The sequence below is a fragment of the Oncorhynchus gorbuscha genome, linkage group LG26 (assembly GCF_021184085.1).
Source record: "Oncorhynchus gorbuscha isolate QuinsamMale2020 ecotype Even-year linkage group LG26, OgorEven_v1.0, whole genome shotgun sequence".
Taxonomy (NCBI): domain Eukaryota; kingdom Metazoa; phylum Chordata; class Actinopteri; order Salmoniformes; family Salmonidae; genus Oncorhynchus; species Oncorhynchus gorbuscha.
The window spans coordinates 17,313,983-17,386,071 of NC_060198.1; the positions used below are offsets into that span (position 1 = coordinate 17,313,983).

The 72,089-nt window shown below is 42.6% G+C and overlaps 1 protein-coding gene and 1 pseudogene across 4 annotated transcripts; both read left to right on the forward strand.

Annotated features, from left to right (window-relative positions):
• The first annotated feature begins 886 nt into the window (after nt 1–886).
• On the forward strand, nt 887–10,963 carry LOC124015801 (annotated as a pseudogene).
• Nucleotides 10,964–28,259: 17,296 nt separating this feature from the next.
• LOC124015774 (zinc finger protein 2-like) lies at nt 28,260–54,063 on the forward strand. 4 transcript variants are annotated; one of them, XM_046331238.1, is made up of 3 exons: nt 28,260–28,950; nt 34,469–34,541; nt 50,842–50,971. In XM_046331238.1, the coding sequence occupies exons 1-2, from the start codon at nt 28,557–28,559 to the stop codon at nt 34,492–34,494; spliced, it is 420 nt and encodes a 139-aa protein (XP_046187194.1). In that variant the 5' UTR covers nt 28,260–28,556; the 3' UTR covers nt 34,495–34,541; nt 50,842–50,971. The 4 variants fall into 4 exon arrangements, with proteins under 4 accessions (XP_046187194.1, XP_046187191.1, XP_046187192.1 ...); XM_046331235.1 differs by lacking the exon at nt 34,469–34,541 and having other exon boundaries at nt 28,260–28,959; nt 50,842–54,063; XM_046331236.1 differs by lacking the exons at nt 34,469–34,541; nt 50,842–50,971 and adding an exon at nt 31,284–32,664.
• The last annotated feature ends 18,026 nt before the right edge of the window (nt 54,064–72,089 follow it).

The window sequence follows — 72,089 nt, forward strand, 5'->3', positions numbered from 1 at the left end:
ACATGAGGACTCCTTGCTGTCCCCAGTCCACCTGGCCATGCTCCTGCTCCAGTTTCAACTGTTCTGCCTTACTATTATTCAACCATGCTGATCATTTATGAACATTTGAACATTTTGGCCACGTTCTGTTATAATCTCCACCCGGCACAGCCAGAAGAGGACTGGCCACCCCACATATGCTCTCTCTAATTCTCTCTTTCTTTCTCTCTCTCGGAGGACCTGAGCCCTAGGACCGTGCCCCAGGACTACCTGACATGATGGCTCCTTGCTGTCCCCAGTCCACCTGACTGTGCTGCTGCTCCAGTTTCAACTGTTCTGCCTTATTATTATTTGACCATGCTGGTCATTTATGAACATTTGAACATCTTGGTCATGTTCTGTTATAATCTCTACCCGGCACAGCCAGAAGAGGATTGGCCACCCCACATAGCCCGGTTCCTCTCTAGGTTTCTTCCTAGGTTTTGGCCTTTCTAGGGAGTTTTTCCTAGCCACCGTGCTTTTACACCTGCATTGTTTGCTGTTTGGGGTTTTAGGCTGGGTTTCTGTACAGCACTTTGAGATATCAGCTGATGTACGAAGGGCTATATAAATAAATTTGATTTGATTTGATTTGATTCTGGGGTCAAAATGATGTATGTCAGAAGTATGGTTCAATGCAAATATTTAGTGGGTGTAAAGTTTGTTTTAAATTCTCACTCATTAAACACGAATCAATCAACACATGCTTTTCTTTGAACGACATAATATAATATTAAACCTTTATGAAATAAATGAAAAATAAACATTTGGTTCCTCAGCTGCGTTGCCCACTCCAGTCAGCAAATGGCGATGTGCGTCTTTTAGGTTCAGGCGACGCTGCCAGTGTGACGTATAATATAGTGGACGGGACGCTCCTTCAACAACAACAGCTAGTCAGACACCTCGGTAGCTTTCTAGCTACAACATTCACGTTCTTTACACTGTTTTGGTGTATATTAGTCGCTCTGTATTAAACATAGTTCTCTCGTATGTACTTGTTGGCCTATGCAATTATATATTTACGTTGTTTGTCAGCTAGCTGGTTTGCTAAGTTAGCTTAGAACTAGGCTAGTCGCTAATGCTAGCTAGCTAACATCCCCGACCATGAGCTCACTAAGCTACTCTCCTCCTGATAAAGAATATGAGGTCTGCTGGACGGAGAAAGAAACTCTCGTGGAAGAGGAGGCTGTTTCAATACAAAAACAAGTAGAGGGTGAGGCTGTTACCGTGAAAGAAGAGAAAGACGTTTCAGTGAAAGAAGAGGAAGACGCGTTCAGAGTGAAAGAGGAGGAGGATGTTATAGTAAAAGAAGAGGATGATTCCGTTTCTGGAGTGAAAGAGGAGGGGGACATGACTGTCACATTGGAGGAAGAAGAGGAGGTTGGAGATATGTTTAACACCAGTAAGTACCGTCTCTGCAGTCGTTGAACCAATATGCAGTAAAGGGGTTCTACACTTTAATGTTATTCTGTATGAATGGCTGAAGCTACACTGTAACGTGTAAGAACACCAAGAGTGGACCATCAACAAAACGTTAACAATTTATCAAATGCATCCAATGACAATGCCTGAAATACTATAGTCCTCAATATCCCCTATTAGATTAGCCCAATATGTAGTCTTAAAGGGGCAATCAGCAGTTGTTACATACATTTTTGGGACTGACACATTAATGATCTGTACCCATCTGTTTCTTGGAGAATTCACTTATAAATGCTTCATGAGCTTAGTTCAACTGTCGTACCCCATCAGAACCCCAAATATATATATATTTGTTCTGTTATTAGTCAGCTAGTGTACTGGTTAAGTTAGCACTAGCCTAGCTAGCTAACATCTCCGACCATGAGGTCACTAAGCTACTCTTCTCTTGCTAAAGAAGAGGCCTGCTGGAAGGCGAAAGAAGGTATTGAGGAACAGGAGGCTGTTACAATACAAAAACAAGTAGAGGACGAGACTGTTACAGTGAAAGAAGAAGAAAGAAATAGAAATATGCCATTTAGCGGACGCTTTTATCCAAAGCGACTTACAGTCATGTGTGCATACATTCTACGTATGGGTGGTCCCGGGAATCGAACCCACTACCCTGGCGTTACAAGCGCCATGCTCTACCAACTGAGCTACAGAAGTGAAAGACGTTTCAGTGAAAGAAGAGGAAGACTAGTTCAGAGTGAAAGAGGAGGAGAGAGAGGAGGATGCACTTTTTGGAGTGAAAGAGGGGGAGATGACTGTCACATCAAAAAAGAAGGAGGAGGAAACTGAATATCTGGGCACCGTTTTCCAAACGCATCTTAAGGCATCCAATTGTTCTAACAGTAAACTTAGCCGTAAGATGGTTTTGGGAAACTGGGCCCTGGTTAACACTAGTAAGTACTGTCTTAAAAACAGAGGCAGTTGTGGGACTGACGTGTGGTGTTAAAGGGGAAATATGCAATTGTTACATTTCAATTATTCCTTTCTTTCCATTGATTCTTGAATAATATAACACATGCCTCATGAGCTTAGTTCAACTGTTTACCCCATCAGAACACAAAATAAGCTTTTTTTTACTCCGATGTTTAGAAACAATGTAAATCAACACTGTATAGCCTCAACATGGTTAAAACTATAATGTTGATATCATGGATGGTCAGTCCTTCCATCCACAGGTCTGTCTATGAATTTGAGAGTAGTTACATTTCTCCAGCCCCACTCATCTTATTACCAAAACAGTGGTGGAATTAGTTTAGTTATTGTTTGAACTGCAGATTGGTTTATTGTTGTGGCTTTGCTAAAGGGCCAATCTAGGATTTAAACAGAAACAAAATGGCAGCCGAGAGACCTTCTAACCACACTATTTTTGGTGTAAATTGAGTATGTATGCTTATTAAGGCGGCAGGTAGCCAACTGGTTAGAGCTTTACGCCAGTAACCGGAAGGTTGCTGGATCGAATCCCTGAGCTGACAAGGTAAAAATCTGTCGTTCTGCTCCTGAACAAAGCTGTTAGCCAACTGTTCCCAGGGCGCCGAAGACGTGGATGTCGATTAAGCAACTCAGAAGGTTTGGGTTAAATGCGGAAGACATATTTCAGTTGAAAACATTCAGTTGGACAACTGACTAGATATCCCCCTTATTCCCTTTCCCTTATTTGTCGAAATATGGATACAGTTAGAATGCCAAATGTTCCTGGATGTTATTCGCCAAAATACGAAGTATACATGCAGTATTATAGATACTATACATGCAGTGGACACTATTTCTGTACTTTTAGGGCCCATAATGCAGTTCTTCAGAAAATGGGCGTGGCTTCACAACTTTTTCAGATTTTAAGTAAATGGCAAAAATATGCAACCAAACTCCAACGAGAGCCGATACAAATTAATTGCTTTAACTAATCATTCATGTAGATTTATTCTGATAGGAACGGCACAAAATTGCACGTCATGCAATGCACGTCTTACCATCCGACTCTGCACTCACGCACGCTGTTTTGGTGCTTGTTCACTGGGCTAGTTACCAAAATAATAAAATTACAATATACAATATAATATATTTAACAATGTACCTGATAGGAACGGCACACAATTGCACGTCATGCAATGCACGTCTCACCATCCAACTCTGCACTCACGCACTGTACAAAATATATGAACCCCCCACCAGACACAGTAAGTTGCTAGCTAGTACTGGCGGGAATTCTCTACAACAAAATGCACAACAAATATTCTCCAAAAACCACTGCATCTTATGTGTGATGTTCGAATAACATTTACAAACAATTTGATATAAATTGTACATTTAAATCATCACGTGAGAGTATAAAAATCACTTTTGATGTACAGTGCTTTGCAACCAACAACTTATCACTGGTTTGGTGCTTGTTCACTGGGACAATTCTAACTGGAACATCCCCCCTCGTAAGCAAGCTACGCAAACCAGCCAATAAGATGTCATGTTGAGTAGGTGAAGGCAAGACAAACTCAAACCAAAACCCCATGGCTTAACAATAAAGTGGCAAGGGGAATCACCAATATAACCCTGTTACATAAGCATGTTTGTGCAGCAGTATCTTGTCAAAGAAGAATAGGCCAAGTATGAAAATGTTGGCTAGCTAGCCAGCTACATGAAGTAAGAACATGCAATGCAAGATATAATTAGGGTCACCTGGAAACACTTACCAACACTTTGGTTCCTACCATGTCTTCTTCTTTTCTGAGGTTTGGTGGCTACATATTGGCAGCTGTCCAAACACTTATAAGACACACCCTCGTCCACCAGATGTGTCATGTGCGCGAACATTGCACAATCTATTTACACATACATGTTATTCAATCATTGCACCCACACTGCATGCGCGTGCCAACAAGCGTCTGCGTTGCCAGGCGCTAAAAAAGTTTATTGATGAGCTTTGAGGGAACTATGGAACTATACATCCAAACTATGGTGTTGAATGCTGAGCTGTAGTCAATGAATATCATTCTCACAAAGGTGTTCCTTTTGTCCAGGTGGGAAAGGGCAGTATGGAGCGCAATAGAGATTGCATCATCTGTGGATCTGTTAGGGTTGTATGCAAATTGGAGTGGGTCCAGGGTTTCTGGTATGATGGTGTTGATGTGAGCCATGACAGGGTTCAATTCTCGGGCAGACTCTCTTCTCTGTATACATCAATGATGTCGCTCTTGCTGCTGGTGATTCTCTGATCCACCACTACGCAGACGACACCATTCTGTATACCTCTGGCCCTTCTTTGGACACTGTGTTAACTAACCTCCAGACGAGCTTCAATGACATACAACTCTCCTTCCGTGGCCTCCAACTGCTCTTAAATGCAAGTAAAACTAAATGCATGCTCTTCAACCGCTCGCTGCCCGCACCTGCCTGCCCGTCCAGCATCACTACCCTGGACGGTTCTGACTTAGAATATGTTGACAACTACAAATACCTAGGTGTTTGGTTAGACTGTAAACTCAAATTAAATCTAGAATCGGCTTCCTATTTCGCAAAACAAAGCATCCTTCACTCATGCTGCTAAACATATCCTCGTAAAACTGACTTTCCTACCGATCCTTGACTTCGGCGATGTCATTTACAAAATAGCCTCCAACACTCTACTCAACAAATTGCATGCGGTCTATCACAGTGCCATCCGTTTTGTCACCAAAGCCCCATATATTACCCACCACTGCAACCTGTACGCTCTCGTTGGCTGGCCATCGCTTCATACTCATCGCCAAACCCACTGGCTCCAGGTCATCTACAAGTCTCTGCTAGGTAAAGCTGCCAATGACTGGAACGAACTGCAAAAATCACTGAAGCTGGAGACTCATATCTCTCTCACTAACTTTAAGCACCAGCTGTCAGAGTAGCTCACAGATCACCGCACATGTACATAGCTCATCTGTAAATAGCCCATCCAACTACCTCATCCCCATACTGTATTTATTTATTTCTTCCTCCTTTGCACCCCAGTATCTCTACTTGCACATTCATCTTCTGCACATCTATCATTCCAGTGTCTAATTGGTATATTGTGATTACTTTGCCACTATGGCCTATTTATTGCCTTACCTCCCTAATCTTACCTCGTTTGCTCACACTGTATATAGATTTGTTATTTTCTATTGTGTTATTGACTGTACATTTCTTTATTCCATGTGTAACTCTGTGTTGTTGTTTGTATCTTGGCCAGGTCGCAGGTGTAAATGAGAACTTGTTCTCAACTGGCCTATCTGGTTAAATAAAGGTTAAATAAATAAATAATAAAAATACAATTAGGTGGAAAAAAACAACTGTAAAGCAGTTGATTTGCTACATCCAAGCTAATAATTTCAGAATTTAAATCCAATCTGAGAATCACCTTTATTGACAACACCCAAATGGATAAGGTCATGGTTCTAAAATAATTACACATTATTCATAATGTGTAGAGAACTGATCCTTGATGGATAGGCTATTGTACAACACACAGAGCTATTTTCCTTTATTCAGGACATTTAGAATGACAAAACATTACAGTATCCCAGTATTCTCAAACCCTGTGACCCTCAAACACCACCAATATTTTGCACCATTTTAAAGATAAACCTGTTGTTAATCCCACCACATTGTCCGATTTCAAATAGGCTTTACGGCGAAAGCACCACAAACAATTTATGTTAGGTGAGTGCCTAGTCACAGATAAAACACAGCCATTTTTCCAGCCAAAGAGTAGTCACAAAAAGCAGAAATAGAGATAAATTAATCACTAAGCAGAAATAGAGATAAATTAATCACTAACCTTTGATCTTTATCAGATGACACTCATAGGACTTCATGTTACACAATACATGTATGTTTTGTTCGATAAAGTTCATATTTATATAAAAAATATCTCAGTATACATTGGCACGTTATGTTCAGTAGTTCCAAAAACATCCGGTGATTTTGCAGAGAGCCACATCAATTTACAGATATACTCATCATAAATGTTGATAAAAAGTGTTATACATGGAACTGAAGATAAACTTCTCTTTAATGCAACCGTTATGTCAGATTTCAAAAAAGCTTTACTGAAAAAGCACACCATGCAATGATCTGAGTACAACGCTCAGAGACCAAAACAAGCCAAACAGATATCCGCCATGTTGTGTAGTCAACAGAAGTCAGAAATAGCATTATAAATATTCACTTACCTTTGATGATCTTCATCAGGATGCACTCCCAGGGATCCCAGTTCCACAATAAATGTTTGATTTGTTCGATAAAGTTCATAATTTATGTCCCCTTACCTCCATTTTGTTCGCGCGTTTAGCACAGTAATCCAAATTCATGACACGCGAGCAGACAAAGTCAAAATGTCCCGTTACGGTCCGTAGAAACATGTCAAACAATGTATAGGATCAATCTTTAGGATGTTTTTATCATAAATCTTTAATAACGTTCAAACCGGATAATTCCTTTGTCTGTAGAAATGCAATGGAAAGCAAGCTAACTTTCACGTGAACGCGCGTGGTCAGCTAATGGCACTCTGCCAGACCTCTGACTCAATCCCCTCTCATTTGCCCCCACTTCACAGTAGAAGCATCAAACAAGGTTCTAAAGACTGTTGACATCTAGTGGAAGCCTTAGGAAGTGCAATTTGACCCCAAAGACACTGTATTCGATAGGAAAAGAGTTGAAAACTACAAACCTCAGATTTCCCACTTCCTGGTTGGAGTTTTTCCTCAGGTTTTTGCCTGCTATATTAGTTCTGTTATACTCACAGACATCATTCAAACAGTTTTAGAAACTGCAGTGTTCTCTATCCAAATATACTAATAATATGCATAGCTTAGCCTCTGGTACTGAGTAGCAGGCAGTTTACTCTTATTCATCCAAGCTACTCAATACTGCCCCCAGCCATAAGAAGTTAATGTGAGTCTCCTTGAGTAGCACTCCTGATCTTGCTCTGATGGTGCGCTGTAATATTCAGAATACCTTGTGAAAAACTAAAATCTTCGCTCACCATGTTTGCTCCAGGCAGATATACTACATCCATAACTATCGGTTTCCTCATTAGCAGGGAGGCGTTTCTACAACCAAATTGTGTGCGCGTTACCCTTGTGCGCCAATTTTAGCAAACACAGAAAGGGGCCTATATTGGAGACCAAATGTCGTCTGGCACACTGCTTAGGATTTCGACAACTTATTTCTAGCCTAAATCATCAATGTTACTACTCATGTGAAAACAAGACAGAATATGATTATTGTTGCTCACTTGACTGTCTTCAGTCAAATAATTTAACAGACGTCAGTTGTAGTACAACTGCATGGGTATGTTCTGGGCATCACCTTTTACCTCAAACAAACAATGGATTTCTGCTGTTGTGGGGCTTTAACCATCTGTCTGACTTTGTTGTTCACACAGGAGAGAGACGTGATGATCTTGCATCTTCTTGGGAGCCTCAACAACCTCATGATACTGACGAGGCAGAGAAGAGTCCCTCCAGTTCAGAACATCTCAATAAACACCAGCAGAGATCCACAGGGAAGAGAACTCACCACTGCTCTCACTGTGGGAAAAGTTGCAAATCTTCATCAGAACTTAAAATACACCTGAGAATTCACACAGGAGAGAAACCTTTTGCCTGTGATCAATGTGGGAAGAGTTTTACTCGGCTACAAACCCTGAAATCACACCAGAGAATACACACTGGAGAGAAACCTTATAGCTGTAATCAATGTGGGAAGAGTTTTACTACATCTAGCTATCTAACTATACACCAGAGAACACACACAGGAGAGAAACCATATAGCTGTGATCATTGTGGGAAAAGTTTTACTACATCTAGTTATCTAACTATACACCAAAGGACACACACAGGAGAGAAACCATATAGCTGTGATCATTGTGGGAAGAGTTTTACTCAGCCAGACAGCCTGATATTACACCAGAGAATACACACAGGAGAGAAACCTTATAGCTGTGATCAATGTGGGAAGAGTTTTTCTACATCTAGCATTCTTACTATACACCAGAGAACACACACAGGAGAGAAACCATATAGCTGTACTCAATGTGGGAAGAGTTTTTCTACATCTAGCTATCTCACTATACACCAGAGAACACACACAGGAGAGAAACCATATAGCTGTTGTCAATGTGGGAAGAGTTTTACTCAGCTGAACAGCCTGATAGTACACCAGCGGACACACACAGGAGAGAAACCTTATGGTTGTGATCAATGTGGAAAGAGTTTTGGTACATCTGGCTGTCTGAAGACACACCAGAGAACACACACAGGAGAGAAACCTTATAGCTGTGAACAATGTGGGAAGAGTTTTTCTACATCTAGCTATCTCACTATACACCAGAGAATACACACAGGAGAGAAACAATACAGCTGTAGCCATTGTGTGACCAGATTTGCTTGGCTAAACAGCCTAGTATCACACCAGAGAACACACACAGGAGAGAAATCTCATAGCTGTGCTCAATAGGGGAAGAAATACTCTGATATAAGATCTCTGATTAAACATCAGAAAATACATGGAGTTTTTTCACGATATCAATGAAATAATGTCTCAATGTAGAATGTTTTTAACATTGTAGTAGGAGTATTTTAATGAATGTCAGAATGTAGAATCCTAAACGTTTGCCTTCTTTTCTATTGATTTTAGCCTCAGGGGAAAATTCCAGGTTCTGAATTGAAAGAGTACTATTTATGAGATTTAACTAAAAAAGAGTTGTTACACTTACCACGTTGGTGACCCACTAGAATCAAAATGAAACCCTTAAATGTAGCTGGTTGTTTTCTATAAATTGTCTTCTAACCAGTGGTGTATAGATTATTCCCAGATTCCGTGTGGTTTTTGCTGTGTTGGTTTTAACAGGATGTGCAACCTCCTCTCCCCCCTCTCGCATAATTTATTTCAATATGATATCAATGAGTGATGACAAATAAGTGTTGTGTTCCTTTGTTTAGCCACCCCTACATTTAAATGCATCACTCCAAAATGTAGCTGACTGTCTTCTGCAGGTTGTCCTCTAACCAGTGAGGTAAAAGATATCTCCCATTTCCATGTGTTTTTGTTTAGTTGTGTTTGTTTCAACAGCACGTACAACCTGATTTCCCCCCAAATCGATATCAGTGATTTATTGCTTCTTGTCAAAACAACAGGGTTTGTGGTGCTTGTGCAGTTAATAAGGTGCTTGTTTAACAAATACAAGTCAGAGAGAATAAAGTAGGCTGCACACGTCAAACGTTTGATTTATGACCCGATGTCCGGATGACGTGTGCATGCCCATATTTGGGCATCCTGTCAGGACATCCTGGCGGGAACTTATTACGTGCTTATGCCCATATGTGGGCATCCTGTACTCACGCGTTAGAGGGTGTGCTAATTTATGCATATATTGCATCTATTCCTTTGAAGTTGTCATGATTGATGTCTAGGGACCTCTTTGAACTGGGGGGGGGGGTGTTTGAACATTTCAAAGAGTATGGCCCCCCAACCCCCTATTTTATTGACCTGTCGACCTGTTGTCTATGAAACAGGAATGTCCGGGGTATTTGCTGTGGCAGATGCATTATAAATGAAGCCCAGAACAAGACATGCGGCCCCCGAACACTAAACAAGATTAAAAAAATAAAACCCTGAATATTAAACAGAAAAGTATGTCTCCTAGGCCAATTATCGGGGTGCTATGCATCTCTCATCTCATCTCTCATCTCTGCTATGCACCCAATGACAAAAGCCTTGAGGAAGTTTTGTGTGAGACTCCAGAATGTTTTAAAGGAGTTTTGGTTACGAGTGAGGGACATATGTCTTACATATTCCAACCTGAGGAATCTACGGTTAAGATATTCACCGAGACAGCGGCCCCAAACCCCTTTATCAGGCAAAACCCGAGAGTTTTCCTCCTGCACTGCGGATGAGAGAATGGCTTAAGAAAAGGCTTGCACTCTGTCAAATTGAACAGGCCCTGAGTGGTACAACTCTCCCCGGATATGCAGTCGAAGAACTGGTCTGCGGACACAGTGATCTGAAGGCCCTAAGAATCGCTTCAATGGCGTATAGACCTGACTGCATAGTGACAATTTTAGCATGTGAACAATTTGAAAGTGCAAATGCGACGAAATCTGTCAGTTCATATGTATTTTCCAAAGAATTCAAGGATGTAAACTTTTTATGCCGGTGTTTAACTTTAAATGGATTGATTATCCTATATTCATAACCCTTATGAATAAGCTGGACAATCTTTTCCAAAATAGTGAACAATTATGGCGCTGGCCGCGTCTATCCTTAAGACATTCCCAGGATCCACATGCCCGACTGATGATCTACCCCTGGAGTGAAAACCTGCGGAGCTTTGATGGAGCGTGCAAGAGAGCCTGTCTTGGTATTGGTGAATTGGAAACGGATTCAGGTCAGGGCTAACCAAGCCCTATATCTGTAAGAAAGGAATAGTCAAATGGTTAATTCATTATAACAGGTTTTAAACTGTATGTACTAAATATTTTGAATTAAATAAATGCTTTTAAAATTGTATCTCACCTTTTAACGAAGGGGCTCTGTCTTTTCGCTCGATCATCATGCATGTCTCTGAGAAAAATAATTTCTGAAAAGCCGTGTGCGTGCACGGTGTATGTACGTGTGCCGGGCCAGGAGGAGTGTGTGTTTCAAAAACAAAATGGGTGGGGGTGTGTGTCTCTGTAGGGGTCGTTTGAAACCAAGGTTTGCAATATCATGCAAACTGTATGTACAGATATCTGCCTACCCCCCATCAAAAAGTTTGCCGGCGTCTCTTAACTTCTTATGGTATAGGGGACGCTTGCATCCCACTTGGAGAAAAGAAACAGGGAAAATGCAGCGCGGCAAATTCAAATAATTATATAAAAATCAAACATTCATTAAATCACACATGTAAAGATACTCAATTAAAGCTACACTCGTTGTGAATCCAGCCAACATGTCAGATTTTAAAAAGTTTTTCTTCAAAAGCATAAGAAGCTATTATCTGATGATAGCACAATGTCAACAAAGAGAGTAGCATATTTCAACCCTGCAGGCGCTATACAGAACGCAGAAATAAAATATAAAGCATGCATTACCTTTGACGAGCTCTTTTGTTGGCACTCCAATATGTCCCATAAACATCTCAATTGGTCCTTTTGTTCGATTAATTCCGTCCATATATATCCAAATGTCAATTTATTTGACGTGTTTGATCCAGAAAAAAACAGCTGCCAAAAAATGCAACGTCACTACAAAACATTTCAAAAGTTGCCTATGAACTTTGACAAAATATTTCAAACTGCTTTTGTAATACAACTTTAGGTATTTTTTAAACGTTAATAATCGATCAAATTGTAGACGGGGCTATCTGTGTTCAATACAGCAAGTAAACAAACCATGCTCCTTTTTACGTCTTGCGCAACTCTCAATAGTGTAAGTTGTTCCAGGATGTTCTTCTTCTTCGTTGCACAAATTAATAACCTCAAACAAATTCCAAAGACTGGTGACATCCAGTGGAAGCGGTAGGAACTGATAACACGTTCCTATGAAATATCTCAGGGAAAAGATAACTCAGGGAACAGTCAGAGGCAAAAAAATAAATCTGAACAGTTTGTCCTCTGGGTTTTGACTGCTACATAAGTTCTGTTATACTCACAGACATGATTCAAACAGAGTGTTTTCTATCCACATCTACTAATAATATGCATATCTTATATTCCTGGCATGAGTAGCAGGAAGTTGAAAAACAGATACTTTCCACTCTGTTCGCACGGCCATACCCTAACTCCAAACACCAGGCCAACAGCCCAGGACAGATAAAAGATCATCCGTGAACCCCTCCTAATGACGCTTTCTGAAGGTGAGTTAGTGAAAATAATATATTTTAAGATTTGGAGTCTGGGAATTGTTTGAATATTATTGGAATATTAAACAGGAGTTATGTGTTTTAAACGGGGGGGGGGGCAATGCACGTATTCTTTAAAAAAATGTATATAGGGTAAATAACTTAATATTATCTAACGTTTGTAGGTTCTCCATCCTTTACGCAGCTGCTCAGAGGTTTAAATGATCTGGAACAGACCGCGTTAGACGGGGATTCTCAGGCGCAAAACGCATACAGCCAATCCCCATCACACTATTTTCAACGTAAGTCCAATAATCACATACACAAGAATATTTATACATTAAAAAACAAAAAGTGTGCACCCTATATTAAAAGCTATTTTTGTGTTTACAGCCGACATACAGCCAAGAAGAATAACGGCGCTCCACGGACACGGTATGAAGCCATTATATATATATATTTAGTTTTACCTAGTTTATTATTTATACATTTTTTAGGCTTGAATATGTTAAAACAAGGACAAATAATATTTTTTCAGGCTCCAACGAGACCGGCCATGCAGAATCGGGAACGTTTGATGAAAAAGTCACGCCCCCCCGGTTTTCGCCAGAACAGCCCTCACCAAAAAAGCCAAGGTATGTTAATTATGTATTGTTAATATATAGTATTATACCTGAAATGTATTTGACATTTTTGTATCTAAAATATGTTTTTTTAATAACCTATTTTGTATGTATTATTTTCTTTCAGACTCCCCCGCATAAAACGGCACACGCGGAGGATTCCGGCTCACCGAACATTCCCAATGAAACAACCAAACCGGAGGATTTCACCGTTTTAAATGACATTTCAGAGGCAGATGACTATTATGGGATGCGGCCAACCTTCTTGACTCCGCCAATTCTATGGTGGCAACATCTGGATCTGAAATAGAACAAGCTAGGTTTTTCACAGCCTTTTCCAGGGCTCTAAAATCCCGAAAGGTTTCGCTACACAAACGAATAAGGGTTTTACTTGAGCGACAATACCGCCAGGATCTATCATTCTGGCATAGAACCACGTATGTTAAACAGCACTCCGAGGGGGGGGGGGGATCACGTGACCCTTGAACGAGATGGCCGCATGAACTAAGAGCTCCACACAAGTAGTTTCCAATTCCTAATCTTATCTCCACTCCAAGTTCAAACTCATTTAGCTTTAGTAAGAAAAAGTCATGGCGGCTACAAAAGGCGACACTACAGGTGACATTTTTACCCGGACTCGAGTATTAGCGACGGAAAAAGCCTTCAAGAAGAAGCTAGCTTCAGAAAAAACTAGCGCCATTAGCCAGGAGCAAGAGAACCCGCTCCCCCCAGAGGCACAACGAATGCCAACCTCGCACTCTGTCGAAGACATCCTTTCTGACGTACAGAACTAAACACTAAATTAGATGCCATTAACTCTCAGCTCAGTGCGATAGGGGGCAAGGTGACAATCCTGGAAAACGCTTTGCCTGACATCAACAACAAGATAACCATAAACGCGGGGCGCCTGGACGAGGCAGAGGGGCGAATCCTATCCATGGAAAACTTATTGACAGATGCCATGGAAACAATAGCATATGCTAAAAAGAAAATTGAGCATCTGGAAGAGAAAACAGAGGACCTGGAAAACAGGGGGCGAAGGAATAATTGTGTTCTATTCAATCTGGGCGAAAAAGAAGAGGGAAACATGCCACTGATCCGCTACCTGCAAGACAAACTTCCCGAGTGGCTCCACATGTCCACCGACAGGCCCATAGAACTCGAGAGAGCTCACCGAGCACTGAGGCCCCCACCAGCAGCCAGACAACCACCGCGCCCAATCACCATACGTTTCCTAAGATTCACCGACAAGGAACGAGTCCTACAGGCGGCGAAAAACAACACCATCACAGTGGGAAACGCCAAACTCGCTTTACACCAGGACCTGTCAGCTGGAATATGCCGAAAGCGCCGAGAATTTGACGAAGTGAAGAAATACTCCATTGACCGAGGCATCTTCAGTGGATTCAAATACCCAAACGAGCTCAGGATTCTTCACCAAGGAGCCTTGCGACACTTCAAAACTCCCGAAGAGGCTAAACATTTTTTTAAAGACAATCCTGGCCAATGAGAAACAGACCAATGACTAAATGCGATTAATGCCATTACTAAAGGAGGTAAGACTAAATGACTAAATGTCATTATAGCCGTCCAATTTACAGTGCCGTGCGAAAGTATTCGGCCCCCTTGAACTTTGCGACCTTTTGCCACATTTCAGGCTTCAAACAAAGATATAAAACTGTATTTTTTTTGTGAAGAATCATTTTTTTCCCATTCCTCCTTGCAAAACAGCTCGAGCTCAGTGAGGTTGGATGGAGAGCATTTGTGAACAGCAGTTTTCAGTTCTTTCCACAGATTCTCGATTGGATTCAGGTCTGGACTTTAACTTGGCCATTCTAACACCTGGATATGTTTATTTTTGAACCATTCCATTGTAGATTTTGCTTTATGTTTTGGATCATTGTCTTGTTGGAAGACAAATCTCCATCCCAGTCTCAGGTCTTTTGCAGACTCCATCAGGTTTTCTTCCAGAATGGTCCTGTATTTGGCTCCATCCATCTTCCCATCAATTTTAACCATCTTCCCTGTCCCTGCTGAAGAAAAGCAGGCCCAAACCATGATGCTGCCACCACCATGTTTGACAGTGGGGATGATGTGTTCAGGGTGATGAGCTGTGTTGCTTTTACGCCAAACATAACGTTTTGCATTGTTGCCAAAAAGTTCAATTTTGGTTTCATCTGACCAGAGCACCTTCTTCCACATGTTTGGTGTGTCTCCCAGGTGGCTTGTGGCAAACTTTAAACAACACTTTTTATGGATATCTTTAAGAAATGGCTTTCTTCTTGCCACTCCTGCATAAAGGCCAGATTTGTGCAATATACGACTGATTGTTGTCCTATGGACAGAGTCTCCCACCTCAGCTGTAGATCTCTGCAGTTCATCCAGAGTTATCATGGGCCTCTTGGCTGCATCTCTGATCAGTCTTCTCCTTGTACGAGCTGAAAGTTTAGAGGGACGGCCAGGTCTTGGTAGATTTGCAGTGGTCTGATACTCCTTCCATTTCAATATTATCGCTGTTTACTATATTAAACATATACGCCCCTAAGACAGATACTCCTGCCTTCATGTCAAAAATGATAACCCTGTTCAATGAGCATTGTGTCTCCTTTGGCGTGGTGGCCGGAGATTTTAATTGTACCCTTAACCCAACCCTAGACAAATCATCTCAAGTCCCCACCACAAATCCTAGATCTGCAAAGATGTTGAACTCTCTTACTAAAGAGATGGGACTGATAGATATCTGGAGAGAGACTAATAGCTCATCTATGGACCATACATACTACTCTAATGTCCATAACACCTACTCCTGTATAGATTACATTTTTATCCCAAAGAGTTTAATAAATTCAGCCACGTGTACAATCGGACTCATAGCACTTTCAGATCACGCCTTTGTCCACCTCCGCTTTGACCTCTGCAAAAACATCCCGAGGTCAAAGAGCTGGAAATTCAACACCTCCATGCTATCAAATGACGTGTTCCATACATTGGTAACTACATGGATAGACAACTACACACAAGACAATAAAGATTATCCTGTTTCTCCGGCCACAATGTGGGACGCTGCTAAAGCCACACTAAGAGGTCATCTAATTGCATATGCTTCCTCTAAGAAAAAAGCAATGGAAGCACACAGGCTAGATCTTGAGAGGGAGCTGGAATGCTGTGAAAAAATACATAAACAATCCCTAGACAGCACCTCCTGGAGTCATCTTAAAGCAGCCAAAGCCAAACTGAATTTGGACTACACTCGGGAGATAAAAAAAGTTTTCTTTACTAAACAGAAATACCATGAGTATAGCAATAGGCCCAGTAGATTGCTTGCTTACCAATTAAAAAAGGAGCAGTCAGAGCGTACAATCATGGCTATCCGAACAGCAGAGGACGAGGTCACATATGACCCAAAAAAGATCAATTGAACTTTTCATGATTTTTACTGCAAACTATATACCTCTGAGAGAAAACACACGGAGGCAGAACTCCACTCTTTCCTAGAGGGAATCTCGCTACCTAAACTATCAGAGACCGACCAAGAAGATCTCAACTCTCCCTTCACTCCTGAGGAGATCCTGGAGGCAATTACCTCCATGCCACCTAATAAGTCCCCAGGCCCAGATGGATTCCCCAGAGAATTCTACAAAGCTTTTTGGCCCCAGCTCAGCCCTATCTTCATGCCAATGCTGGAGGATTTTTGCAAAAACGGAGTTCTCCCAGACTCAATGCACACAGCTCGCATTACAGTGTTGCTAAAAAAGGACAAGGACCCCCTATCCTGCTCGTCCTTCCGTCCCATAAGCTTGTTGGATTTCGACTATAAAATAATTACCAAATTGCTCGGCAAAAGACCAAACACTTCTTCCGAAAATAATAAAAGCGGACCAAACCGGATTTATTAGAGACAGATACTCTTCTGATAACATTCGCCGTCTTTTTGATATTATTGATCAAGTAAACGCACAGAAGACCTCTGTCCTGCTGGCTTCACTGGATGCTGAGAAGGCGTTTGACAGGATGGAGTGGAGCTTTCTGTTTTCAGTCTTAGAAAAGTTCAATATGGGCCCAAATTTTATTAAATGGATCAAATCACTATACTCTCATCCAAATGCCATGGTGACTACTAATGGACTGAACTCTGACAGATTCCCTCTGGAACGGGGCACAAGACAAAAGGGTGCTCGCTGTCACCGCTGCTCTACATGTTGGGGGCGGAGCCTCTGGCAGAGCTGATAAGGAGCAATCCAAGTATTATGGGTGTTTCTGCAGGCGGCCTGCAGCACAAGATTTAGCTTTACGCGGATGATGTCTTGCGTAACATATCCAACCCTGAGAAATCCCTCCCTCTCATTTTAGACACAATTGCTCAGTATGGCAAGTTTTCAGGTTAAAACAAATCCACTGTCTGCCCTCTCAATATTACACTCACCAGCTCTATGAAGACACTTTGTCGTCCTTTCCAATGGAAAACACAGGGGTTTCAATACCTCAGGATCTTCATAACACCAGATTTGAATAGCCTTTTCAAGGAAAATTATCTTCCACTCCTGGATCGAATCAGGAACGATCTCCAAACCTGGATCTCCCTCCCAATTAGCTTAGTAGGAAGAATTAATGTAATCATATGAACGTCCTCAATAGACTGAACTACTTATTTCAGATGCTCCCATGCTATCTCCCAGTTTCCTTCTTCAAAACAACTAACCAAAGCATCACCAAATTTATATGGGGCAATAAAAAACCTAGGATCAAGTTTTCCACTCTATCGAAACCTGAATCTAAGGGTGGTCTTGCCCTTCCCTCCCTTCAATTGTACTACTGGTCTGCCCAAATCCGCAACATGCTAACATGGATCACAAACAGACAAGAGTCAACGTGGATTCAGATAGAAGCCCAATCCTGTGGTTCATTGCCCTTAAGCTCAATTATATTCATTGATAACTTTAGTGAAGTGGGCAACATAGCCAAAACCTTTGTGATTTACAGCACCCTACTAGCGTGGAGGGACTGTAAGAAATACCTGGGCATTTCCTCCCAAATATGTTCTCACTCGCCTATAGTAGGCAACCCAGACTTGCCAAAAGCCCTGAGGGATGCCAACTTTAATCATACTCTAGGAATCAGGACCTTTTCAGACCTATTTCATCAGAAAACCACTACAATGAAATCCTTTCAAGAGTTCTGCAGTGAATTCGATGTGCCAAGATCCCATTTTTTTTAAATATCTTCAAATTAGACATGTAATTTCCTCATTTACCTCCAAGAGGAGGTTTAGAACTCAGTTGAATGAAGTTGAAACCCTTCTTGTCACAGCACAATCCATTAAAGGCAAAATATCTTACATCTATAGACTCCTTTCTGAGAAAGGAAGCTCCTCCTTTACTCCTTTGAAAATAATATGGGAAAAGGACCTTGGTCTGACTATCAGTGATGAGTTATGGGCGGAGGTTTGCGACAGGGTATACTGCTCCTCTACCAGTGTAAAAATGAAAGAATCTAATTACACATTTTTGTACAAATTTTATTATACTCCTTTGAGACTCCATAAAATGAAAACAGATATGTCTCCTAACTGTAAAATATGTACCTCTGAAAGTGGAACCTATATGCATGTATTTTGGAGCTGTAGGGAGATTGCCAGATTCTGGCAATCTGTACATACTGCTGCACAGAAAATACTAGAGGTACAGTTTGATATGACCCCATGTATCTATCTTCTTAATGCCCAGCAGGACTTTGTTCTTGATCCTGACAGAGAAAATTTGCTTATGACTATTACATACTTTGTTAAGAAATGTATTCTATTGTGGGCCTCTAATACCCCTCCTACATTTTAAATGTGGATTGACCAGATTGTTGACTTTCTTCCTCTTGAAAAGCTCACTTATGATCTCCACAAGAGACAGCCCAAGTTTGATAGACTCTGGTCTCCACTATATTCAACTATATTTCAAACTGGACAGAGTGAACGGGGTGACTAGGGAAATGCGCAGATACATGTTGTGTAAGGTACTGTAAAACCTAAAAAAACTAATTATTGGCCCGTCTCAGCGAATGCTTGAAATAGCTGATAAGAACCTTGATAGTGCTGCTGCAAGTGGTATATGTTTTTTGTGTGTTTTTATTTTAATTTAGTTTTTTAGTACGTGTGCGTGTGTGTATGTATGTGTGCGCGTGTGTGTGCGTGCGTGCGTGCGTGCGCACATTACAAATCATTAAAATCCAGACAGAAAATATTTACACAAGAAGCAATCTAATATCACACACAGTCAAAACACTCCCGTCGTTTAGTTCACCATCTGCCGCTCCACCCCACCCCCACATGAAATAGCCTATTTGAGGCCGTTGAGGGGAGGGCAGGCCCACAACAATGGCCAAAGTGAAATGGAGACAGTAGATGCAGCTGGTCTGTTGTAATATAATAAAGACGGTAGATCTAGCTGGTCTGTCATAATATAAATGAGACAGTAGATCTAGCAGGTCTATAATAATATATTCAACCTTATGATCCCTGTACTCTATATATATCAGTTTATTATACCTGTTGATACAGGGCTCATATGTAATATATAATAATATATGCCATTTAGCAGACGCTTTTATCCAAAGCGACTTACAGTCATGTGTGCATACATTCTACGTATGGGTGGTCCCGGGGATCGAACCCACTACCCTGGCGTTACAAGCGCCATGCTCTACCAACTGAGCTACAGATATGTGAAACTATTCTAACTGAACATTTTCTTTCACAGTGACACTGACTCCGGATGGGAGACCCCAGTGCCAAGGTGTCCATCCCTCACTGAAGCTGGTTCATCCAGCCGGACACCTGTTGTCTCAGCGCTACTGGGGCATGACCGCAAAAAATGTCCCCATTCCAACTGCAATAAAGGAATACAACAAGAGGATGGGAGGTGTGGACCTGTCAGAAGCGCTGATAGGCTATTACAATGTTCTCCATAAGACAATGAAATGGTACAAGACCTTCTTCTATCATTTCATCGACATTGCTGTGGTGAATACATTCATCCTACACAAGGAAATGGCTAAGAGCTGTGGAAAGCCCCCCAATTAACAGCTTGCCTTCAGAGAGCTGCTCATCAAGGAGCTTGCTGGCTACAGCACCACGTTCTGGCCCCTCTACCTCTGTCCCTTCTGCTCCTGCCACAAGTGGTGTTCATCTGCCCCAATTTATTGGCATTTATTGGCAGGCATGAATGTGCCTCAGGGCCCAAAGGGCACAGCATGGAGGTGTCGCTGTGTTCTTTGCAAAATGAAGTCCCCCATCACCTGCACCACATGCTTGGTGACCCTCTGCTTTACAGCAGAAAGAGACTGCTATTGCACCTGGCATCGGCAGCACAATATTGTGTAGAGGACTGAGGGTCTTCCAAATATTGAGTGTTATTAAGTGTTATTTTGTAAATGTATTTATTTATTTTTTTCATGTGTTTTTCTCCATTTCTTTGGGGGGGGGGTGTTAGAATACCATTTTGGTATTTTGTATATAGTTATTCCATTCAAAATGAATAACGTCACCAATTTGGCCACATGGGTACATTTGGGCTACTTGTGTGGGACACCTGGGTGACTTCATGATAAATGTCATGTAGCACACTCACTTCTGATGACCAGGTGGCGAATCGCATCTCTGCATGTCTGGCAGACATATCAGTGTGGATGACGGATCACCACCTCAAGCTGAACCTGTTCCTGTTTGGCCCTGTCCGGGGGTGTCCTCGGATGGGGCCACAGTGTCTCCTGACCTCTCCTGTCTCAGCCTCCAGTATTTATGCTGCAGTAGTTTATGTGTCGGGGGGCTAGGGTCAGTTTGTTTATCTGGAGTACTTCTCCTGTCCTATTCAGGTGTCCTGTGTGAATCTAAGTGTGCGTTCTCTAATTCTCTCCTTCTCTCTTTCTTTCTCTCTCTCGGAGGACCTGAGCCCTAGGACCATGCCCCAAGACTATCTGACATGATGACTCCTTGCTGTCCCCAGTCCACCTGGCCATGCTGCTGCTCCAGTTTCAACTGGCCTGGGCCCTAGGACCATGTCCCAGGACTACCTGACATGAGGACTCCTTGCTGTCCCCAGTCCACCTGGCCATGCTCCTGCTCCAGTTTCAACTGTTCTGCCTTACTATTATTCAACCATGCTGGTCATTTATGAACATTTGAACATCTTGGCCACGTTCTGTTATAATCTCCACCCGGCACAGCCAGAAGAGGACTGGCCACCCGACATATGCTCTCTCTAATTCTCTCTTTCTTTCTCTCTCTCTCGGAGGACCTGAGCCCTAGGACCGTGCCCCAGGACTACCTGACATGATGGCTCCTTGCTGTCCCCAGTCCACCTGACTGTGCTGCTGCTCCAGTTTCAACTGTTCTGCCTTATTATTATTTGACCATGCTGGTCATTTATGAACATTTGAACATCTTGGTCATGTTCTGTTATAATCTCTACCCGGCACAGCCAGAAGAGGACTGGCCACCCCACATAGCCCGGTTCCTCTCTAGGTTTCTTCCTAGGTTTTGGCCTTTCTAGGGAGTTTTTCCTAGCCACCGTGCTTTTACACCTGCATTGTTTACCTGTTTGGGGTTTTAGGCTGGGTTTCTGTACAGCACTTTGAGATATCAGCTGATGTACGAAGGGCTATATAAATAAATTTGATTTGATTTGATTTGAACCTCTGCAAGACGGAGCTGCTCTTCCTCCCGGGGAAGGACTGCCCGTTCCATGATCTCGCCATCACGGTTGACAACTCCATTGTGTCCTCCTCCCAGAGCGCTAAGAACCTTGGCGTGATCCTGGACACACCCTGTCGTTCTCAACCAACATCAAGGCGGTGGCCCGTTCCTGTAGGTTCATGCTCTACAACATCCGCAGAGTACGACCCTGCCTCACACAGGAAGTGGCGCAGGTCCTAATCCAGGCACTTGTCATCTCCCGTCTGGATTACTGCAACTCGCTGTTGGCTGGGCTCCCTGCCTGTGCCATTAAACCCCTTCAACTCATCCAGAACGCCGCAGCCCGTCTGGTGTTCAACCTTCCCAAGTTCTCTCACGTCACCCCGCTCCTCCGCTCTCTCCACTGGCTTCCAGTTGAAGCTCGCATCCGCTACAAGACCATGGTGCTTGCCTACGGAGCTGTGAGGGGAACGGCACCTCAGTACCTCCAGGCTCTGATCAGGCCCTACACCCAAACAAGGGCACTGCGTTCATCCACCTCTGGCCTGCTCGCCTCCCTACCACTGAGGAAGTACAGCTCCCGCTCAGCCCAGTCAAAACTGTTCGCTGCTCTGGCCCCCCAATGGTGGAACAAACTCCCTCACGACGCCAGGACAGCGGAGTCAATCACCACCTTGCGGAGACACCTGAAACCCCACCTCTTTAAGGAATACCTAGGATAGGATAAGTAATCCCTCTCAACCCCCCCCCCTTTAAGATTTAGATGCACTATTGTAAAGTGACTGTTCCGCTGGATGTCATAAGGTGAATGCACCAATTTGTAAGTCGCTCTGGATAAGAGCGTCTGCTAAATGACTTAAATGTAAATGTAAATGGAAGTTATCATTCTGAAACTTTGCACAAGTACTGTTTCCCTCTAATGTTTGTCACTGAAATTGTTCCCATCATCCTATCTGAATGTTTGTTTTGTCTTGTTCATTTTAAAGATGATGATACAACAATAAAAAATAAAATACGTATGGTTGTTTCATTGTATTATCTAAACCAGATCTATTGTGTTATATTCTCCTACATTCAATTCACATTTACACAAACTTCAGAGTGTTTTCTTTCAAATGAAACCAAGAATATACATATCCTTGGGTCTGGGCCTGAGCTACAGGCAGTTAGATTTGGGTATGTCTTCAGGTGGAAATTGAAAAAAGTAGGGGTGTAGCTCTAAGAGGTTTTAAGATGCGTTTGGGAAACCCGTCCCAGATATCCAGTTCCTCCTCCTTTTTCAATGTAACAGTCATCTCCCCATCCTCCTCTTTCACTCCATAAACTGCATCCTCCTCTCCTTTTTACTGTAACATCCTCCTCTTTCACTCAGAACGCTTCTTCCTCTTCTTTCACAGTAACGGCCCCACCCTCTACTTCTTGTTTTACTGTGATATCCTCCTCTTCTTTAGCAGAAGGAGAGTAACTTAGTGACCGCATGGTCGGGGATGTTAGCTAGGCTAATGCTAACTTAACCAGCCCGCTAGCTGACTAAAAACCACACCGTAAATATGAAATTAGATCGGATAACTAACTAGACGACAGAAGGGGGTTTAAAACACAGTGGATAATATACACTGAAGCGTCTAAAGAGCTTTATTGGTTCAGCTATTTTGTCTAGCAAGCTACCAAGGTGTCTGACTAACTGTTGCTGCTGTTGAAAGAAGCGTTCCATCCACTAGATTATACTTCACACTAACAGCATTGCCTTAAAGTCTCAGACCTCCATCTGCTGACTGGAGTGGGTAACGCTGTTGAGTAAAATGTATATTTTATCTTCAGACAACAAGTTAGTGTAGAAAGCATGTGTTTTTACTCACCAGTGTGACAATACTGTGTGGTTAAAGATTTAGTAAGCTAGTTGTAGTCACAATATGGTTTCCTATAATTACAAACAGTTATGTTTTTGCGTTATTACATATTTATTAACTTATTTTGGGAAATCTTCTAAACTACCCACAATGCACTATTTCCCAAGGTCATATGGATGATCTACTCTGTGCTACTGAGTTTGTATGTCAGTGTAAAGGTGTAATGAAGTTACATTTTTTTAAATATATTTAACCAGGCAAGTCAGTTAAGAACAAATTCTTATTTACATTGACGGCCTGCCCCTGCCAAACCCTAACCCAGACGATGCTGGGCCAATTGTGTGCTGCCCTATGACTCCAAATCACAGCTTGTTATGATACAGCCTGGATTTGAACTGTAGTGACGCCTGTAGCACTGAGATGCAGTGCCTTAGATCGCTGCGCTGCTCGTGTGTTTATATTACACTCAGTGATAATGGTATGGGATTCTGGGTAATCCACAGCAGATTTATGGAGAATTTTATGGAGAATTTGAAAATTGAGTGGTCCTGGGATAGAAATGTAGAAAGTTGACATTACATCATACATTAGCAATTTATGTTCTATTAACTACTGTTGTTGGTTTGGCGTCAAATAAGCCTATCTTTATATGTTACCTGCCGAATTTCAGTTTTCCATGTGGGTTTTATGCTAAAGTTCCCTCTTTCAAGTTGGTAGCTAACTGGATAATGCATCTTCTTGAGTAGTGCTATTTTTACCCTGTTGACTACTGATTATTCATCCACACTGTGTGTCTCGTCAATGCAGGCAATTTATGACAAAGGTATAAAGTATATGTTTTATAATCTCGTGAACACCAGCCAGTTTATTAGCCCGGTTTTGTTAGTTCAGGTGTATTATACTTCTTCACCACCAGAGGAGGACATTGAGTAATTTCAGGTTAATTTGATATATTTTGATAGTAAAATGGATGACAGTTTATTCTGATGTAGTGAATATGAGACATATGGAAACATTTGATTAATTTATTATAGTAAATTAGGAATTAGTAGGAATTGTTAAATCCACTATACGATCACAATAACTTTTATAGACATTTCAATCGTTTTTTTGTTAATATATTATACAGCAGATTTATGGAGAATTGCTGTGGGAGTGCTATTTATATCCCGTCACTAGTGACCATTCATCCATACTGTGCAGCTTTGGAAATAAGTTAACTATCCATTCATTGCTCCTTTCTGTGTTGACTCACTGACTTGAGGGACCAGGAAGGTCACGCTAGGTTGATATCTAGCTCAAGCTTAACCTCATGCTTTTAATGAACTCTGTGGTTGTATTATCTAGTGGAAACTCGTTAGCACGGTAGGCTCTGGTGCCTTCTTTGCTGTGGGCTCAAGACGACAGAGGAAATTAACATGGTTGCTCCTTTTTGTTTTGTCAACTTTTCGATATGGATGTTCCTCAGCTCACTGGTCACGATAACAACACTCACCTGTAGCACGCGTGTTACATTTAATACAGGAGCTACGAGGTATGCGCCGAAATCACTAAGCAGTATACTTCAAAGCAGTGTGTCACTTTTATCAGCAGTGATCAAGGACGTCTGAAGCTTCATTTCGTCCATCATTCTGTCTCTTTTTATCTGCAGTTATGTTTTAGTTGGGCTCTAAATGGTCTCCGGTAGTTGGTGCTCCAGCTCGCTGACCATAACCGTGCTGGTTGGCTATGCTCGTTAGGCTAATAGCTAGTTGGCTAAATAGCTAACGTTAGCTGGCTGGCTAAGATAGCTGCATATGGCTAACATTCTTTGATATATGGTTAGATGGTGTTATGTATTTCCAAAACTGTGGTTTACTTTAATCACTCAAGTCATGACTGAAAACGATTGGTTTAATATGAAGTTACACATTTGAAGTTATTTCTGCTGTAGTTTACATCATAGGGAATAGGCTGCTCCATATTACTTATGTTACTGTAATTTAGTTATTCCAATATGTTTTCATTAATTTAATTCCCTTAATCTATTTTGAGAATTTGTAAGATTCTTGTTTGCATAAAATAGACAGAAACCAGTCTTATCAATAATAGGTAACATAATTTATTCTCGGAACGCGCTGCCACGTTACCACGAGGAACAGTTTATATACAATAACATGACGTAATTTTATTGCTTAATGAATCCCCTCCTTCCGACCTAGAATTAAGTGAGTTTAAAAGTTAATTCCAACTCACTAACACACTCACAGGTCACACAACATAACCGAATTAACTCTTGACCCCTCACCATTATCGATCACCACTTAGCTGACAGCTCTAATTAAAAGAAAACCTAGGAATGCACTCACTGCCTTATCTAAAACACCCCAGAGCTAAGTTTTGTCGGTTCAACCATAGGTTAACGACCCTATCTGCTTACTTTATCCACAACCCATTCCTCCCCTGCCTAGTTGAAATAGTGTTCATTAACTTGAATTACTCATTGTCCGTGTCACATAATCCCTTCTTATGAACTCATATTGTTAAACAGATATAATAAAACAGAGTATAAGTTTACTTAGTTGCAGTTCTATTTAAAATTAGAATATTGTTTGTGTCATTTATTCATAATATTCCTAACAACTTCACACCTGACTTTGGCATTCTTCTGAAATCTGATTGGTTTAATTTAATAACTCCAAAAATAGAACAGTGAGGTGTAACTTTGAATTGTTGATATTTTATGAAAAATATAAAACATACACATACAAACGACGAAATCATACAAACATTAACTACATCACTCCTGACCAGACCCACTAGAACACACCTCCATCTCCATTTACTACATCACACCTGCCCAGACCCACGAGAACACACCCCCATCTCCATTAACTCCATCACACCTGCCCAGACCCACTAGAACACACCTCCATCTCCATTAACTACGTCACACCTGCCCAGACCCACTAGAACACACCCCCATCTCCATTAACTCCATCACACCTGCCCAGACCCACTAGAACACACCCCCATCTCCATTAACTCCATCACACCTGCCCAGACCCACAAGAACACACCCCCATCTCCATTAACTACATCACACCTGCCCAGACCCACAAGAACACACCCCCAGCGCCCGCATGAGCACCATTTTATTTCTCTCTGTCACTTTCAACTTTTAGATAATAAAGCATTTGACATTTCTATTGAATTAACAACAGAGGATTGGTTGATTTCCAGGTTTTAATTAAGTATAATTTTGAAGATGATTGATGAGAAAAGTATTGTCCAACTCTGGGGTATCTCACTGCACCCTCAAATGCCATGTCTTGAAATATGCAGACAGACAGATTAAAAGTAATTTTACATTGTATAATTGTACTTCTGACAGACAACTTTCTAACTCCGCCCATAACTTTATGACATCATAACATTCCCAAAAGGATTATTGAGTCATTGTTAGTTTTACACTGAAGACATGACTCTGCCGTTGTGCTGTAGAATATGGTCTCTTGTATAATAAGCGACTATCATTTGTCCCAACATCACAGGCCACAGACTTTGATAAGGAATTCCAACAGTGTTTCTGCAGTTTGAGATTGACAAAGTTTTTTTAATGGGGTTTCTCCATGTTCACCTGCCAATGTAAATCCATTAAATGAGACAAGTTACCAGACAGGAGATCTTGCTAATGCTCTTCCCATTGATAACCTGAATGACAATTAACTTGTGGTCGTGATGACGGCTTATTCGATGACGTCTTCTAACGGGATCCCCCAAAAAGGAAGAGGCTCGTGATTGATCACTGGAGTCAGATGTGAAGGAGGAGGTTGATAATCAGGAGTCAGATGTGAAGGAGGAGGTTGATCATCAGGAGTCAGACGAGAAGGAGGAGGTTGATCATCAGGAGTCAGATGAGAAGGAGGAGGTTGATCATCAGGAGTCAGATGTGAAGGAGGAGGTTGATCATCAGGAGTCAGATGTGAAGGAGGAGGTTGATCATCAGGAGTCAGATGTGAAGGAGGAGGTTGATCATCAGGAGTCAGATGTGAAGGAGGAGGTTGATAATCAGAAGTCAGATGTGAAGGAGGAGGTTGATCATCAATGAACCTCTAGCTTGGTCATATATTTTGATACTTTGAATGTTGATATTGTGAACCTATGTTATATATTTGTACCTCCTGTTTCATGAAGTGATGTCACTGAGTACTGCCCCTATATATACAGTGCATTCGGAAAGTATTCAGACCCTTTCACTTTTTCCACATTTTGTCATGTTACAGCCTTATTCTGACATGGATTAAATATATATTTTTCCCCCTCATCAATGTACACACAATACCCCATAATGACATCCCAATATCCCATCACAATACCCCATAATGACAAAGCCAAAAACTGTTTTTTATATATTAAAACATTTGATTTTCCTTCAAAAACAAGGACATTTCTAAGTGACCCCAAACTTTTGGACAGTAGTATACATCTACATGATGTATTGTTACACCATGTAGGAGCAGTATAGACCAAGTCTGTTCATTATATACATCTACATGATGTATTGTTACTCCATGTTGGAGCAGAATAGACCTACAGTTGCTGGCTACTTACTAAATCTAAATAAGACTTAATTAAACTCCCTTAAATGTACTGTAGTAAACATTAGTTTTATTTGCACTAATCAATCAACACATTCCTGTATTTGTCTCAGTACAATAGTATTATTGAATTAAATCCATTTAAAATAATCTTTGTCTGAATATAAAATATGATCCTCAACTGCGTTTCCCCTCCAGTCAGTAGACGGCGGATGTGCGTCTTCCAGGCGACGCTGCCAGCGTGACGTATAATCTAGAGGACGTTTTTTCAGAAACAGCTCGTCACCTCGGTAGCTTGCTAGCCAACATAGCCGAAAGATTCAAGCTCTTAATACGCTTTCGGTCTATATTAGCTACTGTGTTTTAGACACACTTCTGTCGTATCTACTTGTTAACATATTTAATTTAATATTACGTTATTTTGTATTAGTCAGCTATAGTAGCTGGCTGGTTAAGTTAGCACTAGCCTAGTCGCTAATGATAGCTAGCTAGCTAACATCCCCGAACATGAGCTCACTAAACTACCCCCCTCCTGTTAAAGAAGAGATCTGCTGGACGGAGAAAGAAGCTCTGGGGCTGAACATTGTCGTGAAAGAGGAGAAGGAAGAAGAGGATGTTACTGTGAAACAAGAAGTAGAGGGTGAGGCTGTTACAGTGAAAGAAGACAAATACGTTTCAGTGAAAGAAGAGAAATACGTTTCAGTGAAAGAAGAGGAAGACTCGTTCAGAGTGAAAGAGGAGGTAGATGTTGCAGTAAAAGAAGAGGAAGATGCAGTTTTTGGAGTGGAGGATGACGTGAAAGAAGATGAAGACGTTTTTGGAATGAAGGATGATGAGGGGGAGATTACTGTCACATTAGAGGAGGACGAAGAAGAGCAGACTGGAGATCTGATTAACACCAGTAAGTACAGTGAGTACTATTTTATAAAAGGGTGGGTATAATTTGAGGTACGTTCCAACAGGAGCCCGTTTCAAAAACTTCGTAAATATCAAGGTTGCCAACAAACAACGCATACAGAGTCATATAACAGTAGGAGATACCGGGTAGGAAGTGAGCTATGTAATTACGTTTTTCACTCACCACGTTTATTCGGAAAAATGTATCTTCATTCTGGTAGCATCTACCATTTCTCGTTCGTTGGTTTAGTAATTATTTCCGGTGTTCCTGCATTTGCCGGTGAACTCTGTTGCGCCTCAATTAGGGAATCGCTGTGGTTAAAATGTAACTAATGACCGCAAGCCCCAGTATTTTATTAGCTAGGTGGCTTGTACACAATTTTTACCGATTTAACTGTATATACCTACTCTTACTACAGAAACATGCATTGTATTTTGCCAAGTTCTCTCTGTTAATCCTGTTTCCCAAATATAGCAGGTAACGTGTGTCTATGTCGATGTTGTTGAGTTCATCTTGCCTAGTTAAATAAATATTAAATAAATTAGAAAATGTAAAATATATATTTTTACCTATTTCAGGTAACCCCAAGATGTTTGATTCACTACAGCTGCTTTTGAATAACTTTCCAGTCGTTTTTGCTTTACATTCCGACTTTTGAACGTCTGTTTATTGGACATATATATTAGTGTCTAATAAAAAATAGCAACTTAATGTAAAGCATCCTATCTGTTTTAAGGTTTCTATTGTGTGTGTGTATATATATATATATATATGTGTGTGTGTAGTGTAGGTCCTCTTGGTGTCCACTAGGTGTCAGCACAGCTTCAATCATGTCACACCAGGTTCACAACATGTTTTCATGTATAACAAGTAAAGTTGAATTTGTCACATGTGCCGAATACTACATGTGTAGATAGACCTTACAGTGAAATGCTGAAATGAAGCCCTTAACCAACAATTTAGCAGTAAGAAAAATGTTTAGTAAAAAAATAAGAAATAAAAGTTACACCTAATTAAAGATCGACAGTAAAATAAAAACAGGGAGCCTAAAAACATGGGGTACCTGTACAGAGTCAATGTGTGGGCACCTGTTAGTCGAGGTAGTTGAGGTGTTCCTTTCAAGTCCAGTGGTGTAAATTACTTAACACAAATGTATTTAAACTACTCCACTACATTCCGTTTATCTGTTTTTTTAATTTAAATCTGTACTTTTACTCTCTTTTTCTTTACAACATTAAATTTAACTTCACCACATTTCTAAAGAAAATAATATATTTTTTACTCAATACAGTTTCCCTGGCACCCAAAAGTACTGTTTGCATTTTGAATGCTTAGCCGGACAGGAAAATGGTCCAATTCACACACTTATCAAGAGAACATCCCTGGCTATTTCCCATGGCTATTTCATAAATAAAAATACAAGAGAATTGTGCTATCTGGTTTGCCTAATATATGGAGGATCAAATAATTTATACTTTTACCACTGACACTTAAGTGTCTTTTAGCAATGACGTGTACTTAGTATTTTACTGGGTGACTTTCACTTTTACTTGAGACATTTTCTATTAACACATCTTTACTTTTACTAAAGTATGAGAATTGGGTACTTTTTCAACCACTGTTCAAGATGTTTAGCACCCAATACCCAACATTTACTTGGTGGCTTGAAGTAGGAGTGCTGAACTAGGATCTGTTTAGCATTTGTGAGTAGAATGAATAACATTATTTTGACGGGGGGGGGGGGGGCTGATTCCAGTTCAGCATTCTTAGCCTGAGAAATTTCATAAATGCTTACAGAGGAGAACTTTTCTACGATCAGCTTTGCCTAGATCATTCTGAATCTGTTGTCTCTGGAATAAGATTAATTGGACAGGGGTGGGTTTGATCGTAGCTCAGCACTCCCACTTAACACCAGTTGCTGTACCCTAACATGTTATAATCCAATTTCCCTTGCTGTCTAAGTCCTTCTGGAACCCCACCTCAACATGGTTCTGTCAAGGCAACAAAAGCAAGTTGGCATGCTCTTGAAAGGAATTTAACTCACAACCTCTCCTTTGGGAATTCACCACCATATCTACTACTACACCTATTTCTAAACTCTTAACATGTGGCATTCTTCAGGGGGACCAAGTCTAGGAACACCTTTGAATGGTCTACAAAGAATGGCCCCAGGTAAAAGTTGGCTTTTGCAGAGTATGGTTGTACTGTTACTCCACAGCAGAGTATGTTATCACATCTCTATTGAAATGGCATTTGAAACAAGGTGTCACTTCATTCTTGCTATTTGATGGGAACGAGCCCCTTTTCCCCAACATACTTCTTGTTTGCTCTTTCAGGCCCACAAAGGCAACAAGAAAGAAGTTGCTACATTCTGTTTCTCTGGGATTTGAACTCTCAAACTCTGGTTTGGGGAGCAATCACCATAACCACTACCCTACCAGACAGACTGAGACTAAATGTTGAGCGGTACTTGAAAATGCACACATCAAAGACAACATTTCAGAGGTCGGAGAATGGTGTGGGAGCTTGTACTTCTTGGATCCACCAACCGTTCCTCAATCTTCTTCTGATGACTACAAGCATAGATTATGAATCTTCAAAACCTACACTATAGGATGGATGTGTTTAGGAACTGGGGAAGAAATTCGAAAGGGACATGTTTCCAATTACCAGCAAATAGACCCTAGAAATGTTATTCCATCATCTTAATATTGGAACTTTGTCCCTTCATTTGCCGACTACTGTCAATAAGCTATCATAACATGTGGGTTATTTCTTGGGAACAGGGTATCGGAAACGCTTTTGAATGGTCTACAAAGCATGCCCCCAGGTCAAATTTGGCTTTTTGCAGACAAGGATAATATTGTTACTCCACAACAGTATGTTATCACAACTCTATTAAAAGGACATTCTATACAAGGTGTCACTTCAGTCCTTCTGTTATATGGGAACTAGCCCCTACCCCCCTACACACCTCAAGTTAGCTCTTTCATGCCAACAAAAGGCAACGTCAAAAATGGCTCTCTAAAAAATGCTCTCAGATTTGAACTCTCAAAATCTGGTTTGGGGAGCAAACACCATAACCACTACTCTACCAGAGAGACACTCTTTTTTTCTTTTTCAAATGCAGAGACTCCTTTTTCATTTTCCCATGCTATTACCTTACTCTAACCTTATTCTAAAATTGATTACGTTAATATTTTCCCTCAATCTACACACAATACCCTATGATCACAAAGTGAATATCGGGTTTATACATTTGAGCAAATTAATTACAAATAAAAAACAGAAATACCTTATTTACATAATGATTATTCCCCTTTGCAATGAGTCTCACATTGAGCTCAGGTGCATCCTGTTTCCATTGATCATCCTAGAGCTGTTTCCACAACTTGATTGGAGTACAGCTATGGTAAAGTCAATTGTCTTGACATGATTTGGAAAGGCACACACCTGTCTATATAAGGTCCCACAGTTGACAGTGCATGCCAGAGCAAAAACCAAGCCAAATCAAGTAAATTGTATTTGTCACATGCGCCGAATACAATAGCTGTGGACCTTACCGTGAAGGTCTTAATTACAAGCCCTTAACCAACAATGCAGGTTAAGAAATATTGTTAAGATTTTCGTAAAAATGTTCCTAAGTAAACTAAAGTCAAAAAATGTAATTAAATCCATAAATAACACAAGACAATTACATAACAATAAAGAGGCTATATAAATGGGGTACCGGTGCCGAGTCAATGTGCGGGGGTACAGGTTAGTTGAGGTCATTTGTAATAAAGTGACTTTGCATTTATAATTAACAGTGAGTAGCAGCAGTGTAAAAACACTGGGGGGGTGGGGGCTCTTTGACTATTGTTTGGCCCTTCCTGTGACAACGCTTAGTATATAGGTCTTTGATGTCAGGAAGCTTTGCCCCAGTAATGTACTGGGCCGTACGCACTACCCTCTGCAGCGCCTTATGGCCAGATGCCCAGCAGTTGCCATACCAGGCGGTTATACAACCTCTCAGGATGCTCTCGATGGTGCAGCTGTAGAACATTTGAGGATCTGGGGATGGTCAGTCTCCTGAGGGGGAAAGGTTTTGTCGTGCCCTCTTCACAACTGTGTTGGTGTGCTTCGACCATGATAGTTTGTTGGTGATGTGGACACCAAAGAACTTGGAACTCTCGACTCGCTCCACTTCAGCTCTGTCGATGTTAATGGGGGCCTGTTCGGCCCTGCTTTTCCTAAAGTCCACGATCAGCCTCTTTATCTTGCTCACATTGAGGGAGAGGTTGTTGTCATCCGGCCAGGAAGTGCTTAGGCATTGTTCCAGGGCTCAGGTCCTCTGGGAGGGGAGAAGGAGGAAGAGAGAGGGAGAGAATTAGAGGGTGCATGAGACAGGAGAAATACTCCAGATAATACAGATTGACCCTAGCCCTTTGACACAAACTTTTGCAACATAAAATACTAGAGGCTGAGATACGAGGGGTAGGGAGACACTGTGGCCATGTCCTATGATTCCCCCGGACTGGGCCTATGATTCCCCCGGACAGGGTCTATAATGTAGTGGATCCTACCAGAAAACATTTAGTTATTTTTTGCATTTATTATGCTTTAAGTCTTACATATACACAAGAACAACACATTTCTCAATTTTGGTGAAAGTTGGCCATTAGCTAACCACAACCTTCCTGTCAATGACATTCATGAACTATGACAACTATAACTTGACGATCTGACAGTGTGGGGTAGAGAAATTCTAACTAACGGGGGAAAAATTAACCAGGTTATTAGTGTATATGCAGAACAGTATACAAATACACTATCTATACATCCAGTCTCTGGTTATTGGTGATACTTTCCATTCTGCCCTATTGTGACCTTTGACCCCTTGCAAAGGGCCTTAAATTTCCACATTCTGGATGACGTCCTGCTGAACTTTCATTGTTTGATCTAGCGTGTGAATTTTTTTCTCCCTCTCACTTGTCCCACGTGGGCTGACCTACGGTGCAGTTAGATGGAAAGGTGCTAATTGATATAGACATGACGTGTGATTTGGGATGAGGGGAAATGTCAATCAATGACAACTGAAATTGCTAATTTATTCTGCACATTGCTATATTTGTTCATGTAGACATTGAATATTTTTCATGTGTGGGTGATGCATTTCATTTGCAGTCTTTCTTAGTTTGTCCTTTTGAAATATATTTAACATCATTTGGTGGGATGTCTGTAAGAAATCACTTATGATGATCAATATTTCAACTGAGATGTTTTGATACAAATTACTGAGCAACTCCTTCCTCCCTCCTTGAAGTAATCATTGCTTAGACAGGAATGGGCAGGGCTCCACTACATGGCTTTAACCTGTCTAGTCATTTCTAATCAGTGATTACTTCTAGGGAGGACCAAAGGAGGGATATATGTAAAGATTGAGCGAGCCACTACTGTCAGCTACATAACCCAATCCTGTTATTTGCATATAATATACTTTTGACCTCTCACCTGTATATTGTCTGTAACCATTCCACAGATATCTTGTACAGTGGAAACACTTGAGCCTCTGCCTCGTCCACATCAGCAATAACTCATTACTCCTACTTCAGGTAAATTGATTAGCATGAAGTTCAATAATATAATAATAATAATATATGCCATTTAGCAGACGCTTTTATCCAAAGCGACTTACAGTCATGTGTGCATACATTCTACCAATACCCATATGACCCCACTCAACCCCAGGGGCAAAGTGTTAACATTCAATCTAGCCTGGGGCCTTACGTATCAAGTGTCTCAGAGTAGGAGTGATCAGTTTAGCAGTTTACAACAAAAATAAGATTATAGACACATCCTAGATCAGCAATTACTCAGAGATGATTTGTGGATGAAGTCCCAGGTCCGCCTATGTCCATGTTATGTTGTTCATTTGGATCTTAACATGGCTATTGGGGGCCCTAACCAATATTTGGTTTGGGGGCTGCCCACCTCGCTGGCAAAATGTTGTAGTGCCCTCCACCCTCTTGACGGTGGAGAGAAATGTAAATAATTCAGCAATTTCAATTGTGGCCATTTTGCAGGGAAAGGTTTATAGCAATTTTGAATACATTTCATGCAATTAGACTCATTTTGCCATGGAGCAGAGAAAAGGTGCAGTATTACAGTAAATTTGCTGCAATTCTATACATTTTGCCAAGATGTATGCAATGTTAACCATATCTGTATCGGCCATTATTACAAGAAGTTTAGATAACTGGCTAGACTAACTTACCAATCAACATTTTTGTCGCTGACATGGCTAATTGTGACTCAGTGACTGGCAATATTTGTTCTGATATTTACTGCTTACATTTTTAGGATTATGTGTTTTGTATTGTTAGGTATTACTGCATTGTTGGCGCTAGAAACCCAACATTTTGCTGCCCGTACGATAACATATGTGTATGTGACAAACTTTTATTTGATAACCAACTGCTGATTCACAACAAAATCTCTAAATGTCACCTTGTGTATTTTACTATTGTAACACAACAGTAAGTGACCGCTGATAAAAAATGAATAATGATAATAATGGTCGGAGGCCCCCTGGCTACTGCTTATGTGGATTATGCCTGCAGCCCACTGTGGTTATGCGTCATAGCGCAATTCCATCCTCACTGGAAGTAATCATTGCTTAGACATGATTGGGCAAGTCATGTATTTAGAAATGATCATTGATTACAGGGGGGGATATGGTTTTAAAAAATACTATTGTAATTCACTTTCAGTCCATGTTCTTTAGATTCAATGTCAAATTCTGTATACTGATTATTTCCATTCAAAAATAAGTAACTGATGTAGAATGTAACAGGTATCAATTTAATTCTGAATGGACTCCAATCTAGCTTGATTTTAGAATAAGGTTGTGTTACAGGAATTTAATTCCTGTATGTTTTAATACCCAATTAAAATTAAACACTCTGTCAATTCATAACAATTTGTAAGACTCTTATTTGTATAAAATGGACAGAGACCCGTCTTTAAAACCAACCAGCAGCATTTATTCTCGAGAGTACTGTCCATGATACATTTTACCACAGGTTATAAACTGAAAATGGCGTCAGCGTTTTCTAACTGTTCCGTCTCTTCTTGACACTGGTACAAAGGCTGTATAGTTCTCAAGCCTTCCCACATCGTCTAGAGCCAAGGTCAGCCTGTGTAGATAAGCATTCTAGCCAGTCTGGCGATATAGTTCATTCATTTCTACCAAGGAACAGACAGGCATTGTTCTAATTCTTGATGATATTTACACACATTATATTCAGTACTAGGATTTTATTTTAAATTCATGCATATACAGTAACATAATAGTATTCTGATTAGTCAGTCCTGATTGAAATGTATACATAATTAGTCATTATTGATAAAAATTCCCTTAACATATTCATCCTTTGATTAAATATTATACATCCAATCACACAGGTAGTTATATTAAAAAGACTATTTTTTCTTCTATTTTTTATTAGAAATATTTATTGTTATCAAAACATCACCTAAACATAACCCACTACTTGCATTCGAACTGACTGTTTTTTAGACCTACATCTGAATCATAACTCTTATCAGGATTTTCGTTACAATCTTAAATAAAAAATAATGTTCACCTTTATTTAACCAGGTAGGCAAGTTGAGAACAAGTTCTCATTTACAATTGCGACCTGGCCAAGATAAAGCAAAGCAGTTCGACAGATACAACGACACAGAGTTACACATGGAGTAAAACAAACATTCAGTCAATACAGTATAAACAAGTCTATATACAATGTGAGCAAATTAGGTGAGAAGGGAGGTAAAGGCAAAAAAAGGCCATGGTGGCAAAGTAAATACAATATAGCAAGTAAAACACTGGAATGGTAGTTTTGCAATGGAAGAATGTGCAAAGTAGAAATAAAAATAACGGGGTGCAAAGGAGCAAAATAAATACATAAATTAAATACAGTTGGGAAAGAGGTAGTTGTTTGGGCTAAATTATAGGTGGGCTATGTACAGGTGCAGTAATCTGTAAGATGCTCTGACAGTTGGTGCTTAAAGCTAGTGAGGGAGATAAGTGTTTCCAGTTTCAGAGATTTTTGTAGTTCGTTCCAGTCATTGGCAGCAGAGAACTGGAAGGAGAGGCGACCAAAGAAAGAATTGGTTTTGGGGGTGACTAGAGAGATATACCTGCTGGAGCGTGTGCTACAGGTGGAAGATGCTATGGTGACCAGCGAGCTGAGATAAGGGGGGACTTTACCTAGCAGGGTCTTGTAGATGACATGGAGCCAGTGGGATTGGCGACGAGTATGAAGCGAGGGCCAGCCAACAAGAGCGTACAGGTCGCAATGGTGGGTAGTATATGGGGCTTTGGTGATAAAACGGATTGCACTGTGATAGACTGCATCCAATTTGTTGAGTAGGGTATTGGAGGCTATTTTGTAAATGACATCGCCAAAGTCGAGGATTGGTAGGATGGTCAGTTTTACAAGGGTATGTTTGGCAGCATGAGTGAAGGATGCTTTGTTGCGAAATAGGAAGCCAATTCTAGATTTAACTTTGGATTGGAGATATTTGATATGGGTCTGGAAGGAGAGTTTACAGTCTAACCAGACACCTAAGTATTTGTAGTTGTCCAGTTGTCTAAGTCAGAGCCGTCCAGAGTAGTGATGTTGGACAGGCGGGTAGGTGCAGGTAGCGATCGGTTGAAGAGCATGCATTTAGTTTTACTTGTATTTAAGAGCAATTGGAGGCCACGGAAGGAGAGTTTTATGGCATTGAAGCTTGCCTTGGAGGGTTGTTAACAGTGTCCAAAGAAGGGCCGGAAGTATACAGAATGGTGTCTTCTGCGTAGAGGTGGATCAGACTCACCAGCAGCAAGAGCGACTTCATTGATGTATACAGAGAAGAGAGTCGGTCCAAGAATTGAACCCTGTGGCACCCCCATAGACTGCCAGATGTCCGGACAGCAGACCCTCCGATTTGACACACTAAACTCTATCAGAGAAGTAGTTGGTGAACCAGGCGAGGCAATCATTTGAGAAACCAAGGCTGTCGAGTCTGCCGATGAGGATGTGGTGGTTGACAGAGTCGAAAGCCTTGGCCAGATCAATGAATACGGCTGCACAGTAATGTTTCTTATCGATGACGGTTAAGATATCGTTTAGGACCTTGAGCGTGGCTGAGGTGCACCCATGACCAGCTCTGAAACCAGATTGCATAGCAGAGAAGGTATGGTGAGATTCGAAATGGTCGGTAATCTGTTTGTTGACTTGGCTTTCAAAGACCTTAGAAAGGCATGGTAGGATAGATATAGGTCTGTAGCAGTTTGGGTCAAGAGTGTTCCCCCCCTTTGAAGAGGGGGATGACCGCAGCTGCTTTCCAATCTTTGGGAATCTCAGACGACACGAAAGAGAGGTTGAACAGGCTAGTAATAGGGGTGGCAACAATTTCGGCAGATAATTTTTTAGAAAGAAAGGGTCCAGATTGTCTAGCCCAGCTGATTTGTAGGGGTCCAGATTTTTCAGCTCTTTCAGAACATCAGCTGAACGGATTTGGGAGAAGGAGAAATGGGGAAGGCTTGGGCGAGTTGCTGTTGGGGGTGCAGTGCTGTTGACCGGGGTAGGAGTAGCCAGGTGGAAAGCATGGCCAGCCGTAGAAAAATGCTTCTGGAAATTCTCAATTATGGTGGATTTATCAGTGGTGACAGTGTTTCCTATCTTCAGTGCAGTGGGCAGCTGGGAGGAGGTGTTCTTATTCTCCATGGACTTTACAGTGTCCCAGAACTTTTGAGTTAGTGTTGCAGGAAGCAAATTTCTGCTTGAAAAAGCTAGCCTTGGCTTTTCTAACTGCCTGTGTATAACGGTTTCTAGCTTCCCTGAACAGCTGCATATCACGGGGCTGTTCGATGCTAATGCAGAACGCCATAGGATGTTTTTGTGTTGGTTAAGGGCAGTCAGGTCTGGGGAGAACCAAGGGCTATATCTGTTCCTGGTTCTAAATTTCTTGAATGGGGCATGTTTATTTAAGATGGTTAGGAAGGCATTTAAAAAAAATATCCAGGCATCCTCTACTGACGGGATGAGATCAATATCCTTCCAGGATACCCCGGCCAGGTCGATTAGAAAGGCCTGCTCGCTGAAGTGTTTCAGGGAGTGTTTTACAGTGAGGAGTGGAGGTCGTTTGACCGCTGACCCATTACGGATGCAGGCAATGAGGCAGTGATCGCTGAGATCTTGGTTGAAGACAGCAGAGGTGTATTTAGAGGGGAAGTTGGTTAGGATGATATCTATGAGGGTGCCCGTGTTTAAGGCTTTGGGGGGGTACCTGGTAGGTTCATTGATAATTTGTGTGACATTGAGGGCATCAAGTTTAGATTGTAGGATGGCTGGGGTGTTAAGCATGTTCCAGTTTAGGTCGCCTAGCAGCACGAGCTCTGAAGATAGATGGGGGGCAATCATTTCACATATGATGTCCAGAGCACAGCTGGGGGCAGAGGGTGGTCTATTGCAGGCGGCAACGGTGAGAGACTTGTTTTTAGAGAGGTGGATTTTTAAAAGTAGAAGTTCAAATTGTTTGGGTACAGACCTGGATAGTAGGACAGAACTCTGCAGGCTATCTTCACAGTAGATTGCAACACCGCCCCCGTTGGCAGTTCTATCTTGTCTGAAAATGTTGTAGTTTGGAATTAAAATTTCAGAATTTTTGGTGGTCTTCCTAAGCCAGGATTCAGACACAGCTAGAACATCCGGGTTGGCAGAGTGTGCTAAAGCAGTGAATTAGAACAAACTTAGGGAGGAGGCTTCTAATGTTAACATGCATGAAACCAAGGCTATTACGGTTACAGAAGTCATCAAAAGAGAGCGCCTGGGGAATAGGAGTGGAGCTAGGCACTGCAGGGCCTGGATTCACCTCTACATCGCCAGAGGAACATAGGAGGAGAAGAATAAGGGTACGGCTAAAAGCAATAAGAATTGGTCGTCTGGAACAGAGAGTAAAAGGAGGTTTCTGGGGGCGATAAAATAGCATCAAGGTATAATGTACAGACAAAGGTATGGTAGGATGTGAATACAGTGGAGGTAAACCTAGGTATTGAGTGATGAAGAGAGAGATATTGTCTCTAGAAACATCATTGAAACCAGGAGATGTCATTGCATGTGTGGGTGGTGGAACTAATAAGTTGGATAAGGTATAGTGAGCAGGACTAGAGGCTCTACAGTGAAATAAGCCGATAAACACTAACCAGAACAGCAATGGACAAGACATATTGACATTAAGGAGAGGCATCCTTAGTCGAGTGATCAAAAGGGTCCAGTGAGTGGAGAGGTTGGTTTGGGGGTCACGGCGATTTAGACAGCTAGCCAGGACATCGGTAGCAAGCTAGCATAGGATGGAGGTCTGTTGTTAGCCACCTCTTGCGTTCCATCAGTAGATTAGTGGGGTTCCATGTGGTAGAGGGGATTAGTCCAAATCACACAACAACAAAAAAATAAAAACAATAGATATAGTTATAGAGGCCCAAGAAGAAACATAATAATAATAATAATAAAAATAAATCAATTGTCTGATTGTCTATTCTGAGAGCAGCCGGTAAGACAGCTAACGGTTAGCAGGCCGCAGATGGGCGTTCAGGTAACGTCGCGACGGAGGAGCCACCCGGATCTCCTTCGGGTAGATAACGTCGGCAGTCCAGTTGTGAAGGCCCGTTGGGGCTCCGTGTAGGCAGTAAAACGGGTCCGGATAGGTGACTGCAGCCTAGGAGTGATTGACGGAGCTGGCTAGCTCCGGAGTAATTGATGTTTGCTCCGGAATCGACGAAAGCAGATACACACGGATAGCAGCTAGCTAGCTGTGAGATCCGGGAATGAATGTCCAGAGAGCAGTTGAAATCCAGGGACATGGAGAGAAAAATTGGTCCGGTATGTTCCGTTCCGAGCCGCACTGCGCAGTACAAAACTGGCGATAGATTTTCGAGCTAAAGGATAGCTGATGACCACAAACCGTGGTTAGCTGAATACTAACGATTTGCCAATAAAGAAGCTAACTAGCTTCTGAACTAGCTTCTGAACTAGCTTCTGAACTAGCTTCTGAACTAGCTTCTAATTAGCTTCTGACTAGCTTCTTGGAGTCTCTGGCTAGCTTCTGGCTAGCTTCTTGGAGGATTGCAGATTTGAGGTAAATAATACTTATTTATAAATATAAATTGGTGAGGCGGGTTGCAGGAGAGTGTTTTGAAGATGAGTTGATGGAAAATAAAAATAAAATGTATGTGAAAAAAGTTGTAAATATATATATATATACAGGACACGACAGGACGAGGACAAAAGACATCTGAACTGCTATGCCATCTCGGGGAATATAAAACATAAGTGCCCCGCAAATTAAGGATCCAGATTCGTCCACTTGTTCTGTAGACATGCATTAAGCACTCCACGGGTTAGAACTTGGAATCGGCCCGTACCTCACCATCTGTTGTGTCATCGATTTCTCCAGAGTCCTGGAAATAAAGCCTCGTCCACAGGGAATTAGACGACAGCCACATAAAACTAAAACAGTCACATCAGGTGAATGTAGCCCATAACACAGTGATCATAACAATTTTCCATTTTCCAAACGTACTATCAAACCAAGTAGTCAGATAAGTATCCACCCCAGAGTTTTCTGCCAAACCGTGAGCCAGGGTGGTCAAACCAGCTGAGGCTTCGGTCACTGATTTGTCCGGAGCTGTGTCATTTGGGACGAAAGTACGAAACATGGTCCCGAAGATCACGCATACTCCTCCCTTTTCAGCCAATAACATATCTAATGCAATTATATTCTGCCAAGCCATCAGGCTGGTTGCTTCAGTCTGTTCTGCCAAACCTTTAATAGCATCTCTGGTATAATTGATAAAGCGCTGTTGATTATGATAACTATAATTAATCCAGTCCACGTTCTTATTGAGAGTAGACCACCAGAAAATGTGAGCCCTGGGCCTCCTTATCTTACTGAAATCCCCAGATTTACATTTACATTTAAGTCATTTAGCAGACGCTCTTATCCAGAGCGACTTACAAATTGGTGCATTCACCTTATGACATCCAGTGGAACAGCCACTTTACAATAGTGCATCTAAATCTTTTAAGGGGGGGTGAGAAGGATTACTTTATCCTATCCTAGGTATTCCTTAAAGAGGTGGGGTTTCAGGTGTCTCCGGAAGGTGGTGATTGACTCCACTGTCCTGGCGTCGTGAGGCAGTTTGTTCCACCATTGGGGAGCCAGAGCAGCGAACAGTTTTGACTGGGCTGAGCGGGAACTGTACTTCCTCAGTGGTAGGGAGGCGAGCAGGCCAGAGGTGGATGAACGCAGTGCCCTTATTTGGGTGTAGGGCATGATCAGAGCCTGGAGGTACTGAGGTGCCGTTCCCCTCACAGCTCCGTAGGCAAGCACCATGTTCTTGTAGCGGATGCACCAGATCTCCACCAGCCTGCCAAATCACTCATTCGTCGCATCAGAAGTAACATTCTGTCCTATTGCAGGTACTAATTTCCCCCACATATTTCCCAGAAGTATGTTTACGGTTTAATTCGGTATAAGTCTCCCCTTGCCTCTCCCCTTGCCTTAGATTTCAGAGGAACATGTAGATATAAATAGTGTAAATCCATACAACTGTTATTATCTGGCTTTCCTGCTCCCATGAATAGCTTTACCATACAGACCATTCCCTTAGGTAACCAGTTTCCCTTTCCTTAAGATCTTTCATCTGAACTATCCACCGGCTCTTGGCTCTGGACAACTCCAGAGTCGGTATCTGCTTTGTCAGGGGGGACTCTGCTTGTATTCTCCTACTATAGAGCAATTAGCTGCTCTAACCTTTTCTACCTGGAATGCACTAGGTTATCAACTGAAACCTTTACTTTCACTACACTCCTTCCATGCTGGGTATGTAGATTTATGTAGCCCTCTCAGATGATGTGAGCTATAACCTGTTTCCATGAACTACAAAGGGACTTGCATAGATGTCTTCCATAATAGCTGCTCTTAGTCCTGAACTGCCAAGGGGTCAGAGGCCCCATTTGGTCTACCTAGAACTCCACTGAGACATCCTTCCCAATCCCACTCTCATTTCCTTACTGTTTTGTTTCAGTGATCTTTTGAGATGCTTTGGTAATATCAAAGTTCCCTCGTCTAGCACATGAGTCAAGTTACCCCCCTTGGCCTTCTCCGGGGGATCATGGTGGATCAGGACTATGGCCCCTACAATTAAACAGCTCAGGATGGTCAGCGCACATGTGAAGCCCCACCCTCTCCCCGAGAACACATCATTAGCAAGAGCCAGACACAATTTCACTTCTATGAACAAAAACAGGGATGAAATGACAGAAAGGAGATCTTAATTTGAGAGATGGCCCCCAGAATTATGTTAATTCCAGTTCTTCTCTCGAACACTGTTATTGTTCCACAGTGTCACTGTGTCTTACCCTCCCGCCGTGTGATATGAATCCGGGTAGCTCTTTCAGCTAGCTGTCACCAGGAGTCATTGTTATGGTCCCCCCAACAAGCCTCAGGGACTGGATTGAGTGACTTCACCTGTAATTCACCTGTAATGCATAAAATCCTGTCCCCCCAACAAGCCCCAGGGACTGGATTGAGTGACTTCACCTGTAATTCACCTGTAATGCATAAAATCCTGGACATGCAGGCTTGGTTAATAAACAGTTTCTCATATGTTTTATCTGATATTATCTTTAACTTCTATGCTTATTTGTTAGCTAATTTTTTTATTTTATTATTTGTTTATTATCCAATAGGCCACTAAGTGTCCTATTCTAGACCACAAACTTACCCATCCCCCTTTTGATACCTGGCTCTGCCCAGGTAACAACCTTATCTACCCTAAATAATTACTTGGGTAGGATTAGTAAATTATCCTTATGTTCTGACATTATCATGTATGTTCAATTCTCCCTTGAGCATCCATTCATATCAATCCTGTATCAATTCTCTGTTCTTAAATATATATAAATCATTTTTTAGAAAAAACATGTCTGAGTGGCAATCTCTAAAGTCCTTACATTTCCTTAATCAATCTATCTTAATCCTAAATCATCACAGATGTCCTATATTCCTGTTAAATTTAATACTATTTAAAAAACCTCCTAATAGTCAAACAAAGCCCAAACAAATGCTAACCATCTCAAAATCCTTCCTACGCTGACAAGCTCTTTCCCTCCAGGATCCACAGTATTCTATCTGACAATAACATGAATTAACCTTAAATCAGTTTCATCAATAATTTAATATATGTTGCATAGTGTGGAATACCTTATCTACAGTAATTTATCACCGCTGAGAACTGAAATGTAATTTTCTATGTCATTTCCTGCCCTATTGGCTTAATATATCTCCTATCCAAAACTCAATGTATCTCATCTTCCCCTATTTATTCTCAATGATAAATAGGATTTTTTTCTGTTGTAATACCAAATCAATAATAGCCTATTCAAAAACTTCACAGCTAATGTTGTAAAACAGAATCCTGAACCACTTTCTCATTTGTGGTTCAAACTATAATTCTAACCCAAAACTAAAACTCCATTATAATTAATTTACCTTAAAACTAGTAACCCAAATGACCACAAATTCATTATACAAATGGCTCTCCCCTGAGGCTGATCAGACCCCAAAGATAGCCATGATAAGGTCACAGGTCATAATACCACCCTTTTATAGTCATGTTCCATACCACATTAGACATATTAAAGAACCCTTTATCCTTAAAATCTAAATTCACTTGTGTAATTAAAACTCATATGTGAGTGTACCCCTTTAAGATACCTTGTCTCTGGGAACAGGGAAATCCCCTTAACCCAAACGTTTACTACAACAACGAAACCTAATAATTATGATAATCCCTTCAAATCATTCGTTGTAAATCCCTCGATGTTTCATGTAACTCATTCTGTTTCATGTAACTCATTCAGTCTATCTCCAAATTGTCGCCCCAAAATATTTTATACACTGCCATACACTCAAACCACTGTGATAAACGTGCACTGTCCCTTTAAAATAAGACATTCCTAGCCAGCCATACCCTATTGTAGATATTTCATTGTTCCCCGTAATGAAAACAGACAATGTTTTAGAATACATTTACTTCTTGTTCTAATTCACTGGCGTTACCTAACCAAAAATCAATACTCGGGAAACAATCACAAACTTTTACGATTAAACTATTCTTACCTACCTATATTATTATAGCCAAATATAGCCCAATGGAACGCCTAGCAATTCTGTTGCTAGCTGTAGCATCTTTTCAGACTATCCTTATGGTGGTCCTTCTGTAGCTCAGTTGGTAGAGCATGGCGCTTGTAACGCCAGGGTAGTGGGTGATATCCCCGGGACCACCCATACGTAGAATGTATGCACACATGACTGTAAGTCGCTTTGGATAAAAGCGTCTGCTAAATGGCATTTATTATCATTATATTCAGCTCCCTTTTTAAAAATGTATTTGGAACTTTTAGCCACTTTTGAAAAGTAACTCAAAGCTATAATGCACGCATTTCCCCTCTAAATGCCACAACCCATTTTCTCTGTCATAATTTGAGGAACGTTGTTGTGTAGCCAACGTAAAATAACGCTGCAAGTCAGCCTGCCTCTGTAAAATATATATTCCCTATTCAGATTGAGTTCTGCATTAAATTCTATCGACAAAGTAAAACCAACCAAACTTCTCAACTTCCTATACCCTAACATTTAAACGTACCATTTTCTGTGCTAAATTTATCGTATGTCAGTCGATTCATTAAAAAAATATAACATCCTGGTAGCACAAAACTGTATCGTGTATCTCCGTTATTCCCCACATTTAATCAGGTTTAGGTGACTTTCTCTTCTATGATACATTTATTTAAATACGACTCCCATCTCAATACATTATTCAAGCAGATCATTTTGGGCAAAATAGCGTATTACATCGAAATTGTCTCGCCATTATTTTGAATGACTTCTTTTTTCAATTAAATCTAAACAACATATTAACCGTTCAGTTCATAAGCACTCATAAGCAACTTGTAAATGGAGGCTATTTTTGCTGTCAGCCTATGAGACCTCTCTGAGGTTTCCCCCATGTTACGGATACAGTTATCCTGTGTGTGTGTGTATCCTGTATGTGTGTTTCTTTTCTCTCCTTCTCCCCTCACAGGTGAAAACCATCACTCCCCAATCAGTCAACAATCAATCATCAATCAGAAGACACACCTCCTCCTACTTCCTATCCTATCACAGTTCCTTCCCCATGGTTTAAAAACCCCATCATTTGTTTGTTCTACAGCTCAATCTCTCTGTAAATGCCATGTCTGTAGGTCTCTGTGTTTCACTCTCGCTTTGTGTCTTAAACCTCTCTTTTGTTTAAACACCTCCATAGCACTTTGTCATCACCTGTGAGTATTGTTTTTGGTTATGGTGTTTGTTTGTTGCTGGTGGGAAAATGGGGAAACCAAGACAAGTCGCCCATGGGCATACACTACCCGTAGGTGAACTTTGTTAAATACACTAGTTAGAACTGGGCGGACCACCCACTGTATTTTTGGTTAGTTAGTTAGCTGTTGTTAAAGTAGGCTAGTCTAGCTTAGGGGTGTTTTTGAATACTTATTGTTTCTTTTCTTGGGTCCAGCTCAGCCCCTTTTCCTGCTCCCCCCATTACCGTGTGTTTATAAATAAACCTAGAGTTTGACGGTAGATTTCTGTTGTCGTGGTTATTTCGTTCACACTTTTACTTTGTCACAATAATAATTTGCATGAGTTATGTTACGGATCTCATTACCATCCCCCCTAGACTGTCGGGCCAAAAGGGATTCGTAACATAAGTGGGGGCTCATCCGGGATCTGTCATAACTGACACACTTGCCGCTCATGTAGATTGTTGTAGTGGTATAGTTCAGTGTTGAGCGTCATAGCTGAAGTAGCATTAGTGTTTGCTATTTTCTTTGGCACTTGTGAAGTAGTGTAAAATGAATACTTTTGATTTGAGATCCTTTTTGGATAACCCTTCGTGGGAGGTTTTTGACAAATGCCGTAGAGTTGATTTAATGACCTTGGCTGACCATTATTCAGTATCGATTCCGCAGAGTTTAGTTAAGGCGGAGGTTAAACGGCTAGTATTAAATGTATTGTTGGAAGAGCAGGTGCTTGTGTTACCGCTGCCTGAGCCTACTACCCCTGTAGGGGATGTTGCTGCTCCTGTAAGCCCATTGGTGTCTGATAATGAGGGTGAGGCTAAAACACCAGCCACGTTGTCCCGTTTTGATCCACTCTCCCCACTGTCAAATGGTGATGCCAGGGGGGATGTCCGTTTAGCACAGTTCCAACTGGAGGTGGAAGAGTGCCCAAATTAGGCAAGAGACTCTCCAGTTGGAGATGTGTAAAATAGAGGCAGAAAAAGAACGAGAACAACGGCATTTGGAGATGTGTTCTCTGTCTGCCTCAATTTTACACATCTCCAACTGCCTTTGTTCTCTGTCTGCCTCAATTTTACAAAGGCAGTTGGAGTTCAAAATGCTCCAGATGGAACTGGAGGCAGAGACAGCGAGGCTAGCCTCCGGTCCTACTGTGCCTGTTTGTGAGCCGTCCTCACCTACTGTGTCCTCAAACACGTTTGACATTAGTAGGCAGATTGCCTTAGTACCTTTGTTCAGAGAGTCAGAGGTTGACTCCTATTTTTGTGTATTTGAGCGTATAGCCGTAGCATTGAAATGGCCTGAAGAGGTATGGTGCCTATTACTTCAGTGTAAATTAACTGGTAAAGCCCAAGAGGTTTTGTCAGCGCTACCTCTGGAGGACAGTTTGAATTATGAAGTGGTCAAAGCTACTGTTCTTCGTGCCTATGAGCTTGTGCCTGAGGCATACCGACAGAGATTTAGGTCTCATAGAAAGTCTTGTAGTAAGACTTATGTGGAATTTGCTAGAGACAAGGGAAATCTGTTTGATAAATGGCATGCTGCTAGTAAGGTAACTGATTTCAACTCTCTCCGGGAGTTAATCTTGTTGGAAGAGTTTAAAAATTGCTTACCCGAACGCATTGTAGTTTACCTAAACGAACAGAAAGTATCCTGTCTGGCAGAAGCGTCTGTGTTGGCAGACGAGTTTGTGTTGACGCACAAGAGTGTGTTGTCGGCTCAAACCGAGAGTAGAGCCACTGAGTTTCCTACCTTTAGCCCTAGTCGGCCAGCAGTAGTATATCAAGCACGCCAGAAGAATGAGCGTCCCTGTTTCTATTGTCATAAAGTAGGACATATGATTAATGATCGCTTCCTGCTTAAACGCAAACATGGGATGTCTCTTCGTGCCAAGCCACCAACAGGTGTTGCTCTAATTCGTACGGTTGTGAGGTCTGCAACAAAACAGGTGCCTCAGGGTAACTGTAGTTTGAAAGACCCAGTCCCCGACCGCCGTTATGAACCATTCATTTTCGAGGGGTTTGTGTCCCTAACGAATGACGAAGCGTCTCATCGACCGGTTACAATCCTTAGAGATACTGGTGCGGCGCAGTCGTTTATATTGTCTGATGTGTTGCCCTTATCTGACGATACATACTGTGGTTCCAGTGTGTTAGTGCAGGGTATTGAAATGGGTTTTGTCCCAGTACCATTGCACTTTGTAAATGTACACTCTGAGTTAATCAGTGGAATATTCAGAGTGGGGGTACGTCCTATGTTGCCAGTGAAAGGTGTGACCTTTATAATGGGTAACGATATTGCCGGAGGAAAGGTAGTACCCGTATTGGAAGTATTGGATAAAAGTGACCACTCTCTCTCGAATGAGCTGGCACAGAGTTATCCACATGTGTTCCCCGCTTGTGCTGTCACTCGTGCTCAGGCACGACAACAGGGTGACGTGATAGATTTGTCGAACACTGTTCTGTTCAAAGAGGTTGATCAAGAGGATGGCTTGTGTGATACCTCTGAGAAGCTGATCACCTCTGACAAACAGCCCAGGAAAGAATCAAAGAACGTTGAACTTATTGCTGATGCAATACAGTTACCAGTCACTCGTGAGCAGCTGATTGCTAACCAAAAGGTTGACAACAAGCTTGCTAAATGTTTTTCTAGTGTTGTCTCATTGGAAGATGTGAAGAAGAAGAACGTGGCTTACTTCATTGATGGTAATCTCCTCATGCGTAAATGGAAATCCCATGTTGACGCGGATGGAGATTGGAATGCTGTTTACCAAATAGTGATTCCTACAGCCTTTCGACAAAATGTGTTATCCCTTGCTCATGATCACCAGTGGTCTGGTCATTTAGGAATCACAAAAACTTATGATCGGATCCTTCGACATTTCTTTTGGCCGGGTTTAAAACAAGATGTGGCTCAGTTCTGTCGGACATGCCACACCTGTCAGATAACAGGAAAACCAAATCAGGTTATTCCTCCCGCTCCTCTTTGTCCCATACCTGTCATAGGTGAACCATTCGAGCATGTGGTGGTTGATTGTGTCGGACCGTTACCGAAGACAAAATCGGGTAACCAGTTTTTGTTAAGATAATGTGTTGGCAGATGCTTTGTCTCGTGTGTGAAAATGATTTCTGTATGTTTTGCAAGGTTGTTGCTTTGTTGTGAGTATTCATTGAAATACTGTAGTCGCAACCCCTAGGGTTGCATTAAGGGTGGGAGTGTTACGGATACAGTTATCCTGTGTGTGTGTATCCTGTGTGTGTTTCTTTTCTCTCCTTCTCCCCTCACAGGTGAAAACCATCACTCCCCAATCAGTCAACAATCAATCAGAAGACACACCTCCTCCTACTTCCTATCCTATCACAGTTCCTTCCCCATGGTTTAAAAACCCCATCATTTGTTTGTTCTACAGCTCAATCTCTAGCTCAATCTCTCTGTAAATGCCATGTCTGTAGGTCTCTGTGTTTCACTCTCGCTTTGTGTCTTAAACCTCTCTTTTGTTTAAACACCTCCATAGCACTTTGTCATCACCTGTGAGTATTGTTTTTGGTTATGGTGTTTGTTTGTTGCTGGTGGGAAAAGGGGGAAACCAAGACAAGTCGCCCATGGGCATACACTACCCGTAGGTGAACTTTGTTAAATACACTAGTTAGAACTGGGCGGACCACCCACTGTATTTTTGGTTAGTTAGTTAGCTGTTGTTAAAGTAGGCTAGTCTAGCTTAGGGGTGTTTTTGAATACTTATTGTTTCTTTTCTTGGGTCCAGCTCAGCCCCTTTTCCTGCTCCCCCCATTACCGTGTGTTTTATAAATAAACCTAGAGTTTGACGGTAGATTTCTGTTGTCGTGGTTATTTCGTTCACACTTTTACTTTGTCACAATAATAATTTGCATGAGTTATGTTACGGATCTCATTACCATCCCCCCTAGACTGTCGGGCCAAAAGGGATTCGTAACACCCCATGGTGGTGAATTAGTGAATAGACACAGAACTTAATGTGAGTTTCCTTGAGTAGCACTCTAATATTCAGAATACATTGTGAAAATCTCAAATATTCGCTCAACATTTTTGCTCCAGGCAGGTATATTACATACAAAGCTAGCAGTTTCCTCATTAGCAGGGAGGAGTTTCTGCAACCAAATTGTGTGCGCATTGCCCTGATGCTGCAATTTTAGCAAACACAGAAAGGGGCCTATATTGGAGACCAAAAGTCGTCTGGCACACTGCTTAGGATTTCAACAACTTGAATAACTTATTTCTAGCCTACAATCATCGATGTTACTACTAATGTGAAAACAAGACGACATCTGACTATTGTTGCTATCTTGACTTTCAAATTTAACAGACATCAATTGTTGTACAACTTCATGGGTAAGCTCTGGGCATCACCTTTTACCTCAAGTAAACAGTGGATTTCTGCTGTTGTGGGCCTTTAAGCATCTGTCTGACTTTGTCGTTCACACAGGAGAGAGACAGGAGAATCGTGGATCCTCTGGGGAGCCTCAACAACATCATGATGCTGACAAGGCAGAGGAGAGTCTCTCCAGATCAGAACTCCTCAAGAAACACCAACATAAAACCACAGGGAAGAGAACTCACTGCTGCTCTGACTGTGGGAAAAGATTCAACTCTTCATCAAACCTTAAAATACATCAAAGAATTCACACAGGAGAGAAATCTTACGGCTGTGATCAATGTGGGAAAAGTTTTACTCTGCTACACACCCTGAAATCACACCAGAGATCACACACAGGAGAGAAACCATATAGCTGTGATCAATGTGGGAAGAGTTTTACTACATCTAGCAATCTAACTATACACCAGAGAACACACACAGGAGAGAAACCCTATAGCTGTGATCAATGTGGGAAGAGTTTTACTTCATCTAGCTATCTAACTATACACCAGAGAACACACACTGGAGAGAAACCTTACGCCTGTGATCAATGTGGGAAGAGATTTATTCTGCTACAAACCCTGAAGTCACACCAGAGAATACATTCTGGAGAGAAACCTTTTGGCTGTTATCAATGTGGGACAAGTTTTTCTCAGCTAAGCAGCCTGATAGTACACCAGCGTGGACACACAGGAGAGAAACCTTTTAGCTGTGATCAATGTGGGAAGGGTTTTACTACATCTAGCCGTCTAACTATACACCAGAGAACACACACTGGAGAGAAACCTTATTGCTGTGATCAATGTGGGAAGAGTTTTACTCAGCTAAGCAACCTGATAGTACACCAGCGGGGACACACAGGAGAGAAACCTTATAGCTGTGATCACTGTGGGAAGGGTTTTACTACATCTAGCTGTCTAACTATACACCAGAGAATACACACAGGAGAGAAACCTTATGGCTGTGATCACTGTGGGATGACTTTTATTGGGCTTCAAACCCTGAAATCACACCAAAGAACACACACTGGAGAGAAACCTTTTAGCTGTAATCAATGTGGGAAGAGTTTTACCACAGCTAGCTGTCTAACTAAACACCAGAGAACACACACTGGAGAGAAACCTTTTGGCTGTGATCAATGTGGGAAGAGTTTTTCTCACCCAAGCAGCCTGATAGTACACCAGAGAACACACACCGGAGAGAAACCTTATAGCTGTGATCAATGTGGGAAGAGTTTTTCCACATCTTGCTATCTAACTACTCACCAGAGAACACACACAGGAGAGAAATCTTATAGCTGTGATCAATGTGGGAAGAAATACTCTGATAAAAGGTCTCTGATTAAACATCAGAAAATACATACATGAAGAAGTTGTTTCATGATATCAATGTCGCAATGTAGAATGTTTTAACATTGTTGAAGCAATATTTTAATGAATGTAGAATGAACCCTGAACGTTTGTCCCCTGTTCAGTTGATATTAGCCTCAGTGGAAAAATCCAGGCTCTGAATTGAAAGAGTACTATTTATGTGATTTAACAGAAGGTGACAATTGTGTTACACTTACCACGTTGGTGGCCGACTTGAATCAAAATGCAACACTTCAACATGTTTCGGTTTACAATATATCCCAAACTTTTTGCATATTGGTTATTGATTTCGACATGTTAAAACTGTGTTTTGACATTGCGCTATTCCAATTTAGCAAACTGTCATTGAAAAGACGTTGAAAATAGGACTATGTTTGGTTGTAGTTGAAAGTGACAGTTGAAAAGATGTCTTTGGGTTGTTTTTTCAATGACTGGAAAACAACTTAATTTCAACATACTTGCAGCATAAACACATGGACACAGTATAACACATTGGTCTATAATCAACTTTCTTAAAAATCCTTAATCACTCCAGTATTTCTTTACAACATTCAAATGCTACTTGTCTTTATTCCACTTACTGAAGAAGCATGTCTCAAATGATCCCAAATTTCAAACATTCAGCCTGACAAAATATACATGTTTTATTGTTCCATGCCTCACCATTAAGTCAATTATTGCCAACACATTAACAAAGGGGTGTATATTTGGTTTTGATATTTCATATTTACAATTCATGCAACATTCAGCAATAATTATTTATGCAACCAACTGACAATTTTTGGGTACAATTATATTGACATTGTTATCCTGCTTTTAGACTATCAAGGTTCATTCTCAGATGTGCCAACCCAAATGTACTACAGCATGACATTGGGGACTGGGCCCTGATCCAATAACAAGTCTATTGAGTGAACCCTGAAAAGAGAGAAGCTTCACAATGAAGTGGAAAGTTACTACGGATATCGCAGGAGTTTCCTCTTGATACCAGACATGTCTTGGGTAAGGACAACTTGATTGTCCAAGGGGATGAGAGTTCTAGAAGCTAGTGAGGTTTTTTAGAAAGACAAGAGTTATACAAGCTCATGAGTTCTGGAAGCTCGTGAATTTTAGGATTCTAAAATAGGATTATAGGAAAAGGAGAAAAATATATATGATTGTATATTAATATTTAGAAATACGTTGTTTTTAATTGTTGACAGCAAGTTGTTTTTTGTTGGTGTTGAGCAAACTTGTCCAACAAAAATATAGGATATATTTGTTGTCTTACAGGGAAAGGTGTTACAGGCTTTGGTTTTTCCATTTATATTTTCAGGTTGGACCTTAGTTCGTAGGAAAGGGGGATACCTAGTCAGTTGAACAACTGAATATATTCAACTGAAATGTGTCTTTGGTGCTGATTGGTGTCACCTCGTTAGTCGGTATGTGTTACACCTGTGCTGGCTTGTCCATCTCGTTAGTGGGAAGGTGTTTCACCTGAGCTGGTCCAGGTTCTAGTGCTCCAGTTGTCTTGATAGATGTGGAGAGTCAACACCTTTAGTTGCTCCACCTTTTTGTTTTGCTTCCTGTCTAAGTTTGGTGTGGGTTTTTCTTTTGTTTGTCTCTTCTTGGCCAGATTTAGTGGGTCTCATGGTGGGTGTCTTTTAGGTCCCAGTTGTTGTTACTAGTCAACAATCAGTGGACATCCCCATAGTGTCTTTCAGAACCCCTCCAAAAAAACAAGCTTGTATTTTGGGTTGGATATTGCATCCTGTTAATATTTTAATCGATGGAATTTCCTTAGGGTGCCCATTAGTCTTTCAGTTATTAGTCTGTTGTGTACTAAATATGTTTATTTTTGTTTTTTCCTGTGAAGCCATTGTTGCATCCATGTCTGAAATGTGCTGTATAAATAAAGCTTGATTTGATTTCAACAACAAAATGTTATTTTTATTTCACCTTTATATAACCAGGTAGGCCAGTTGAGATAAAGTTCTAATTTATAACTGTGACCTGGCCAAGAAAAAGCAAAGTGGTGCGACAAAAACAACACATAGTTACATGTGGGATAAACAAAAGTGCACAACAGAAAAATATATAGACAGTGTGTGCAAATGGAGTAAGGAGGTAAGGCCATAGTGGCAAAATAATTACAATTTAGCAATTAAACACTGGAGTGATAGATGTGCAAGTAGAGATACTAGGATTCAAAGGAGCAAAAATAAATAAAAATATGGGGATGAGGTAGTTGGGTGTGGCTATTTACAGATGGGCTGTGTACAGGCACAATAATCGTTAAGCTGCTCTGACAGCTGATGCTTAAAGTTAGTGAGGGAGATATGTATATGAACCCAATGACCGACCAATCGAAAGAGTCTTGATCCCTCTTTAGTATAAAAATCAGTATCAATCCCATGTCAAAGGATTCAACTACTCAAAAACAGAAACAAACAAATGGATCAAACCGATCAATCCCACTTTTCAAACCTGTTGAAGGAGTGGTAAACACCACCCTCTGCTCCACCAGGGGCTTGAGGTGATCTCCCACAGCTCTGCTTATGTCATGATCTGTGGCCTTGCCGTTCCATTTCTTGACTGTCCCTGCAACACATTTAGTCATATTATATAAAACACTCAAAGTAATGGATATGTAGCATCTATGGCGTCAGTTACACCTGGCACCTAAATGTGACTTCTGTTATCTGATCTCTCCAAGTTGCATTAGGTTCAGATCTACCAGGATGGGCCTTTGACATAGTCTGGATGCAGTCAGGCCACTGAATATGCATCAGCAATGTAAAGAGATGGGGTGAAAAGTACATTCTACACAAATTACTATCATAATATCAAAGGACAAATGTTTGTGCCTGAGGGGAAATTCACTTTCATACAGCCAAAAGGGGTGAGAAATTACACCAATATCAGTGGATAACTTGCACTAATGTAAATAAACATAGATGATGGAACATATTCCCTTTTGCTTACGTGATGAACCACTAAGGGGACATAAATATTTACCATCTTAACCATCTGTGACCTCTCACCTCTCTGGCTGTTAGTGTTCTTCCTAATCAGTCCCTCAACAGCTCTCTGACTGAGCTTCTCCCTCACTGGGTCTTCAGAGGAGAGGAGAGGAAGGCTGAGGAAGGATGAATGGATCAGTCAGTCAATAAAGTGTAGAGCTGCTGTGACAAAATCACTATTTTAGTAGTTCATTAAAGTAAATAAGGCTTTATGACTGCTGAATACCAACGATCAATCACGTAGATCATGTATTTTCAGGTAGAGATACATCCTTGGAACGTCCCTAGCCCATTGAAGTTGACATTTAAAATGGTGAAAGTAGGGGTTAAGGTAGGGATGTCCCAAGGATTCCAGATAGCATTGACCATTGTGCATTCTTCTGTCTCTTTTAAATGAAATCAAATCAAATCAAATGTATTTATATAGCCCTTCGTACATCAGCTGATATCTCAAAGTGCTGTACAGAAACCCAGCCTAAAACCCCAAACAGAAAGCAATGCAGGTGTAGAAGCACGGTGGCTAGTAAAAACTCCCTAGAAAGGCCAAAACCTAAGAAGAAACTTAGAGAGGAACCAGGCTATGTGGGGTGGCCAGTCCTCTACTGGCTGTGCTGGGTGGAGATTATAACAGAACATGGCCAAGATGTTCATAAATTACCAGCATGGTCAAATAATAATAATCACAGGCAGAACAGTTGAAACTGGAGCAGCAGCATGGCCAGGTGGACTGGGGACAGCAAGAAGTCATCATGTCAGGTAGTCCTGAGGCATGGTCCTAGAGTTCAGGTCCTTTGAGAGAGAGAGAGAGAGAGAGAGAGAGAGAGAGAGAGAGAGAGAGAGAGAGAGAGAGAGAGAGAGAGAGAGAGAGAGAGAGAGAGAGAGAGAGAGAAAGAGAGAGAGAGAGAGAGAGAGAGAGAGAGAGAGAGAGAGAGAGAGAGAGAGAAAGAGAGAATTAGAGAGAGCATACTTAAATTCACACAGGACACCGGATAGGACAGGAGAAGTACTCCAGATAAAACAAACTGACCCTAGCCCCCGACACATAAACTACTGCAGCATAAATACTGGAGGCTGAGACAGGAGGGGTCAGGAGACATTGTGGCCCCATCCGATGACACCCCCGGACAGGGCCAAACAGGAAGGATATAACCCCACCCAATTTGCCAAAGCACAGCCCCCACACCACTAGAGTGATATCTTCAACCACCAACTTACCAACCTGAGATAGGGCCGAGTATAGCCCGCAAAGATCTCCGCCATGGCACAACCCAAGGGGGTGGCACCAACCCAGACAGGAAGATCACATCAGTGACTCAACCCACTCAAGTGACGCACCACTCCTAGGGATGGTATGAAAGAGCCCTAGTAAGCCAGTGACTCAGCCCCTGTAATAGGGTTAGAGGCAGAGAATCCCAGTGGAAAGAGGGGAACCGGCCAGGCAGAGACAGCAAGGGCGGTTCGTTGTTCCAGAGCCTTTCCGTTCACCTTCACACTCCTGGGCCAGACTACACTCAATCATATGACCCACTGAAGAGATGAGTCTTCAGTAAAGACTCAAAGGTTGAGACCGAGTTTGCTGGTGAAAACAAGTAAAGGGTGAGGCTGTTACCGTGAAAGAAGAAGAGAGACGTTTCAGTGAACGAAGAGGAAGACACGTTCAGAGTGAAAGAGGAGGAGGATGTTACAGTAAAATAAGAGGATGATTCAGTTTTTGGAGTGAAGGAGGAGGGGGAGATGACTGTCATAATGGAGGAAGAAGAGGAGGTTGGATATCTGTTTAACACCAGTAAGTCTCTGCAGTCGGTGAACCAATATGCAGTAAAGGGGTTCTACACTTTAATGTTGTTCTGTAGGAATGGCTGAAGCTACACTGTAACATGTCGAACATCAAGAGTGGACTATCAACAAAACGTTACCAGTTGATTAAATGCATCCAATGACAATGCCTGAAATACTGTAGTCCTCAATATCTCCTATTAGATTAGCCCAATATGTAGTCTTAAAGGGGCAATCAGCAGTTGTTACATCCATTTAGGGACTTATACATTAATGGTATGTACCCATCTGTTTCTTGAAGAATTCACTTATAAATGCCTCATGAGCTTAGTTCAACTGTCGTACCCCATCAGAACACCAAATATAAGCTTTTTTTTACTCCAATGTTTGTCAGTTAATATAAACAAACACTGTATATCCTCAAAACATGGTTAAAACTATTGTGTTGATGTCATGGATGGTTGCATTTCTCCAGCTCCATCCCTCAGCTTTTTACTGAAACGGGCAGGGAGTTCACTTTGTCAGACATTTATATGGAGACTTGATTACACACAGGTGGATTGTATTTATCATCATTAGTCACTTCTGGAGAGAGTTTGCTGCACTGAAAGTAAAGGGGCTGAATAATTTTGCACGCCCAATTTTTCAGTTTTTGATTTGTTAAAAAAGTGTGAAATATCCAATAAATGTCGTTCCACTTCATGATTGTGTCCCACTTGTTGTTGATTCTTCACAAAAAAATACAGTTCTATATCTTTATGTTTGAAGCCTGAAATTATTGGGATTCATTGCTGATTCCTACCTGTAGCTCACTATGAGGTGTCTAGTGATACAGGTTGAGGGCCCTGTTGGAGATTGGTAGCGGAGTCGAGGGAACAAGCAGGGTTGGACACGGCCATGTTATTATCCCACACACAGTCTCTGTGGTTCATATGAACCCCATTCCTGGGAATTAGATTTGATTACAAATCGCCCCTGTCTGTTACCACAGAAGTGTTCCGTCTGTCCCATTCCCAGCTAGGTTACGGGGCTCTCTGTCTCCAGTACCTATGGCTGGTTGATAGGGGAAACCTCCATGCTCATTATAGAAAAAGTAATTAGGGCAACACTATTTAGTAAACTGAAATAAAATAACTATTCCAAAACTTTTTTGTCTTTTTTTTGTAGATATTTCAATCTCTTTTTCCATTTTTAAATTAAATATACCTTCCGGCAACCTGCCTCACTCAATGTGATAAGGATCTGCTATTTTTTAGACCTTATAGCTAGAACCTCCATCAGAAGCTAGCCATCAGAAGCTAACCAGCTGATTAGCTACTAGCTATTTAGTCATTCCGGGTCATCTTCCGGGTTGGAGCGAGTGGTCGCATCGGCAGTTCGCTCCCGCAGGTAGTATAACTTTTTCATTACATTTCATTATATTTCATTATAGCACAACGGTTTGATTTGTCTAATCTTAGCAATTTCTTCTCAGCTAGCTACATAGCCGTCTTTGTATCAAAGATAATTACGTAATTATCGTATTTTGCCGTCCTAACGTAGTCTTCACTAGCCAGCCAGCTAACGTCCACTGATTAGCTGCACTGGAGAAACTATTACACTCAACTGAACGACTTGATTAGTGTAGTGTTAGCTAGCTACATAGCTGTCTTTGCTGTCTTCGTATCCAAGATAATTGTGTTGTTTAGGTTTAGAGTGTGTAGTCTTAGAGTGATTATCTTAATTTACCGAGGTTAGCTAGCCAGCTATTTGTCGTCCTTAACGTAGGAGACTCTGCTAGCTAGCCAACAGCTAGCCAACGTCTACCGAATAGACTCACAACCCGGTCGCATTCACAGGTAGTATCACAGTTTCATTTCATTTCATTACAGTACAACGGTTTGATTTGTTTGATCGTAGCTAGCTACATAGCTAGCTACATAGCCGTCTTTGTATCAAAGATAATTGTGTAGTCTAGATTTTCTAGGTTAGCTAGCCAGCTATTGTCGTTCTCTTAACGCAACGTAACTTAAACAACACTGCTAGCTAGCCAGCTAGCCCCCGAATAGCAGCACTGAAGAAACTATAACACTCAACGGAACGACTTGATTAGTGTAGTGTCAACAACGCAGCCACTGTCAGCTAGCCTACAAAGTCAACAATGCAGCCACTGCCAGCTAGCCTACTTCAGCAGTATTGTATCAATTTAATAATTTTAGTCAATAAGATTCTTGCTACGTAGCTTAACTTTCTGAACATTCGAGACGTGTAGTCCACTTGTCATTCCAATCTCCTTTGCATTAGCGTAGCCTCTTCTGTAGCCTGTCAACTATGTGTCTGTCTATCCCTGTTCTCTCCTCTCTGCACAGACCATACAAACGCTCCACACCGCGTGGCCGCAGCCACCCTAATCTGGTGGTCCCAGCGCGCACGACCCACGTGGTGTTCCAGGTCTCCGGTAGCCTCTGGAACTGCCAATCTGCGGTCAACAAGGCAGAGTTCATCTCAGCCTATGCCTCCCTCCAGTCCCTCGACTTCTTGGCACTGACGGAAACATGGATCACCACAGACAACACTGCTACTCCTACTGCTCTCTCTTCGTCCGCCCACGTGTTCTCGCACACCCCGAGAGCTTCTGGTCAGCGGGGTGGTGGCACCGGGATCCTCATCTCTCCCAAGTGGTCATTCTCTCTTTCTCCCCTTACCCATCTGTCTATCGCCTCCTTTGAATTCCATGCTGTCACAGTTACCAGCCCTTTCAAGCTTAACATCCTTATCATTTATCGCCCTCCAGGTTCCCTCGGAGAGTTCATCAATGAGCTTGATGCCTTGATAAGCTCCTTTCCTGAGGACGGCTCACCTCTCACAGTTCTGGGCGACTTTAACCTCCCCACGTCTACCTTTGACTCATTCCTCTCTGCCTCCTTCTTTCCAATCCTCTCCTCTTTTGACCTCACCCTCTCACCTTCCCCCTACTCACAAGGCAGGCAATACGCTCGACCTCATCTTTACTAGATGCTGTTCTTCCACTAACCTCATTGCAACTCCCCTCCAAGTCTCCGACCACTACCTTGTATCCTTTTCCCTCTCGCTCTCATCCAACACCTCCCACACTGCCCCTACTCGGATGGTATCGCGCCGTCCCAACCTTCGCTCTCTCTCCCCCGCTACTCTCTCCTCTTCCATCCTATCATCTCTTCCCTCTGCTCAAACCTTCTCCAACCTATCTCCTGATTCTGCCTCCTCAACCCTCCTCTCCTCCCTCTCTGCATCCTTTGACTCTCTATGTCCCCTATCCTCGAGGACGGCTCGGTCCTCCCCTCCCGCTCCGTGGCTCGATGACTCATTGCGAGCTCACAGAACAGGGCTCCGGGCAGCCGAGCGGAAATGGAGGAAAACTCGCCTCCCTGCGGACCTGGCATCCTTTCACTCCCTCCTCTCTACATTTTCCTCCTCTGTCTCTGCTGCTAAAGCCACTTTCTACCACGCTAAATTCCAAGCATCTGCCTCTAACCCTAGGAAGCTCTTTGCCACCTTCTCCTCCCTCCTGAATCCTCCTCCCCCTCCCCCCTCCTCCCTCTCTGCAGATGACTTCGTCAACCATTTTGAAAAGAAGGTTGACGACATCCGATCCTCGTTTGCTAAGTCAAATGACACCGCTGGTTCTGCTCACACTGCCCTACCCTGTGCTCTGACCTCTTTCTCCCCTCTCTCTCCAGATGAAATCTCGCGTCTTGTGACGTCCGGCCGCCCAACAACCTGCCCGCTTGACCCTATCCCCTCCTCTCTTCTCCAGACCATTTCCGGAGACCTTCTCCCTTACCTCACCTCGCTCATCAACTCATCCCTGACCGCTGGCTATGTCCCTTCCGTCTTCAAGAGAGCGAGAGTTGCACCCCTTCTGAAAAAACCTACACTCGATCCCTCCGATGTCAACAATTACAGACCAGTATCCCTTCTTTCTTTTCTCTCCAAAACTCTTGAACGTGCCGTCCTTGGCCAGCTCTCCCGCTATCTCTCTCTGAATGACCTTCTTGATCCAAATCAGTCAGGTTTCAAGACTAGTCATTCAACTGAGACTGCTCTCCTCTGTATCACGGAGGCGCTCCGCACTGCTAAAGCTAACTCTCTCTCCTCTGCTCTCATCCTTCTAGATCTATCGGCTGCCTTCGATACTGTGAACCATCAGATCCTCCTCTCCACCCTCTCCGAGTTGGGCATCTCCGGCGCGGCCCACGCTTGGATTGCGTCCTACCTGACAGGTCGCTCCTACCAGGTGGCGTGGCGAGAATCTGTCTCCTCACCACGCGCTCTCACCACTGGTGTCCCCCAGGGCTCTGTTCTAGGCCCTCTCCTATTCTCGCTATACACCAAGTCACTTGGCTCTGTCATAATCTCACATGGTCTCTCCTATCATTGCTATGCAGACGACACACAACTAATCTTCTCCTTTCCACCTTCTGATGACCAGGTGGCGAATCGCATCTCTGCATGTCTGGCAGACATATCAGTGTGGATGACGGATCACCACCTCAAGCTGAACCTCGGCAAGACGGAGCTGCTCTTCCTCATGAATGTGCCTCAGGGCCCAAAGGGCACAGCATGGAGGTGTCGCTGTGTTCTTTGCAAAATGAAGTCCCCCATCACCTGCACCACATGCTTGGTGACCCTCTGCTTTACAGCAGAAAGAGACTGCTATTGCACCTGGCATCGGCAGCACAATATTGTGTAGAGGACTGAGGGTCTTCCAAATATTGAGTGTTATTAAGTGTTATTTTGTAAATGTATTTGTTTATTTTTTTCATATGTTTTTCTCCATTTCTTTGGGGGGGGGGTGTTAGAATACCATTTTGGTATTTTGTATATAGTTATTCCATTCAAAATGAATAACTTCACCAATTTGGCCACATGGGTACATTTGGGCTACTTGTGTGGGACACCTGGGTGACTTCATGATAAATGTCATGTAGCACACTCACTTCTGATGACCAGGTGGCGAATCGCATCTCTGCATGTCTGGCAGACATATCAGTGTGGATAACGGATCACCACCTCAAGCTGAACCTCTGCAAGACGGAGCTGCTCTTCCTCCCGGGGAAGGACTGCCCGTTCCATGATCTCGCCATCACGGTTGACAACTCCATTGTGTCCTCCTCCCAGAGCGCTAAGAACCTTGGCGTGATCCTGGACAACACCCTGTCGTTCTCAACCAACATCAAGGCGGTGGCCCGTTCCTGTAGGTTCATGCTCTACAACATCCGCAGAGTACGACCCTGCCTCACACAGGAAGCGGCGCAGGTCCTAATCCAGGCACTTGTCATCTCCCGTCTGGATTACTGCAACTCGCTGTTGGCTGGGCTCCCTGCCTGTGCCATTAAACCCCTTCAACTCATCCAGAACGCCGCAGCCCGTCTGGTGTTCAACCTTCCCAAGTTCTCTCACGTCACCCCGCTCCTCCGTTCTCTCCACTGGCTTCCAGTTGAAGCTCGCATCCGCTACAAGACCATGGTGCTTGCCTACGGAGCTGTGAGGGGAACGGCACCTCAGTACCTCCAGGCTCTGATCAGGCCCTACACCCAAACAAGGGCACTGCGTTCATCCACCTCTGGCCTGCTCGCCTCCCTACCACTGAGGAAGTACAGCTCCCGCTCAGCCCAGTCAAAACTGTTCGCTGCCCTGGCCCCCAATGGTGGAACAAACTCCTCACGACGCCAGGACAGCGGAGTCAATCACCACCTTCCGGAGACACCTGAAACCCCACCTCTTTAAGGAATACCTAGGATAGGATAAGTAATCCCTCTCACCCCACCCCCCCTTTAAGATTTAGATGCACTATTGTAAAGTGACTGTTCCACTGGATGTCATAAGGTGAATGCACCAATTTGTAAGTCGCTCTGGATAAGAGCGTCTGCTAAATGACTTAAATGTAAATGTAAATGTAAATGTCATTGTTAGCCACTGCTAGAAGCCTTTATCTTTTTAGCTCAGACACCAGCCGCTTTTAGCCTGGATAATACCTGCCAGTCTGCACAGCGCGATATCAACCCTGAGCATATCGGACTGTTTTTCTCCACTACATCACCGTATTCCTGCCGTAAGCTCTGGACCATTACACCAGATAATTGCAGCTAGCTAGCTGCTACCGAGTGGCCCAGCCTCGAAGCTAGCCTTGAGCCAGGCCCATCTCCCGGCCTGCTCAGTGGACCCTATGATCCCTCGGCTACACAGCTGATGCCTCCCAGACTCTTCACTAAGACGACGAGAAGCCACTACATCACTGGATTCCTGCCGTAAGCTCTGGACCTTTGCACCGGATTGGCTATAGTGGCTAACACCCTTGTCCTGAAGCTAGCACCAGTTAGCCTCGAGCCAGGCGCATCCCCTGGCCAGCGTAGTAAAGACTACCATATCGGCTTCCCTGGTTCATATATTGCTCTTCACTGGACCCTATGATCAATTGGCTACATAGCTGATGCCTGCTGTATTGTAAATTAATCACAGGTCTCCATTTTGCTTATCTGTCGGCCACAGCCTCGAACTCAGTCCCTGTGTGTAGTTAACTGACCCTCTGCCCATTCATCGACATTTTACCTATTGTTGTTGTCTTAGCTGATTAACTGTTGTTGTCTTACCCATTGTTGTCTTAGCTAGCTCTCCCAATCAACACCTGTGATTGCTTTATGCCTCGCTTTATGTCTCTCTCTAATGTCAACATGCCTTGTATACTATATATATTGTTTAGGGTAGTTATCATTGTTTTATTTTACTGCGGATCCCCTAGTCCCACTCAACATGGCTCAGAGAGCTCTTTTGTCCCACCTCCCACACATGCGGTGACCTCACCTAGCATAACTAGTGCCTCCAGAGATGCAACCTCTCTTTTCGTCACTCAATGCCTAGGTTTACCTCCACTGTACCCGCACCCTACCATACCCCTGTCTGTACATTACGCCTTGAATCTATCCTACCACGCCCAGAAATCTGCTCCTTTTATTCTCTGTTCCCAACGCTCTATTCGACCAGTTCTGATAGCCTTTAGCCGTACCCTCATCCTACTCCTCTGTTCCTCGGGTGATGTAGAGGTTAACCCAGGCCCTGTGTGTCCCCAGGCCCTCTCATTTGTTGACTTCAGTAACCATAAAAGCCTTGGTTTCATGCATGTTAACATCAGAAGCCTCCTCCCTAAGTTTGTTTTACTCACTGCTTTAGCACACTCCACCAACCTTGATGTCCTTGCCGTGTCTGAATCCTGGCTTTGGAAGGCCACCAAAAATTCTGAAATTTCCATCCCCATCGACAACATATTCCGTCAAGATAGAACTGCAAAGTTCAATCATGCTTTCCAGTCAATGCCCAAACAGTTCGAGCTTCTAATTTTACAAATTATTATCTCCAGAAATAAGTCTCTCACTGTTGCCGCCTGTTACAGACCCCCCTCAGCTCCCAGCTGTGCCCTGGACACCATATGTGAATTGATTGCCCCCATCTTCAGAGTTCGTTCTGTTAGGTGACCTAAACTGGGATATGCTTAACCTCTCTCGAGGGTGTGGGACGCTATCGTCCCACATGGCCAACATCCAGTGAAATTGCAGAGCGCCAAATTCAAAAACAGAAATACTTATTATAAAAATTCATAAAACATACAAGTGTTATATTTCAACCCTGCAGGCACTACACAAAACGTTGAAATAAAATATAAAACATGCGTTACCTTTGACGAGCTTCTTTTGTCGGCACTCCAATATGTCCCATAAACATCACAATTGGTCCTTTTTGTTCGATGAATTCTGTCCATATATATCCAAAATGTCCATTTATAAAGCGTGTTTGATCCGGACAAAACAGCTTACAAAAGTTGCCTATAAACTTTGCCAAACTACTTTTGTAATACAACTTTAGGTATTTTTAAACGTTAATAATCGATCAAATTGTAGACAGGTCTTTCTGTGTTCAATACAGGAATGAAAACAAACCAGCGATACTTTTTACGTCTTGCGCAACTCTCAACAGTGTACCCAGTTCCTCATTGGCGTACTTCTTCATTGCACAAAGGAATAACCTCAACCAAATTCCAAAGACTGGTGACATCCAGTGGAAGCGGTAGGAACTGAAAACAGGTTCCTAAGAAATATCCCTGGGCAATGACATCTCAGGGAACAGAGAGAGGGGAAAAAAAACAAAAATCTGAACAGTTAGTCCTCGGGGTTTTGCCTGCTACATAAGTTCTGTTACACTCACAGACATGATTCAAACAGTTTTAGAAACTTCAGAGTGTTTTCTATCCAAATCTATGAATAATATGCATATCTTATATTCTTGGCATGAGTAGCAGGAAGTTGAAATTGGACACGCTATTTATCCAAAAGTGAATATTCTGCCCCCTAGCCCCAAGAGGTGTTAACTGACTTGCCTAGTTAAATAAAGGAAGAAAAAAAATGTAAAGGCAATCACAACAGCCAGACGAAAAATCTGAGTAGTATCAGTAAAGTCAAACAATGTTTATAATCAATCCTCAGGTTGTTTTTAGCCTAAATAATAGATAACATTTCAACAGGCCAATAAAGTCAATATAAAAGGTAAACAAGAAAGGCGCGCTCTCGGTCTCGCGCATGAAACATCTCTGGAACACTGAATGGTCCACTCATTCAGAGTGGTCTGACTCTCATTTTTCAGAATATAAGCCTGAAACTATTTCTAAAGAATTTTGACATCTAGTGGAAGCCATAGGAAGTGTAATTTGAGTCCTAAGTCAATGGAATCTATATAGGCAGTCAATGGAAAAATAAAAAAATAAAAAAATAAAATCCCACTTCCTGGATGGATTTTTCTCAGGTTTTCGACTGTCATATCAGTTCTATTATATTCAGACATTATTTTAACCGTTTTGGAAACTTTAGAGTGTCAGCCACCAATTGTGCAAGTTCTCCTACTTAAAAAGATGAGGCCTGTAATTTTCATCATAGGTACACTTCAACAATGACAGACAAAATGAGAAGAAAAAAATCACATTGTAGATTTTTTAATGAATTTATTTACAAATTATGGTGGAAAATAAGTATTTGGTCATCTACAAACAAGAAAGATTTCTGGCTCTCACAGACCTGTAACTTCTTATTTAAGAGGCTCCTCTGTCGTCCACTCGTTACCTTTGTTAATGGCACCTATTTGAACTTGTTATCAGTATAAAAGACACCTGTCCACAACCTCAAACAGTCACACTCCAAACTCCACTATGGCCAAGACCAAAGAGCTGTCAAAGGACACCAGAAACAAAATTGTAGACCTGCGCCAGGCTGGAAAGACTGAATCTGCAATAGGTAAGCAGCTTGGTTTGAAGAAATCAACTGTGGGAGCAATTATTAGGAATTTGGAAGACATACAAGACCACTGATAATCTCCCTCAATCTCGGTCTCCACGCAAGATCTCACCCCGTGGGGTCAAAAATGATCACAAGAACGGTGAGCAAAAATCCCAGAACCACACGGGGGGACCGAGTGAATGACCTGCAGAGAGCTGGGACCAAAGTAACAAATCCTACCATCAGTAACACACTACGCCGCCAGGGACTCAAATCCTGAGTGCAAGACGTGTCCCCCTGCTTAAGCCAGTACATTTTACATTTACATTTAAGTCATTTAGCAGACGCTCTTATCCAGAGCGACTTACAAATTGGTGCATTCACCTTATGACATCCAGTGGAACAGTCACTTTACAATAGTGCATCTAAAACTTAAGGGGGGGGTGAGAGGGATTACTTATCCTATCCTAGGTATTCCTTAAAGAGGCGGGGTTTCAGGTGTCTCCGGAAGGTGGTGATTGACTCCGCTGTCCTGGCGTCGTGAGGGAGTTTGTTCCACCATTGGGGGGCCAGGGCAGCGAACAGTTTTGACTGGGCTGAGCGGGAGCTGTACTTCCTCAGTGGTAGGGAGGCGAGCAGGCCAGAGGTGGATGAACGCAGTGCCCTTGTTTGGGTGTAGGGCCTGATCAGAGCCTGGAGGTACTGAGGTGCCGTTCCCCTCACAGCTCCGTAGGCAAGCACCATGGTCTTGTAGCGGATGCGAGCTTCAACTGGAAGCCAGTGGAGAGAACGGAGGAGCGGGGTGACGTGAGAGAACTTGGGAAGGTTGAACACCAGACGGGCTGCGGCGTTCTGGATGAGTTTAAGGGGTTTAATGGCACAGGCAGGGAGCCCAGCCAACAGCGAATTGCAGTAATCCAGACGGGAGATGACAAGTGCCTGGATTAGGACCTGCGCCGCTTCCTGTGTGAGGCAGGGTCGTACTCTGCGGATGTTGTAGAGCATGAACCTACAGGAACGGGCCACCGCCTTGATGTTGGTTGAGAACGACAGGGTGTTGTCCAGGATCACACCAAGGTTCTTGGCGCTCTGGGAGGAGGACACAATGGAGTTGTCAACCGTGATGGCGAGATCATGGAACGGGCAGTCCTTCCCTGGGAGGAAGAGCAGCTCCGTCTTGCCGAGGTTCAGCTTGAGGTGGTGATCCGTCATCCACACTGATATGTCTGCCAGACATGCAGAGATGCGATTCGCCACCTGGTCATCAGAAGGGGGAAAGGAGAAGATTAATTGTGTGTCGTCTGCATAGCAATGATAAGAGAGACCATGTGAGGTTATGACAGAGCCAAGTGACTTGGTGTATAGCGAGAATAGGAGAGGGCCAAGAACAGAGCCCTGGGGACACCAGTGGTGAGAGCGCGTGGTGAGGAGACAGATTCTCGCCACGCCACCTGGTAGGAGCGACCTGTCAGGTAGGACGCAATCCAAGCGTGGGCCGCGCCGGAGATGCCCAACTCGGAGAGGGTGGAGAGGAGGATCTGATGGTTCACAGTATCGAAGGCAGCCGATAGATCTAGAAGGATGAGAGCAGAGGAGAGAGAGTTAGCTTTAGCAGTGCGGAGCGCCTCCGTGATACAGAGGAGAGCAGTCTCAGTTGAATGACTAGTCTTGAAACCTGACTGATTTGGATCAAGAAGGTCATTCAGAGAGAGATAGCGGGAGAGCTGGCCAAGGACGGCACGTTCAAGAGTTTTGGAGAGAAAAGAAAGAAGGGATACTGGTCTGTAATTGTTGACATCGGAGGGATCGAGTGTAGGTTTTTTCAGAAGGGGTGCAACTCTCGCTCTCTTGAAGACGGAAGGGACGTAGCCAGCGGTCAGGGATGAGTTGATGAGCGAGGTGAGGTAAGGGAGAAGGTCTCCGGAATGGTCTGGAGAAGAGAGGAGGGGATAGGGTCAAGCGGGCAGGTTGTTGGGCGGCCGGCCGTCACAAGACGCGAGATTTCATCTGGAGAGAGAGGGGAGAAAGAGGTCAGAGCACAGGGTAGGGCAGTGTGAGCAGAACCAGCGGTGTCGTTTGACTTAGCAAACGAGGATCGGATGTCGTCAACCTTCTTTTCAAAATGGTTGACGAAGTCATCTGCAGAGAGGGAGGAGGGGGAGGGGAGGAGGATTCAGGAGGGAGGAGAAGGTGGCAAAGAGCTTCCTAGGGTTAGAGGCAGATGCTTGGAATTTAGCGTGGTAGAAAGTGGCTTTAGCAGCAGAGACAGAGGAGGAAAATGTAGAGAGGAGGGAGTGAAAGGATGCCAGGTCCGCAGGGAGGCGAGTTTTCCTCCATTTCCGCTCGGCTGCCCGGAGCCCTGTTCTGTGAGCTCGCAATGAGTCATCGAGCCACGGAGCGGGAGGGAGGACCGAGCCGGCCTGGAGGATAGGGGACATAGAGAGTCAAGGGATGCAGAGAGGGAGGAGAGGAGGGTTGAGGAGGCAGAATCAGGAGATAGGTGGGAGAAGGTTTGAGCGGAGGGAAGAGATGATAGGATGGAAGAGGAGAGAGTAGCGGGGGAGAGAGAGCGAAGGTTGGGACGGCGCGATACCATCCGAGTAGGGGCAGTGTGGGAGGTGTTTGATGAGAGCGAGAGGGAAAAGGATACAAGGCAGTGGTCGGAGACTTGGAGGGGAGTTGCAATGAGGTTAGTGGAAGAACAGCATCTAGTAAAGATGAGGTCGAGCGTATTGCCTGCCTTGTGAGTAGGGGGAAGGTGAGAGGGTGAGGTCAAAAGAGGAGAGGAGTGGAAAGAAGGAGGCAGAGAGGAAAGAGTCAAAGGTAGACGTGGGGAGGTTAAAGTCGCCCAGAACTGTGAGAGGTGAGCCGTCCTCAGGAAAGGAGCTTATCAAGGCATCAAGCTCATTGATGAACTCTCCGAGGGAACCTGGAGGGCGATAAATGATAAGGATGTTAAGCTTGAAAGGGCTAGTAACTGTGACAGCATGGAATTCAAAGGAGGCGATAGACAGATGGGTAAGGGGAGAAAGAGAGAATGACCACTTGGGAGAGATGAGGATCCCGGTGCCACCACCCCGCTGACCAGACACTCTCGGGGTGTGCGAGAACACGTGGGCGGACGAAGAGAGAGCAGTAGGAGTAGCAGTGTTGTCTGTGGTGATCCATGTTTCCGTCAGTGCCAAGAAGTCGAGGGACTGGAGGGAGGCATAGGCTGAGATGAACTCTGCCTTGTTGACCGCAGATTGGCAGTTCCAGAGGCTACCGGAGACCTGGAACTCCACGTGGGTCGTGCGCGCTGGGACCACCAGAGTAGGGTGGCCGCGGCCACGCGGTGTGGAGCGTTTGTATGGTCTGTGCAGAGAGGAGAGAACAGGGATAAACAGACACATAGTTGACAGGCTACAGAAGAGGCTACGCTAATGCAAAGGAGATTGGAATGACAAGTGGACTACACGTCTCGAATGTTCAGAAAGTTAAGCTACGTAGCAAGAATCTTATTGACTAAAATGATTAAAATGATACAGTACTGCTGAAGTAGGCCAGCTGGCAGTGGGTGCGTTGTTGACACTACACTAGTGTCACTAGTCGTTCCGTTGAGTGTAATAGTTTCTGCAGTGTTGCTATTCGGGGGCTAGCTGGCTAGCTAGCAGTGTTGTTTACGTTACGTTGCGTTAAAAGAACGACAATAGCTGGCTAGCGAACCTAGAAAATCGCTCTAGACTACACAATTATCTTTGATACAAAGACGGCTATGTAGCTAGCTATGTAGCTAGCTACGATCAAACAAATCAAACCGTTGTACTGTAATGAAATGAAATGAAAATGTGATACTACCTGTGAATGCGACCGGGTTGTGAGTCTATTCGGTAGACGTCGGCTAGCTGTTGGCTAGCTAGCAGAGTCACCTACGTTAAGGACGACAAATAGCTGGCTAGCTAACCTCGGTAAATTAAGATAATCACTCTAAGACTACACACTCTAAACCTAAACAACACAATTATCTTGGATACGATGATACGAAGACAGCAAAGACAGCTATGTAGCTAGCTAACACTACACTAATCAAGTCGTTCAGTTGAGTGTAATAGTTTCTCCAGTGCAGCTAATCAGTGGACGTTAGCTAGCTGGCTAGTGAAGACTACGTTAGGACGGCGAAATACGATAATTACGCAATTATCTTTGATACAAAGACGGCTATGTAGCTAGCTGAGAAGAAATTGCTAAGATTAGACAAATCAAACCGTTGTGCTATAATGAAATATAATGAAAAAGTTATACTACCCGCGGGAGCGAAGTGCAGATGCGACCACTCGCTCCAACCGGAACCGGAACACATGTCCAGGCCCGTCTGAAGTTTGCTAGAGAGCATTTGGATGATCCAGAAGAAGATTGGGAGAATGTCATATGGTCAGATGAAACCAAAAAATATTACTTTTTGGTAAAAACTCAACTCGTCTTGTTTGGAGGACAAAGAATTCTGAGTTGCATCCAAAGAACACCATACCTACTGTGAAGCATGGGGGTGGAAACATCATGCTTTGGGGCTGTTTTTATGCAAGGGGACCAGGACGACTGATCCGTGAAAAGGAAAGACTGAATGGGGCCATGTATCGTGAGATTTTAAGTGAAAACCTCCTTCCATCAGCAAGAGCATTGAAGATGAAATGTGGCTGGGTCTTTCAGCATGACAAAAACCCAAAACACACCACCCGGGCAACGAAGGTGTGGCTTGGTAAGAAGCATTTCAAGGTCCTGGAGTGGCCTAGCCAGTCTCCAGATCTCAACCCCATAGAAAATCTTTGGAGGGAGTTGAAAGTCTGTGTTGCCCAGCAACAGCCCCAAAATATCACTTCTCTAGATGAGATCTGCATGGAGGAATGGGCCAAACTACCAGCAACAGTGTGTGAAAACCTTGTGAAAACATAAATAAAATGTTTGATCTCTGTCATTGCCGACAAAGTGTACATAACAAAGTATTGAGATAAACTTTTGTTATTGACCAAATACTTATTTTCCACCATAATTTGCAAATAAATTAATTAAAAATCCTACAATGTGATTTTCTGGATTTTTTCTTCTCATTTTGTCTGTCATAGTTGAAGTGTACCTATGATGACAATTACAGGCCTCTCTCATCTTTTAAGTGGGAGAACTTGCACAATTGGTGGCTGACTAAATACTTTTTTGCCCCACTGTATATGCATATCCAAGCTTCTGGGCCTGAGGAACAGGCAGTTTACTTTGGGCACGCTTTTAATCCAGAGGTGAAAATAGTGCCTCCTACCCTCGTGAGGTTAACACCCCGGCCATCCTACAATCCAAGATAGATGCCCTCAATCTCACACAAATTATCAAGGAACCCACCAGGTACAACCCTAAATCCGTAAACATGGGCACCCTCATATATATTACCCTGACCAACTTGCCCTCCAAATACACCTCTGCTGTTTTCAATCAGGATCTCAGAGATCATTGCCTGCATCTGTTAAGGGTCCGCGGTCAAACGACCACCCCTCATCACTGTTGAACGCTCCCTAAAACACTTCTGCGAGCAGGCCTTTCCAATCGACCTGGCCCTGGTATCCTGGAAGGATATTGACCTCATCCCGTCAGTAGAGGATGCCTGGTTGTTCTTTAAAAGTAACTTCCTCACCACCTTAAATAAGCATGCCCCTTTCAAAAAATGTAGAACTAAGAACAGATATAGCCCTTGGTTCACTGCAAACCTCACTGCCCTCGACCAGCACAAAAACATCCTGTGCGTACAGCACTAGCATTGAATAGTCCCCGGATATGCAACTTTTCAGAGAAGTCAGGAACCAATACACACAGTCAGTTAGGAAAGCAAAGACTAACTTTTTCAAACAGAAATTTGCATCCTGTTGCTC

Bases quoted from the DNA above. Each gene is read 5' to 3' on its own strand.
- LOC124015774 (XM_046331235.1), top strand. From the start codon at position 28,557: ATGAGCTCACTAAACTACCCCCCTCCTGTTAAAGAAGAGATCTGCTGG. The intron at 28,960-50,841 runs GTGAGTACTATT...TCGTTCACACAG, and splicing joins GATTAACACCAGTAAGTACA to GAGAGAGACAGGAGAATCGT.